Source organism: Nycticebus coucang, chromosome 1 (assembly GCF_027406575.1).
Source record: "Nycticebus coucang isolate mNycCou1 chromosome 1, mNycCou1.pri, whole genome shotgun sequence".
Lineage (NCBI taxonomy): Eukaryota > Metazoa > Chordata > Mammalia > Primates > Lorisidae > Nycticebus > Nycticebus coucang.
This window is the reverse complement of record NC_069780.1, coordinates 153,430,310-153,502,398: the sequence shown is the minus strand read 5'-3', so window position 1 is coordinate 153,502,398 and position 72,089 is coordinate 153,430,310. Positions and strand designations below refer to the sequence as shown.

General features: G+C 41.7%; 1 protein-coding gene and 1 non-coding gene across 2 annotated transcripts; one reads left to right on the top strand and one right to left on the bottom strand.

Moving 5' to 3' along the window:
- Nucleotides 1-40,985: 40,985 nt before the first annotated feature.
- On the bottom strand, nt 40,986-41,204 carry LOC128591798 (small nucleolar RNA U3). Its single transcript, XR_008381662.1, has one exon. It is a non-coding gene; the product is annotated as a small nucleolar RNA U3 (small nucleolar RNA).
- Nucleotides 41,205-65,934: 24,730 nt separating this feature from the next.
- HSPB3 (heat shock protein family B (small) member 3) lies at nt 65,935-66,687 on the top strand. Its single transcript, XM_053590625.1, has one exon. It carries the CDS (start codon nt 66,102-66,104, stop codon nt 66,555-66,557), a length of 456 nt encoding a protein of 151 aa, XP_053446600.1. The 5' UTR covers nt 65,935-66,101; the 3' UTR covers nt 66,558-66,687.
- Nucleotides 66,688-72,089: the final 5,402 nt, after the last annotated feature.

The following is a 72,089-nucleotide window of genomic DNA, read 5'->3' as shown; positions in this document are numbered from 1 at the left end:
GGGGGTGCCCGGTTGGGTGGTTCCCTTGAGGTCAGCAGCTCTTTGCTAATCTGATCAGACACAGTACCCCACCTCCGCCAAGTAGAGAGGAAAGATAAAAATGCTATAAATCAAACCAAAACAAGCAAACAGAAAACTTTACGGGGATAAAATTGGGTGAAAAACCAAATGATAGCGGTAGAAACACTAGCAAAAATGAAGTTCTAGTTATTAAAAAAGGCAGCAATGGGAAATTATAATTAAACTAGAAAAATTGAGAAAGAAAAAGGGATCTGTATGGAAAAGATTGAAATTAAAAAACAAAAGAACATCAACAATGTCAAAATAAACAAAAAAAAAAAAACAGACAAAAAGAAAAAAATACACAACCAAAAACAAAGCAGTTTGTATATGTTATTGAATATTGTCTGGGCAACACGTCGTCTTCTGGGGTATGAGATGTTAGTCACAGTTCTGATACGACTGGAGGCTGCTGATTTCTCAAACCCCAGGAGGTAGACACCCTAAATCTCTCTTCAGCCCACTTAAAAGGCACTTTGAACTTGTAAACTTGCTGAGCAGAAGCTTTCCCAGCTTTCTCGCTGGAATCACTGCTGAAGTGGCTATCCACTTACCCAGTGTGCCAAGACCGGTCTCACTCTGCCCCTGAGGGTTAGGGCTGCAAGGCGGCTCAGACCCCACCCTTAGGCTACTTGGTTGCTGGGTTACCAGCTCCCACCCGTTTCTAGCTCTGCGACCCTGAGGGCGGAGCTTGCCGGGGCAGATCACTGACAATGGTTCCGTGTGACCCACCGCCAAACACTATTAGCTCTGTCTGGCTCAGTGGCTCAGACTGGGGCCCTAGACAACGGTCAAAGTTCTCCGCACTCCTGCTCAGGCCCTCCCCAAGGCAGTTCAACTCAGTGCCAAGTCCAAGGACACCAAAACAGTTCACAGGTAAGGCCTTTCTGGTTTGCAGTCTCGCCTCTACTGAATTTACAGTTGTGGGCGGGTTTAGACGGATTGAACACACGTGACCACTTGCCGGTTTTCCACTGTTTTAGTCCTCCTCTTGGGGTCCAGAAGTCTCTCGCTGACTCACTGTATCCTCAAAGGAGTGATGATAGGCAGATCCCACCAGCTAGAGATGCCTGGAGTCCTATCTCCCCAGACTCATGGTGCCCAGATGCAAGGAAGCTGTTACTCGGCCGCCATCTTGCTCCGCCTCCCCCTGAGAACCTCATAAAGGTTTATTTATTTATTTTTATTTTTTTGAGACACAGTCTTACTGTGTTACCCTGGGTAGAGTGCCATGGCATATAGCTCACAGCAACCACAAGCTCTTGGGCTCAAGCAATCCTCTTGCCTTCTGGGCCTGGGTACAGTGGCTCACACCTATAATCCTAGCACTCTGTGAGGCTGAGGCAGGAGGATTGCTTGAGTTCAGGAGTCCAAGACCAGCACAAGAGCCAGAGCCCATCTCTATTAAAAACAGAAAAATTAGCTGGGTGTTGTGGCAGGAGCTAGTCCCAGCTGCTCAGGGGGCTGAGACAGGAGGATTGCTTGAACTCAGGGCTCTGAGGGTTCAAGAGCGAGGTAGACCCCATGGACTCTGTCTCAAAAAAAAGAAAAAAAAATAGACACTGAGGCTACTGGCTACCATGAGTAGGGTAAGTTAAGAATACAATTAAAAGTCACTTAACCTCTCTAAGTCTCATTTTCTTAGTGTGCTAAAGGTGTGAATTGGGTCAATGGTTCTCTCAACTTTGGCTGTACAATGTTTTCACTTAAGGAGTGTTAAAGAATACTGATAGTTGGTATTCCTTCCCATTATTGTTTAGTTGGTCTGAGTGTGCAGTCTAGGCATGGAGATTTTTAAAACCACCCAGGTAATTCCAAAGCATAGGCAAGCCTGGATGCAGTGTCTTATCCCAGCACTTTGGGAAACCAAGACAGGAAGATAATTTAAGGCCAGGAGTTTTAGATAAGCCTGGGCAACATAGAATGACTCCATCTCTACAAAAAACATTTTAAAAATATTAGCTGGAGGGCTTAGTGGCACACTTGTAGTCCTAGCTACCCATGGCTGAACTAGAAGGATCACTTGAGCCTGGGAGTTGGAGGCTGCAGTGAGCTGTGATAACACCATGCCAGTGTGGGCGATAGAGCAAGACCCTGTCTCAAAAAATAAATTAACAAAGTATAGTCAGGGTCAGAAGCCACCACTGAACTAAATCTTCTTAAAATCCTCCTCTAGTTCTGGATTTAGCAGCAAATTATAACTTTGGAATTTTATAATAAAAATCAGACACTTGTTACTTAAGCTTTTTGAAATAGAAAACTACATATGAGTATTGGCTTTTCGCAAAGGCTGTCTGTCCAAAAATGTATCTGAAACGTAATTATTTGAAAAGGCAAAGCCAGGTTCCTGCATTATACTCCTCTTTGGAGGTTTTCCTGGTTGTTTCAGACCATGGGTTTAAGCTGTAGACCAAAAAGGCTATGTGTATGTTCTTGTTTTGGGATCTCACTGCAGCCTGTGTCAAGGTTTGGCCACCTGCCCATAAGCCTGCATGGGGTGACCTCACTGAGTAATCCAAGCTACAAGTTTATGGAGATCTCAGTGGGAGGTCTTTGGGCAAATCATGTGGAGCATCAACTGCTGAGTTTGTCTCTTCCCTGGGATTAGAAAAATAAAGTTTTTGGCTAAGTCATTCTTCTTCAAAGCTACTATTGAAATAGCTCCAAGAAGCCTTCGGATTTTAAGCCTCCTAGGAATTTTAAGGCCTCAAACAAACATACATTTCTTATGCCTAATAAATTTCTCAAATAGTGAGTGAAACAGGTACAACTATTCAGATTTTTTAAAAAACTATTTGGTTTTAAAAGTTAGTATGGGGCGGCGCCTGTGGCTCAGTCCGTAAGGCGCCGGCCCCATATACCGAGGGTGGTGGGTTCAAACCCGGCCTCGGCCAAACTGCAACCAAAAAATAGCCGGGCGTTGTGGCAGGCGCCTGTAGTCCCAGCTACTTGGGAGGCTGAGGCAAGAGAATCGCTTAAGCCCAGGAGTTGGAGGTTGCTGTGAGCTGTGTGAGGCCATGGCACTCTACCGAGGGCCATAAAGTGAGACTCTGTCTCTTAAAAAAAAAAAAAAAAAGTTAGTATGACCCAAAACAGGGTTTTATTTTGTGAACCTTGACTAATTGATATAATATTTCTATGAGAGAACAAAAGACTACATATAGTGAAAATGTTGGAGATCCACAAAAAGATGTTGTGGGGATCACTTTACCAGATTATTTTATTTATCATCACTTTAAAATGTGAGAACAAAAAACAAATAAAGTAAAATAAAATAAAACATGAGACCAGACAATGAACCAATACAACAGAACAAAATCTGGAAACATACTCTCTATGTCTTTATGTATTTGGCATGAGAAATGAGGTATTACAAATCACTGGGAGAAAACACTACTGGGTAAATCTCACTGGGAAAATGCTTATCTCTACATAAAAAATAAAATTAGATCCCTACCTCACACCAATACACACATCAATTCCAGGAAGATTAAGGAATGTGAAAATGTGAAAATGAAGATCTTAGGCAACTTGTAGGATATAAATTATCGTTCAATCTTAGGCCATAGAGATAAGAAAAAAATACTAGTGGAAAGTACTGAAATTTAATAGCAAATTGATAACAGAATAAAAGAAAAGAATGTAATTTGCTTACCCAAAATTTAAAACTTCTGTACATTAAGATAGCAAAAACAAAAGTGTTCCCATTTGCAAGATGCTAATACATGACTTGTATGACTAAGCACTGACAAGCTGCTGTGTGGTCCATGCAAGAGAAACAATGAGGGCAGGCGTGGTGACTCACTCCTGTAGTACCAGGTACTTGGAAGCTTCAAGGTGGACGATCACCTGGAGTCTAGGAGTTCCAGGCTGCAGTGAGTGAGACCTTGTCTCTGAAGAAATAAAAAGTTTAAAAACAGCAACAGTAAATAAGCTTTGAGAGTGCAGTGAGAGAAACAAGTAATCCAGCAATTACCCTTGTTGTATCTCTTCTGAGAGTACACTGGATGCTATGGAAGCTACATGAAGGACTCCTAACCCACACTTGGAGGATCAAGGAGGTTCTTGAGACCTAAAGCATGAGTAGGAGTGTGTCCCATGAATAGACTGGCAGTGGTATCATCCTAGCTTGCTGCAACCTCAGACTCCTGGGCTCAAGTGATCCTCCTGCCTCAGCCTCCTGAGTAGCTGGTGCTATAGCTCTATGTTACCATACCTAGCTAATTTTTCTTTTTTTTTTTTTTTTTTGTAAAGTCAGGGTCTCACTCTTGCTCAGGCTTGTCTCAAACTCCTGACCTCAAGTGAAACTCCCAACTTGATTTCCTAAAGTGCTAGGAATTCAGACATAAGATACTGGAAACATCCAGCCTGAATTTTCTTTCCTAACAAAGAAGCTTTGTTTCCAAATGATTTGTTAATCTCTGTCATCTCATACAGGACATTAAAAAATGCCCAAGACGTTTTCTATCTTATCAAGAAGTAAATACAATGAACATAAGAAAACAAGTCAGCTCCTGATTTATTTGGGTCCCCAAAGCCCTTGGTTTGGACAAATAACCTTTCACCTGTCTATTCACACAAGAAATTTAAATTTGAAGTTATATAGGAAATTACACTCACCAAAGTTATGATAAGTGATACAAAAATTATAGGATCTCTTTGTAAAGGAGTTAAATCATGGTTGCTTGTTTCATCAGTATTTCAAGAAATAAGTGGTGGTATTTTTAATTTAGTAAATATTTTTGTTCAATGACTCTCTTTGACATTCATTGAACATCTGCTATCTGCCATGTGATAATGAGAGCTAAGCTAATGCCTCAGGGTCTTGAAAGAAGTTGGTAATTTTAAAAAATAGTGTTATCCATGAGGAGCAAGACCCATTATATCACAGAGGCCTTATTGTACACATTAGAAGGCCCTTACACACACTAAGCCTTACTGCCATTGGCTTCTTTTTTCTTCTCCCCACCTTACTTCTTTTATGGCAAATACCCCCCAAGTTGGGATTTCCCTTCAGTGGCCATCCTCCAAGATGGTACCCTCCGCCATCAGAACACCTCGCTCTAGACCCGTACATCTCAAATCTTTATCCAATCCAACACTCTTTCTGCAGTAGGTACTACACTATTTCTGTAGTAGGTACTTTGCTATATACCTGCGACTATCCTAAAATTAAATACGGTAGACCCTCTATAAGTTGACGCCCAAAGGGCTGTAACAAACTGATCAACATATGGAGATAGTCGACATGAGGAACTTTTCACTAAGTACACGTGGTACATGTCCATTTGTGAAAATTAGGTCAACTTAAGTAGGTGGTCTACTATGGAGGTTCTTTTTAGTTTTTATTACTTTCTTTGTATCTGTCCCTTATATTTTCATTGTTTATTATATTAATTGTTTTGAAATTGTGTGTAGGGAGATTTTTTGAAATAAATTTCAGTATATGCAGCAGAATACAACTCTGCTAGATAAAGACACAATGAATTTGTCTGTCAGGCACTTGAATATTTTTGTAGACTCACCTTGAAGGCTATAGCTACATATGCAGACTAACAGTTGTGTGTTTTTCTCAAGTCATGATGAGCTTGGTAAAGTTCAAACAAACCAAAGCACAAGTCTTGGTGCCTGTAGCTCAGTGGCTAGAGCGCCAGCCACATACACTGGAGCTGGAGGGTTCAAATCCAGCCAGAGCCTGCCAAACAACAATGACAACTACAACCAAAAAATAGCTGGGCATAGCCAGGTGTTGTGGCAGACGCCTGTAGTCCCAGCTACTTGGGAGGCTGAGACAAGAGTATCACTTAAGCCCAAGAGTTTGAGGTTGCTGTGAGCTGCAATACCATAGCACTCTACACAGAGCAACAGCTTGAGTCTCTATCTCAAAAAACAAACAAACAAAAACAAACAAAAAAATGCACGAGAGTCCCTCAATTTCTGTGGCCCTTGTGCTCCTGGAAATTTCAGTGATTCTTTTTTTTTTTTTTTTTGTAGAGGCAGAGTCTCACTGTACCACCCTCGGGTAGAGTGCCGTGGCCTCACACGGCTCACAGCAACCTCTAACTCTTGGGCTTATGCGGTTCTCTTGCCTCAGCCTCCCGAGCAGCTGGGACTACAGGAACCCGCCACAACGCCCGGCTATTTTTTTGTTGTTGTTGTTGCAGTTTGGCCGGGGCTGGGTTTGAACCCGCCACCCTTGGCATATGGGGCCGGCACCCTACTCGCTGAGCCACAGGCGCCGCCCAATTTCAGTGATTCTTAAAGCTACACACAAATCAATTCTTCCCTCCCTCCCTTCCTTTTTTTCCTCACTTTCTTTTAATGTAAAAGAAAACCTAAGTCCTTTGCCTAGATAATTATAAACAGGTATTCCAGCAATGTACGTGTTCTCGGAATATAATGTTCCTGCAGGGTTATTCTCTGCTGTGTGGGACAAGCCTTCTCATTGCAGGCTGACTGGCTTTCCATTCCTTGGGCCACAATCAAATATTTCCTACAATTTCCAAAATGCCTTCCAGAAGACAGTGAAAACCTTCCTTCCCATACTCCTTGAGAACAATTATTTTAGAACCTGGATTTTATTCTCCCCTTTCTCCCCTTGCAGCTAGCAGCTCAAATAGAATACATCTGAAACTAGCTTAGCACAAGTGTCTTTGACAACTTTGATCTCTTTCTTTTAAGCATACTTTACCTCCTGTTAGAATAAACGCCTAATCTAAGGGAAAATATTATGAAGTTCTAAAATTTAGCAGCAATTTTGACAACAAGAGTTTTTCCAGAAGAACCCTGCAAGTTGCTTCTTCCCATTTGGTTTCCTTACAGAGCTTGACATCCAAGGGCCAGAAGGTGATATTTTGCACCTTTAAACCAAGAATAATAACGAGGGCCTGGCCATCTGCACAGCAGCAGGAATTCCAGGAAGTTACTGATGTGGAGGAAGGTGACAGAAGCCTTAAGCTAAGGCATCCCAGGCTAGCTCCAAGAAAGCCAAACTGGAAACTGTACTTAAATATATGCTCACTCAGGGTCCCAGCGGGAAATAGCACACTCGGGTTAGGATGATTTAAGGAGGTTTTAATAAGGAGATGGTTTACAAAGATGTGGGTAGGGAGGGAGACCACAGGGATAGTGTAGGGCTCTGAGGGCGGTTAGTGCCCCTGGGCCCGGAGCGACAGGCGGGGAGAAGTTCCTGACACGTGCAGGGAAAAGATCATTCTAAGTAGCTGCCTCTAGAGGACCGTGTATTTTAGGGAAGAATGCAGTCAGCCCAGGTGACCGAGCTAGGGGAGATCTCTTTTCTGCCTTTGCTGAATACTGGGGAGAAGGAAGCCAGTGGGAATCCAGATGGCAAAGAGACCTTTTGTGTAGTTCTCCAACCTTCTCACTACCACCTGGGCAGTGAGAAGGGTGGGAAGGTGGAGAGTGGACCCAGAGGGAAATCAGCTGGATGTCTGTTGTGCTGAACACTTTCCGACTTCCTTAATGGGACTTTAGAATGTTAGCATGTTGTAATTCAGAAATCTTCATCTTTCTCTTTAAAGAGAAACATATTTTCCTACTTCTAACATGCTGGACGTAAGATCAAGATAAATATGTTATTTATTTATATTGTACACTTAATTTTGACAAATGAAAATTGTGCTTGAGAACACAGGTCAAGAATATGAGAAGTGGGTGGCTGGGCAAGGTGGCTCACACTTGTAAATCCCAGCTCACACTTGTAAAACTCAGGGGGCCCAAGGTGGGAGAATGACTCAAGCTCAGGAGTTCGAGAACAGCTTGAGCAAAGTGAGACCCTGTCTTCTAGTAAAAATAGAAAGCTTAGCCTGGCCATGTGGTGGGTGCCTCGGGAGACAGAGTCTGGAGGATTGCTGGAACTCAGTAGTGTAATGTTGCTGTGAGCTAGGCTCACACCATGGCACTCTAGCCTAGGCAAGAGAGTGAGACTCTATCTCAAAAAAAAAAAAGAATAAAAAGAAAAGAAAAGAAAAATTATACCTTGGGCCAGGTGTAAGGACTCACACCTGTAATCCAAGGGAATGGATAAGCCAAGGTGAGAAGACTGCTTGAGCCCAGGAGTTTAAGGCTGCAGTGAGCTATAATTGTGCCATGGCACTCTAGCCTGAGCAACAAAGCAAGACCCACATCTCAAAAGAAAAGAAATTACACCTGAGAATCCTCATGTGTATCTGGAATGATTTTTTTTTTTTTTTTAACAGAGTCATACTCTGTCACCCTGGGTTGAGTGCCTTGGCACTATAGCTCACAGCAACCTCAGTCTCTTGGGCTCAAGTTATCCTTTTGCCTCAGCCTCCCAAGTAGCTGGTAATACAGGCACCGTCATAACACCCAGCTATTTTTTTTTAGAGATGGGGTCTCACTCTTGCTCAGGCTAGTCTTGAACTGCTCAACTCAAGCAATCCACTCACCTTTGCCTCCCAGAATGCTAGGATTAGAGGTGTGAGCCACCTCACCCGGCATGGACCTGTTTTAAATAATAGGATTCTGACCCTGGACTTTGAGCTGATATTATTTTTTATTTATTTTTTTTTTGGCCGGGGCTGGGTTTGAACCCGCCACCTCTGGCATATGGGACTGGCGCACTACTCCTTGAGCCACAGGCGCCGTCCTGAGTTGATATTATAATGGGATGAGAATTTTAGAAGTGTTGGGATGAAGTGAATGTGTTGCATATATGGGTGTTTTATATAAGGGAGGGACTTGATTGACTGGGGCCAAGAGGGCAAACTTTGGTAGCCAGGCCCCAAGATGATTTTCCCCTGGAATTCACACCCTTGAATAGTCCCTTCCTACACTGTACCAGAATTCATGTGTGTGACAAACAGAATGTGGCAGAAGTGATGGTATGTCACTTCCAAGGTTAGGTTATAAAAGACATGCAGCTTCCATCCCTCATCGCTCCTTCAAAGGAAAACCAACTGCCTTGTACTGAGAGTCTCATGTGATGAGGAACTGTAAGTCCTGTCAACAACCACAAGAATAAGCTGGGAAGCAGATTCTCCAGCTTCAGTCAAGCCTCAGAAGACTTCAGCCCGTTCATGAGTCAGAACCATCCAACTGAGCCACTCCTAGGTTCCTGACCCAAGAGACTGTGTGAGATAATATGTTTTAAGCTCTTAAATTTGAGGGACTATTTTTTATGGAGCCATACATAATTACTACACACCTCCAATGCATTCAGGCATTCATCATATCTGTACCACCAAACTCACACCATGAGTTCTCATAAAAGATCAATTTTGAAGCTTGCTTGGATAAATAATTGATGTCTAAGTTTTCAGAATATGTCCTTCATGCATAAAGGAGCAAAGGTTCTTTCCTTCAGTTGAATCCTTTTGACAGAAGTGAAAACTTAAGTCTGGCAGTATTCCTAATATATATTGTTCACACTTTTCCTTTATTTTAGACAATTCTAAATAGACAAAGTCAATTTGAAAATTTTCTTGGATTTTATTTAGAAACCACTCCAGTTAAGCTTTTCGTAAAACTTTTAAATTGGGCTGGCTTTAACTTCAGAAATATGAATGTTCTTGGAAGTCATCCCAATCCCTAAGCAATAATCTTTTACTCAATCCTTTTGATGTTTTTGAAAGAAGAGCCTAGTAAGTTGGTGGTAGTTCTTCTAAGGTTTTGTTTTTGGGAAGGTATCTTTAAAACACTCAGATAGCTCTAGACATTCAGGGTAGAAAGTATCACTTACAACTTCTATTTGTCTATTTCATCTATTTTTCTAAGCTGTTGTGGAATGATGACATTCTTTTTTGTCCTTACTCTTGTCAAGAATAATGGTGAAAACCAATGCATTTTTAAATGATCCAGCTCTAGTATCTCCTACATTTTCCTTCCACAAAGCCCCTAACACAGTCGTCATCATCATTCATCTTCTCCATCTCATAGCTACCTTTCACCACAAGATATTTCACATATTTTTTTTACCTAGAACTAATTTGTCCAATCAACTGGATATGTTTTTATCCCCACCCCCACCTTTTTAAAAAAATAAGCTGTCCTATGTTTTCAGAGGTTTCCTTTCTAGAACATGTAAGAGCTTGTTCTCAGACTACTTGTGAGCAAGATGCCCTCTCTGAGGATACAAGTTTGGAAACACTTTGTTAGAGGTGCCTGGAGGTCTGCCACTCTGTTGGTGTTTCCCACGGGGATGTGACAGAGACTGGGAGGAAAGCTCTGTGTCGGCAATAGTCACTTCTATAGGAACAACACAAGTGGCACTGAATGTCACTTCATTTTTTAACATTAAATGTCTAGATGAAATGGATGCCTTGGAGTGAGGAAGTTTTATTAAAACTGAAGTAACCTTAAAGATCTCTTAATTGATCAAAAACTTTTCACCCAAGCTGGGTGTGGTGGCTCAGGCCTGTAATCCTAACCACTTTGGGAGGCTGAGGCAGGTGGATCCCTTGAGCTCAGGAGTTTAAGACCAGCCTGAGCAAGAGCAAGACCCTCATCTCTGCTAAAAATAGAAAAACTATCTGGGGGTTGTGTGGGGCACCTGTAGTCCCAGCTATGTGGGAGGCTGAGACAAGAAGATTGCTTGAGCCCAGGAATTTGAGGTTTTAGTGAGCTATGAAGCCGCAACATTCTATTGAGAGTAACTGAGTGAGACTCTGTCTAAAAACCCCCCAAAACAAAAAACACTTTTCACCCTCATAACTCATGCATTTTCTTTCTTTCTTTCTTTTTCTTTAGAGACAGAGTCTCACTTTGTCGCCCTTGGTAGAGTGCCATGACATCACAGCTCATAGCAACCTCCAACTCCTGGACTTAGGTGATTCTCTTGCCTCAGCCTCCCAAGGTATAATTTTTCTTTTCTTTTTGGTTTTTCTTTTTTTTTTGAGATGTAGTTTCACTCTGTTGCCTAGGCTAGAGTGCCATGGTGTGAGCCTAGCTCACAGCAACATTACACTACTGAGTTCAAGCAATCCTCCTGCCTCAGCCTCCCGAGACATCCATCACACAGCCAGGCTAAGTTTTCTATTTTTTTTTTGAGACAGAGCCTCAAGCTGTCACCCTGGGTAGAGTGTCGTGGCATCACAGCTCACAGTAACCTCCAACTCCTGGACTTAGGCGATTCTCTTGCCTCAGCCTTCCAAAGTAGCTGGGACTACAGGCATCTGCCACAACACCTGGCCATTTTTTGTTGCAGTTTGGCCGGGGTCAGATTTGAACCCACCACCCTCAGTATATGGGGCCGGTGCCCGACCCACTGAGCCACAGGTGCTGCCCAATTCAAGCATTTTCATAGGAAACAAAAGCCCCTCAGGGCTAAACTTCTGTAACAAAACTATGAATCCTTTCAGGATATAATCCTGCAAGTCTTTCCTATGCACTTTTAGATACATTTTTAAAATCAAGAAGTACATGACAGTAACATTGGCATATGACACCCAAGTCGTGAATTAGCTTTTTGCTGTTTCTTCCCACTTGAGCCTCATTCTCACCTTTATTTTCTTTCTCCTGCTTTCTTCACCCACTTCTCTCTTTCTCCCCTTCTTCTTCCTGAATCCCACCTTTACCGTGAAAAGGCCCCTCGGTGGGATCTGGTACTGATGCGGTCTGGGAGATGCCCTGGTCAGGAGAGGCTGAGCTGGCAGGTGCCTGCGGCAGTAGCTGGCTGGTCAGCTCCCAGCCAACCAAGGAAGAAAGGTAGGTTGTGAATCTGAGCCTTCTCACCAGGGAAGCCCCAGGACCTGGTTCCCAGCAGTTTTCCCTTGAACCTAAGAGAGCCCTGAGGAGCAGAGGTCCACAGTTCTACTTTAAGCTCAGTGCTGTGATTTTAAGGTTCCTCAAGTCTGCCTCCATGTGTATGGGTCGCATAAGGACTAAAGGGCTCTAAAAATTTCTGACAAGGGTCCTTTCGTATCTGTCATTACTGGCAGAAGAATTTGCTGTGGGTGGGATCCTCTGTGGGGTTCCTTTTGACCAAGCTTTTGCAGACAGAGTGGTGAGCAGGGCACCAGGTGATGGGACTGAATGTGAGGCCCTGGCCCCTGAAATAGGAGGCCCTTCGAGGAGCTGAGCCAGGCTCCCGTTTATCACAAACTGGCAATGGGATGCCAAAAAAACTGCTGGGGAGCAGGGAAGGGGCCCGGGGCTGCTTCTCCAAATACTGGTGTTAACCCCATTCCCGTCCCAAGGAGCAGGAACTTAATAGTTTCCTGAACTTAGCTCAGTTTGTCTGAATCAGGCTGATATTTCAGGGTGTGGCTCCACGTGGGGTTTAACTTACAGACTAGAGGAGGAACAAGGAAGACTGGTTGTGCTTGTGTGGTATGGCAGAGCAACAGGAGAAAGAGCAGGGTCAGTCACTGAATGTTCGTGTCCAAATACCTGCAGACTGGACGGCCCAGTTACTTTTGACCTGCTGCGCTCAGCAGAAGAGGTAGACAACCAACACTTGTCCCTGGATAATAACCGCTACTATTTTTCCAGTTCCCCCAACATGCTAGATGACAGGCATTTTACACACACAATCTCAGCAATCCTGGAGCTAGGTGGTGTTCCCATTTGTCAGATTTTTAAAATCCAGACAGTCCAGAGAAGTTTTGTGTTTCAACAGCAGTTTCTAGTAAGTGGTCAAAATTTTAACTTCTTATACAGTTATTTTTGCTATGACATCATATGTATTTCTTCAAAAAAAAAAAAAACCTTCCAGTTGGCAATGTTAAAATAAACTTAAAATAATAGGGCTTATGGGAAAAATGGACTATTTTTACTCCCCACACAATTACTGTGTCGTGATCTTACCAAACAAAATGAACAGTGATTTAAAAGACTCTCATCTATGGGCGGCACCTGTGGCTCAGTCCGTAAGGCGCCGGCCCCATATACTGAGGGTGGCGGGTTCAAACCCGGCCCTGGCCAAACCGCAACCAAAAAATAGCTGGGCGTTGTGGCAGGCGCCTGTAGTCCCAGCTACTCGGGAGGCTGAGGCAAGAGAATCGCTTAAGCCCAGGAGTTGGAGGTTGCTGTGAGCTGTGTGAGGCCACGGCACTCTACCAAGGGCCATAAAGTGAGACTCTGTCTCTACAAAAAAAAAAAAAAAAAAAAGAATCTCATCTATTAATAATACTCAGCCCATGGTAAAATGTTGTGATAGTCTTAAATGTTTTTCACAACTGATTTGTTCAAATTAGGATCTAAATAAGGCCTCCAAATTGCATTGGGTTGTTATATCTGCCATGTCTTTTATTCTAGACTGTTCTGACCCTTTCTTTTTTTTTTTTATTAGAGACAAAGTCTCACTTTGTCACTCTCGGTAGAGTATGACCGGCGTTTTACATATACAATCTCAGCAATCCTTGTGGTATCACAGCTCACAGCAACCTCTAGCTCTTCGGCTTAGGCTATTCTCTTGCCTCAGCCTCCTGAGTAGCTGGGACTACAGGCACCTGTAATAACACCTGGCTATTGTTTTGTTGCAGTTTGGCAGGGGCCAGGTTTGAACCCACCACCCTCGGCTTATGGGGCCGGTGCCCTACTCATTAAGCCACAGGCACAGCCCTGTTCTGACTCTTTCTAAAAAATTTCAATTCATTGGTTGGAGAAATCAGTCCCTTTTTTTGTGTGTGTGTGTGTGTATGTGCGTGTGTGTGTTTTTTTTGGCTGGGGCTGGTTTTGAACCCGCCACCTCCAACATATGGGACCTGCGCCCTACTCCTTGAGCCACAGGCGCCACCCAAAATCAGTCCTTTATACCACAGTGTACTGCACATTCTGAATTTGGCCAGGTGCTTCCTCACGGTGGTGTTTGAGTAATTTCTCTGTTCCTCATATTTCCCACAAACTGGTTGCTAGAGCTCAAAGCTTGATTTAGGCTTAGGTTCAATTTTATGGATAAGAATACTTCGTAGTGAGCACTATCATTGGCTATGGCATCGTATGTTGAAGTAAAACGTCAAGACCTCTCTAATTTTAGTGATGCTAATTAGGAAGTGGCACCTGGATCCCTTCCTTATACATTTGTCAACTATTGATCATCCTAGATTCGTTATCTCATTGAGATTGAAAACTGGTGATTTTCTGTCATTCTTTCTGCATTTGTTAGCTAGGATTCTGTGAAGAACTTCACCTCATTGAATTTTTGAAAACACTAAAACAGCATGTTTAGGAAAGGTAAGATCTTGATTTTTGTTTTTTTTCTTTTCTTTTTTTTTTTTTACAGTTTTTTGGCCAGGGCTGGGTTTGAACCCACCACCTCTGGTATATGGGGGGCTGGCGCCCTGCTCCTTTGAGCCACAGGCACCACCCATGGTTTTTTTTCTTAATTTTTTTTTTTTTTTTGGTGATTTTTGATACAGGTATACAATGTGAATTAATAAAATCAGGGTAATTGGGATATCCATCGCCTCAAGTACACGTCATTTCTTTGTGTTAGGAACATTCTAATTCTACTTTTTTAGTTATTTTTATTTATTTATTTATTTTTTTAGAGACAGAGTTTCATTTTATTGCCCTCAGTAGAGTGCTGTGATGTCACAGCTCACAGCAACCTCCAACTCCTGGGCTTAGGCAATTCTCTTGCCTCAGCCTCCCAAGTAGCTGGGACTACAGGCACCTACCACAATGCTCACCTATTTTTTGTTGCAGTTTGGCCGGGGCCGGGTTTGAACCCGCCACCCTCGGTATATGGAGCCAGCGCCCTACTCACTGAGCCACAGGCGCCGCCCAACATAAAACTTTTAAACTACAATTTCCTCAACAGAAAATTTTCTATGGCAAATCTAAAACTTTGTATTCTTGACTTCATTTTCATTTGGAAAAAAAATTTTTTTTTCTGCTTCTTTAATAACAAGAGAAAATATTTTTCTGCTTCATGATACCGTGATTATTCTTAGGAATGTAGCTCTTCAGCTTAGCCAAATCAGTAGGGAACTGGTAGCAAACAGTAGGAAACTGTCCCAGGTATTACAAAATGTCCGGCTATGACTTTTGGATTCAAAAGTTATGCTTTGAAATTTATTCTTGTCTTTGAATGTTAACAAATTTAGAAAAGTAAACATTTGTTCATTTTTTAGCTGGAATCTTAATATATTTTCCATTTTGTAGATTATTTTAGCTTTATGGATATTAACTATTTTGTTTCTCTCTTTGGTTCAGAAATCTGTTCATTTTATTTGTGGCAACCATCTGCAATTCTTTAACTTATGAAAAGAGATCCAACTTCAACTTTATTAGGAATCAAATGATATGCAAATTAAAGCAAGAGCAATTTTATTACATACAACAAATTAACAAAAACTTTAAAAATGTATTCCATTCCAGAGAATTTAAATTCTCACTTTTTTACACCTGTCCTGCTATCATATTTTTGAGTTTGGGTTTTTTTTTTTGATTTAGTGTCTCCTGTCTTCTTTCCTCAAGTGCAGTAGCAGCACCTTCCCTGCCAAACTCTTTATTCTGACTGCCAGGGTTGGGTAGACACAAAGATGCTCTGCATAGAATTCAGGAATCCCTATTGTTCTTTTTTTTCTGCAAAGGGCCGTGTGGCAACTATTTTAACCTGTGAAGCCTAAGCAAAAAATTGAGATGTTATATAGGTACTTGTAAAACCATTAAAAATGTAAAAACTGGCCAGGTAAGGTGGCTCACATCTGTAATCCTACCACTCTGGGAGGCCAAGGAGCTCAAGATTGCTTGAGCTAAGGAGTTCAAGACCAGCCTGAGCAAGAGTGAGAGACTCTGTCTCTAAAAATAGCCAGGAGTTGTGGTGGGTGCCTATAGCCCCAGCTACTTGTGAAGCCGAGGCAAGTGGATCACTTGAGCCCAAGAGTTTGAGGTTGCTGTGAGCTGTGACACCATGGCACTCTACCTAGGATGACAAAATGAGACTCTGTCTCAAAAAAATTAAAAAAAAAAAATAAAAAAAGTAAAAACTATTTTTAGCTTGAAGAACTATACCAAAACAGGTGGTGGGCCAGACTTGGCCCATGGGCCATACTTGGCCAATCCCTGGCTTAAATTCTGCTTCAAGAAAGGATTCACTGCCTATCTGTAGAGAGTCTTAATAATGGTCCACCTCAACCTTGAAGTTATATTATTCTTGGGGTAGCCCCATTCAATGATTGAGCAAAGCCTAGTCTCCCAATGATAGACAGCAAGGAAAAGAGAGCAGAGCCCTATAGCTTCAGGGAACTGAATTCTGCCAACAACTAGAATGAACCAGAATGTGGATTCTTCCTGGAGACTCTAAATACAAGCTCATGGCTCCCGTAGCACAGTGGTTGTGATGTTGGTCACATACACAGAGGCTGGCTGGTTCAAGCCCGACCCAGGTCAGCTAAACAACAATGACAATTGCAACAACAACAAAAAAAATAGCTGGACGTTGTGGCGGGCCTATAGTCCCAGCTGCCTGGGAGGCTGAAGCAAGAGAATTGCTGGAGCCCAGAGGTTGCTGTGAGCTGTGACGCCACGGCCCTCTACCGAGGGCAACATAGTGAGACTCTGTCTCAACAAAAAACAAACAAATAAATAAATAAAAATAAAATAAATAAATAAATATGAGCCCAGCTGGAACCTTGACTTGGCTTTTGAGAGAGCAGCCAGCCAGCTGAACCAACCCAGATTTCTTAACTATAAAACAATGAGATAACACATGGGAGTTACTTTAAGCTATTAAGTTTGTGGTAATTTGATATTAGTAATAGAAAAAGAATACATTGGGACCTGTAGTTTGCAAGGATAGTCATTGTAATCCGGAGCAGACAGGGGAGAAACAAAGAACAGATCTGAGAGCAAATAAACCAGACAGACTTTATTACAACTTATTTTTGTACATCTTTAGTCTAGACGCTTTTAGCATATATGAATCATTCTATGTTGTCTCAGTGACTATAAAGATTTCATCAGCTATTCAGGGAGGTTTTATTTGGGATGATCACTAGGATGTTAGGAATTTCAGCTAATTATTGTTAGTCTTATTGGAGAAGGGCTTTGTGCATCAACGAATGGCCACACAGCCTTTTCTTTCTCATTGGTTCTCTCCCTCTGCTTAGGTGTTTGCTATTAAGAAGAGCTACTAAGAGGGAGGGGCTGCAGAGAAAAGCCAGGGCCATACAGCTGAGGCTGGGAACTCTGACTTGCCATGTGCGTTCCTGACAGGAAGCATAGTGTACAATGGCTGCTGCCTGTAGCAAGTACCCGGGACTGCGTCTAGGGGCCGACTGAGATGTCGGAAAGGGCACAGAAGGATAGCAAATGGCCATTCCCCACATAATGGCTTATAAAAATCCAAACAGTATCCAGACATCTCACCCCTTAGCTCTTAAAAATCCATTATTTCTTCCAGACAGTAGCACTTCAGAGAGCAAAATGGCTTATTTCGTTATATATTTTAAGAAAGCGAGGTAACAATAGAGCTAAGCTTCAAGGAGCTCCTGATTAAAATTTGTGAAACTAATAGCTTACAGAAAAAAAGAGATGATAGCCCTTTTGAATGCACTTTGAGAGTTCCTATGAGATATGCAATCTAATTGTGGTGTAATTACCAGCGACTGATGATGGTTTTTGTTCCTGCAGTTTTGTGCTACCAGAGGCCTGTATCTATTAGTGCTAGAATTGTATAGATAACTAATTCAAGCTTAATTGTACAGAACTCTGAGATCTCATTAATGAAACCCCCTATAGATGGTCTGTATTAGTAATAACAACGCATCGATTACCTAATTTCAGAGTAAGGAATTAAAAGGGGAAAATTAGGGTTTATTATGCTTTTATTGTAGTCCCTGTAGTAAGGGAAAAAATAGCTCCTATTATTAAACTAAAGCTGTTATATAGAGAAGAATTCTATATTATAAATGTAGAAGTAATGATTGAAATTAGAAAATAATAAGTTTGCAAGACATAGTGAAATCATCCATGCAGGCCACTGTTAGCTGAACAGTTGACAGAGAACCAGACATTCACATTGTACCAAAGTATCATCCCCACAGATTACTTGTTAATAGCAAATAAGGGTGAAATAGTACCTTTTACAAATGGAGAAATAAGGCTATTATCGCTTGGTAATTAAACTTACTATTTGATTGCACTACTATTCATGATGCTACATGACTCTTGATATATATAAAGCATGAGATGATGCTTTACAAATTATATGGCATTACCTGCATGCTGGTCAAAATGTTTGAAATGGAAACTATATCAAAGGACTTGATTACATTCAAATTAAAGGAAATACAAGCAGAAAAGAACAAACTAAGTGACACTTGGACACATTCAGAATATGGACTTCCGTAAGACAACTGTCATGGTCTCAGAGAAAAATCAGTGACAAGATAAAAAAGAGGAGTAGCTAGATTAAGAGACTAAAAAGGCAAAAACAAATTCAACGTGGGATCCTTGATTGGATTTTATTTATTTATTTATTATTTTATTTATTTTTTTGAGACAGTTTTACTATGTCACCCTTGGTAGAGTGCCATGGAGTCACAGCCCACAGCAACCTCAAACTGTTAGACTTAAGCGATTCTCTTGTCTCAGCCTCCCAAGTAGCTGGGATTACAGGTGCCTGCCACAATGCCCGGCTATTTTCTGTTGCAGTTGTCATTGTTTAGCTGGCCCGGGCAGGGTTCAAACCCTCCAGCCCTGGTGTATGTGGCTGGCACCGTAACCACTGTGTGACGGGCGCCGAACCTGGTTTTTATTTTTTTTAAAAAAGCGTTAAAAACACCTGGGGTTAATGGTGAATTTTGCATCTAGATTATTCAAACACCAGGCAGGATTCTCAACAGGAAAAAAATGGCAAGCTCAAAGGAACTTAATCATGGATCATTCTCAATGAGGAGACTATTGAGAGGTGTGGGGAAGGCTAACAGAACCAACAGGGGATAATGAGGCACCCAGGTCTCAGCAGGGAAGCTATCACCAACCCCTCGACCTGAAGGAACAACCATGAGGGCAGTTATGAGAGACTCATCTCAGCTAGAGCTACTGAATGGGGTGCTGCCTAACAGCCAATACCGGACCAGTAACCTGAGAGTAAGGGAAAGTAGCCTTGCCTCTCTCTGTCCTCTGATTCCTCACCGTTGCTCCCCACTGGCCTCTGATACCATGTGGGTATCTCCTGTTTGCTGACCCCAACTGGGCACCTATCTAGCTGTGGCAATTGGTAGAAGTCAGCTTCTCAGCACTCAAAATTGGACAGAGAAAAGTGAATAATGAACCCAGAAGTGAGAAGCAGAGAGAGAATAAAGCACAAGTGGATGTTAGAGTAGATTAGATAATTGTTATTGATGGTTAAGTGCGATAATGGCTTTGCAATTATATCAAAAAATATCCTTAGTGTTTTTAATGCACACTGAAGTATTAAGAAATTAAATGTCATAATTTCTCATTCATTTTGAAATGATTCAACAAAACAGATACATAGAATAGATATGCAAAGCTTGTGTGATTTTCTATTTATTGCTACCAGCTTGGAGCATCCAAGCTCCAAATGTGTCATGCCCGAAGAAAGAGTCTTTGCCCCCTGACCTGGCACATGATAGATGACAAAAAATAAATTCTGACTTACACACTTCTTTTTCAGGGATAATCAGATTTCCTAACTGCCCTGTTCATATGTCTATTACAAAGAAATGTATCACACTGTTAGACTTTTTCAGAACTAGAAAAATCATCAGAATTAAAGAGGGAGATTAATGATAAAGAGGTCAATAGTTCAAGGAGACTGAGTAATCTTCATTGTACATGTGTCTAAAAACAGAGTATCAAAATAAGTGAGGCAAAAACTGATAAAGTTGCAAGGAGAAATAGAAATATGATTAAATCTAGTATTCTAGTTGGAGACTTCAGCTCCTCTGAACAGAAATTGACAGATCCAGAAAGCAGGAAATGACATACTTGAACTCAATAGCACAGTCAACTGGATATAATTGACATTTGTAGACTATTTCATCTAACAACAGTAGAATGCAGATTTCTCTCAAGCTCATAAGGAATATTCACTATGGTAGAACACATTCTGGGCCATAAAACACATATACACCTTAAGAAATATAAAAGAATAGGAATTATATAATATCTTCCATTGAACCACATTGGAGTTAAACTAGAATTGGTAACAGATGGATAGCTAGAAAATCTGAAAATATTATATTTAGGGATTAAATAACACACTTCTAAATAACACATTGACCAAAAAAGAAATCTCCAGAGGAGTTTACAAATATTTTGAACTATATAAAAATGAAAATACAGGCCAATCACAGTGGCTCACACCTATAATTCTAGCACTTTGGGAGGCTGAGGCAGGTGGATAGCTTGAGCTCATGAGTTCGAGACCAGCCTGAGCAAAAGTGAGACCCTGTCTCTCCTAAAATTAGAAAAAAACTGAGGCTAGAGAATCACTTGAGCCCAAGAGTTGGAGGTTGCTGTGAGCTATGATGCCACAGCACTTTACCCAGGGTGACAACTTGAGACTCTGTCTCAAAAAAAAAAATGAAAATATGACTTATGAAAATTTGTGTAATGTAGCAAAAGCAGTGTTTAGAAAAAAAAATCTGTAGTAGTAAATGCATAAACTAGAAAAAAGATCTGCAATCAATCTTAACTTCTACTTTTTTTTTTTTTTTGAGACAGAATTTCACTCTGTCACCCTGGGTAGTGTGGTGTGGCATGGTCATAGCTCACAGCAACCTCAAACCCTTGGGCTCAAGAGATCTCTTGCCTCAGCTGCCTGAGTAGCTGGGACTATAGGCATGTGCTACAATACCTAGCTAGTTTTTTCTATTTTTAGTAGAGACATGATCTCGCTCTTGCTTAAGCTGGTCTCCAACTCCTGAGCTCAAGCAATCCACCTGCTTCAGCCTCCCAAGATTACAGGCATGAGCCATGGCACTCAGCTAAACTTCTACCTCAGAAAACTAGATCAAATAAGCAGGAAAAAAAAAAAAAGAAATTGAAGCAGAAATCAATGAAGTGGAAAGTAGGAAATCAATAGTGAAAAATGAACAAAATCAAAAGCTAATCTTTAAGAAGATTAATAAAATTTATAACCCATAAGCTAGGCTAAGAAAAAAGAGAGAAGACAGAAATCACAATTGTCCCTAAAAATCTTTGGAGGATTGGCTCTTGCACCCCGTGGATATCAAAATTCAGAGATGCTCAAGTCTCTTACATAAAATATTGCTGTACTTGTGTGTAACCTATGCACATCTCACATATACTTTTATCATCTAGATTATTTATACTCACCTTACAACGTAAATGCTATGAAAGTAATACCATAGTTTTTTTATGTGTATTATTATTATTTATTTACTGTTGTATTTTTAATTTTTATTATAGCTTCTTCCCTCAATATTTTTGTCCACCATTGGTTGAATCCATAGATTGGGAAGTTGCAGATATGGAAGAGGAGATATCACTACAGATCTCATGGATACTGAAGGGATAATAAAGGAATATATATTTTGTCTCTTCTACATGCTGTGAATTCTTTGATAGTGATGAGTTTGTCTTATTCAGTCTTTAACAGCTACCATGTACATTATAATGTCTCACAAAATATGTTATGATTTAATGTTATTACTCACTAAAGAAATACCTGTAGCTCAGTGAGTAGGGTGCTGGCCACATACACTGAGACTGGGAGGTTCAAACCCAGCCCAGACCTGAAGTCCTAGCTACTTGGGAGGCTGAAGCAAGAGAATCGCTTGAGCCCAAGAGTTTGAGATTGCTGTGAGCAGTAATGAGACTGTCTCCAAAAAAAAAAAAAAAAAAATAGATTGGCTCAGTGCCTGTAGCTCAGCAGCCAGGGCGTCAGCCACGTACAGCTGGTCTGATGGGTTAGAACCCGGCCCAAGCCTGCCAAATAACAATGACAACTACAACAAAAAAATAGGCAGGCATTGTGGTGGGCACCTGTAGTCTCAGCTATTTGGGAGGCTGAGACAAGAGAATTGCTTAAGCCCAAGACTTTGAGGTTGCTGTGAGCTGTGATGCCATAGCACTCTACCAAGGGTGACATAGTGAGACTCTGTCTTAAAAAAAAGAAAGAAAGAAAAGAAAAAGAAAGGCTCTAAGAGGTGAAAAGATGAAAAAGCTGGAAAGAGTAACAACAGTATTTACATGTAGAAGTGGAGCCTGGTTGAAGGGTCAAAGGTGACCATCGGAAAGGAGATGGAAGGTTAAGCATAGGACTTTAGAGGGAGAGAGAATGAAGGATAAGGACTAATTAAATGGCTGACCCACAGTGAAGTTCAGTCTAGGTTTAATACGAGGTCCTAGGGTTGGATAAGATAAATGGCAGTAGCAGGGCCTTGGTAAGGTCTCCAGGAGGTCTGGATTGTCTATAGGTAAAGACCAGCCAGCTAATGGTTAGTCATCCAGACAAGCTGGCAGAAGAGAAATTCAGAGAATGGGGACAGGCCTCAGGGGCCAGGAATCAAAACAAGCAGATAGAAGAGGTAGAGTATAGAATCAAGACACTGAGAGGGGCAACATCATATTCAATTCTGCATAGGCATGTTTGAGAGGACGCCAACTATAAATTGATGTAGATAAACAATTCTGGAAATTCTAGTTAGTGATTCACTCTGAACTCATGTAGCATGGTATTGCTTGAAAGGCATTTGTGTTATTAAATGTACACTTAATAAAGAATAAGGCTAAGTGAGCACTTGTGTGCCAGCTATTCCTTTATGGACTATATGTAAACAATTTAAACTCATACCAACCCCATGAGGATAGGTATTATTATTATCCCTATGTTACAGATGAGGAAAGTGTTAATTGGTCTAAGAATGATCCCCTACAGGCTGGCATTCCAGAAAAAGAGCTGACTTACCTGCATAGTTTATTATGGAAACCTACCAGAACAAGTTGCCTTAAATCCTTGGCCATAGCCCAAAGTGAGGCTTATCTGTATGGCTTACCAGTAAGTGGCTGAACTGGAATTCAATCCCAGGCAGTCTGAGTCTTTTTCTTGCTAAGGAGGGGCTGGAGATTCCTCAGGCATAAAGATTGAGGTGATTCCCAAGGCCCTGCTACTGCCATTTATCTTATCCACTGGTGTGTACACCAGTTCCCTGATTGCACAAATAGAATAGTTGGTGCTAATCTCAAATACCAATGATGAGCTAGAAGGACAGAGCTAAAAGCAAAATCCTATCCCATTATGTTACTGTTGTATTCCAGGTTCTGATCACACCAAGGAAGCGTCAGGGCTTCCCTAACCATGTAGTGTAAAAACCACACAACCCAAGGATGGGGAATCTGCTCTCCTGAATTCTGAATCCAGGTCCACCAGATTGCTGGGTGCTGTCTTAGACTGAATAAATGGAGATCACATCTACAATAGTAAATATCTCCTTTATTCATGGAAATACATTCCAGGATCCTCAGATGATGCCTGAAACTGTGGATAGTACTGAACACTATATATTGAACCTCTGTAAGGTGACCATCCAAGGGACTGTAACCAACTGGTCAACATATGGAGGTGTCAACAGAAGGAACTAGGCCCATTGTACTTATACATACATCTACTCTGCTTTCTTGTATAGCTTTTATAAAAGAATATCATATAAAATCAAAACAGTAAAATCACACATATATAGAATATCATATAAAATCAAAACAGTAAAATACACACATTTACTATTTCCTCATGGTTTAAGCATTCTTCCTGAAAAAAGAGTCAATCTTTATCTATTTCTTATTCTTACAATAAACAAACATGGAGAAAGCACTCTTAATGCTGGCTACACCATTCGGCATATCTGGGCATTTTTCCACAGGAAATGACTTTAATTGCATTATCAGTTGCCTGACATCCTCCTCTTTTGGAGCCTCTGCAATTTCTGTGCCATCTTTACTTGTTTCTTCCACTTCATCAGCTGCTTCATGTAGTTTTACACTGGTCTGTACTTCTAGGAATATCACTTGGAAAATTGCTTCTGAGTCAGGTTCATCATTATCCACTGCAACAAAACCTTTAAAATCTACTCCTTCAAACTCTTCTATGGGAGATAAGACTATTTAATGGTGCCAAAACATTGTGCTCTTGGGCTGTGACAAATCCAACTTTCTTGAAACACTTGCATATCATTTCTGGCTGCACTTTATTCTAAGCAGATCAGATCCAGAGGACAGCATCCATCCAGAGTGTTAACTGTTGTAGCAGATAAAGTTGCTTCCACAGGCAGACTATAGTTTTGTGTTTTAGTAATGACCCCCTGTAGAAGCTAGGCTTGGTAGTGCATTTTAAATGTTTTGATGATGGCTTGGTCAAGAGATTGGATTTTTGAGGTCATGTTTAGAGGCAGAAATTTCACTGTCACTTTTGTAAAATGATTCACTTGTGGGTGGCCAGGACAGTTGTCTACTGTCAGTAGAATAGTAGGATTTTTCTTCTTCATTTCTCCATTGATATCCCTCACCCTTTCTTCAAATAGGGGAGCATTCATCCATGCATATTTGTTTTATCTCCAAGTGACAGGGAGATCTTCGGGCTTCAGGTTCTTGAATGTGCATAGCTTTGCCAATTTACCAATGACCAAGGGCTTTAGTTTCTCTCTAGTTAAGCTAGCACAAAGCAGAACTTTGATGAACTCTTCCACAACTTCATTGGATTCACCACACAAGACTTCCTGGGATATCTTATGTTGCAGCCTTCCTTTCCTTCCTTTCTCCTTCCTTCCTTCCCACCATGTTGCCCTCGGTAGAGTACCGTGGCGTCACAGCTCACAGCAACCTCCAACTTTTGGGCATAAGTGATTCTCTTGCCTCAGCCTCCCAAATAGCTGGGACTATAGGCGCCTGCCACAATGCCTGGCTATTTTTTTTTGTTACAGTTCATTAGCTGGTCCAGGCCAGGTTCGAACCTGCCACCCTCAGTGTATGTGGCTGGTGCCGTAATACTGTGCTACGGACACCGAGCCAGTTGAAATTTCTTTAGCCAATTACTTGATGCTTAGAAATTTGCCACTCTGGATTACTTTATAATTTTTTAGTAACTTCTTGGATCAACAGCTTGGAGATTTGGGTGTTAACTGCCTCATTTATTTGAACAAACTTAATGTGGCTTCACTGACTTCATTGAGGGAGGTTTCCCCCCTTTTCCTTTGTAGGTCTCCACTTTCCTTAGCATATTTCTCCAAGTACTTGTGTTTACATTTCTGAATGTTGTTAATTGTGGTCTTGCTAACACCAAAATGTCCCCCCATCTTTCTTTGGCTGCTGCTTTCCAGAAAATGTAGAATGTCAACCTTTTCCTTCTATATCAACTCTTTGAGTTCTTTCCTTTGGGCCATGATGTCTTGATTAACTGTAAAAGTTTTCAGTTATGGTAGGATGTATCTATAATTCAGGCCAGTTCTTCATATGACAAAAATCTTCTCAACATGATAAATAATAGGACATTAGGCCTCTTTCAAACATGGTAATAATAAAACATGAGAAAAGAACTTTTACTAATGAAAAAAATAATACAACTAAGGGGCAAAGCCCACATCTTCTACCCTTTAGTGTAGAACAGACTCAACTGGTCACATTATGGAAGGTAAATTAATATTATGTATAACAGTCCAAGTGGTTAAGATATGACTTACAGAGGTGGTCAATATATAGAAGTTAGTCTTCCTTTGAGTACATGTGATACACATCCAGTCTATGAAAATTAGGTCAACTTAAGGAGGTGGTCAACTATGAAAGTTCTACTGTATACTATGGTTTTTTCTTTATGAATATACTTTTGATAAAGTTTGATTTATAAATTAGGCAGAATAAGAGATTAATAGCAATACCTAATAATAAAATAGAATAATTATAACAATATCCTGTAACAAAAGTTATCTGAATTTGGTCTCTCCCAAAATATTTTATTATATATAATGTTCTATTTTGCAGCAGCAGATAACTGAAACCCAGGAGAGCAAACTCAAGAGTGACATTGTAGGGGGTGAGCAGCTATATTTGTTTTCTTATCTCCTTTAGTGTTTCAGAGTGAATGTTGCTCCAGGAGGTTGGCCATTTGCACTTATTTACACAACAAACTAAGGTACCAAGAAGGACTTGCCAAGGTCACAAAGCTACACCTTTGTGCATGATTTCTAGTGGGTATGTAGGCTTTTGTGTCCTATGTCTCTGCATTTCCCCATGATTTGTAGCACAGAGACTTGTCTTTTACATGCATGTATTTATGGTCTCAATGAATATATGAATGACTACAACAGTGTGTAAAATTATAAGGGGCATAGCCCTGATTTAAATGGAAAGCTTTGACTAAAAAGTCCAACATGCTTTGTATTAAATTGCTAACGTGGTCTTGAAGTTGAACTTGAATTAATAAATACTTACTGCATCTTTCAGTTAAAGGAAAGAGCCGATAAAAAGCCAACCCTGTTATCCAATCAAGAGGGAATGATCCTTTAAGTAATACAGAGCTTAAGAGAATATATGATCTATGTTAAATTTTATCATAGACTTTTAAAATCTTAAGAGATGAGAAAAGAGATAAAGGGGGATCTAGGGTAATTGGCATAAGACTGTCTCACAAATTTGTCCGTAGTGGATTTAAGAGGAAATATAGGATTTGGATACAGAAAATAAAGGACTGCCTACAGCTATTATAAAAAGCACAGAGGAAAAAAAAATCACAGAAGGTACTGTGGACCAATGAGGAAGGATCATGACCTAGATTAGGTGATTTATGTTGGAAATAGTAAGAGAAGTTAGAAGAAATATGATGGGACGGGCGGTGCCCGTAGCTTGCTCAGTGGGTAGGGCGCCGGCCACATACAACAAGGCTGGCAGGTTCAAACCCAGTCCAGGCCAGCTAAAACAACAATGACAACTGCAACAACAACAACAAAAAAAAAAACAGCTGGGTGTTGTGGCGGGAGCCTGTAATCCCAGCTATTTGGGAGGCTGAGGCAAGAGAATGGCTTAAGCCCAAGAGTTTGAGGTTGCTGTGAGCTGTGATGTCACAGTGCTCTACCAAGGGAGACATAGTGAAACTTGATCTCAAAAAAAAAAGAAAGAAAGAAATATGATGGGACATATATGGTTCCAAACACTTATGCTAGAAAGTAGCATAATGTTCACAGGTGGTAGAGAGACATAATGAAAAAATCCTGTACTTTGCAAAAATTAATCTGACAACATTGTTCAGATAGATTGGAGGGAAGACCAATGAGAAGGTTATTTGTAGGACTTCTAGCAACATAATGAACAGAGCTGATGTTCCTCCCACTGCCAACACTCAAATATACGGGAAAATACTGATGTGTGATGGGAAGTAATGGTAATAAAAAAAACAAAAATGGGGAGGCACCTGTGGCTAGGGCACCAGCCCCGTTTACTGAGGATGGCGGGTTCAAACCCGGCCCCGGCCAAACTGCAACAAAAAAATAGCTGGGCGTTGTGGTGGGCACCTGTAGTCCTAGCTACTTGGGAGGCTGAGGCAAGAGAATCGCCTAAGCCCAAGAGCTGGAGGTTGCTGCGAGCTGTGACGCCACGGCACTCTACCCGAGGGCAACAAAGTGAGACTCTATCTCTACAAAAATAAAATGAAATAAATACATAAAAAAAGAACAAAAATGCCAGATGACATGAAGAAGGGAAGTAAAGAAGATCGTATTTAAGATTCTGAGGTCCTTACAAGTAACGTGTTTACTGGCTTGAAAACATGTACTAAAGAATAGGAAGAAAACATAATTGTCAAATCAGTCGCAGGAAAAAAAAGAAAAGAATTCCAATGGAAGGAAAGAATAGTGTCCCATGGAACATAACAGTAGAATATAATATCAATGGTGCCTCCTTATATGTAATATAAGCATTAAATAGAAGGTGGAAGTCAATTTCAGAATAGGGATTTAATCTGAAATTGTTAAAGACAGAGGGAGGGAAGTAAATAGAATTGGGAGAAAGTTTAAAAGGCTTCAACTATCTGTAAAGTTATTTCTTAAAAGTACAGTCATGTGCCCCATATTTTGGTCAATGGACTGCATATGACACTGATCCCATAAGATTATAATGCCATATTTTTAATGTACCTTTTCTATGTTCAGATCCACAAATACTTATCACTGTGTTATAATTGCCCACAGTATTCAGTACAGTCACATGCTAATACAGCCTAGGAGCAACAGGCTGTTCTATAGAGCCTAGGTGTGTGCAATAGGCTATCCCATCTAGGTTTGTTTGTGTATGTACACTGATGTTTGCAAAAGGACAAAATCACCTAACAATGCTTTCTCAGAACGTATTTCTGTCACTAAGCAGCACAAAATTGTATCTGAAGTGAATACCTACATTTTCTTATTAAACCTCAGGATGAGTACATAGATGTACATTATTCTCTAATTTTTTATTTTATAGTATATTGCAGCAAAATATTTGGAAAGCTATTAAAATAAATAGTTTAATGTTGTACGAGAGGTTGCAACATATGCTTCCATCCCCGGAAGAAATCCCGTAAATAATATCCATGAAACTGGTGTGCCAGCTAGATATAAGGGTATAAATTCATCAACTCTCAAAGGTAACTACCTTCTTTTGTTACCAGTTGTTCAATAGGACGAACGCAAGTCAAGCTCTGTCCGGGAAAACGCAAGGTCCTTGCCGTTTGTCCCGTAATCTGTTTGTAGTGCCCTCTAGTGGCACCTCAGCAGAGCTTTAATGCAGACGCTCCCTTATTTAGGTGCTGAAGGCTTTGCATAAATTTTTCAACGTATTAAGAAGACACACATTGGATTTTTGTTTTTATGACCAAGCTATGCAATTAATTCCTCACACTTGATCTTAGCCAAAGGCCAAGAAGTGATTAAATCTTGACTTTTAAACTGTATTACTTTATACTTTATTAAGTATAGGGAAAGGATCATACTTTTCTTTTTATGTAGGTTATATCTTAAATTTTGCATAGGTAAAATGTTACCAACAGAATGCTTTAGAAATTTTGTACTTCATGGAAAGTCCTTGGAGATTTGTCAATGCCAGAATATGTTTGAATCTCAGGGAAAACACTGAAATAATGTGAAATAGTTCTGGTGAAGTTTCCTATATTTATCAGAGTTGTAGTGGTTCTGTGTCTAATGACGTAAGTCAACATTATAGGATTATCAGTCACCGTTTTATTTCGTATAGAAAACCTGCCACAACTTTACTTCTTTAATTTGAAACTATCATCTTCTTAGCCAGTAGTTTTTTGTTTGTTTGTTTGTTTTGTGGTTTTTGGCCGGGGCTGGGTTTGAACCTGCTACCTCCGGCATATGGGGCTGGCGCCCTACTCCTCTGAGCCACAGGTGCCGCCCTGGCCAGTCAGTAGTTTTTAAATTGAGAAGGTATATTAGACTTGCAGTGAAGCCTTGCTAATACATAGATGTTTAGAACTCACTCCAGACTTGCAAAATCTCTTGATTTTTTTTAATATACTGTTGATATAGTCTCAGATACACTTGGCATATTCTTGGTATATTGTGAACATAATGCCTCAAGATTCTTATATGTAAAAATTATGTTCATCCATTTTTTAAACAAATACTGACTTGAAAAGTCGGCTAATCATTGTTCTATAAACATTCTGTTTAAAAGTTTTTTGGAATGGCTTCATTATCATTATCTTGCATGCCACAGAAACAGTGAACTTTCCTTGTTAGTTGCATTATTCTTATTATGAATGCTCACCGTCCTTCCCCATTGAAAATAATCAGTAATGAGTTTGTCAAAGCTGTTTTAAGTCTTTATCATCTACAAATATGCTTTCCTCTCATGCTTTCCAAAGACCCTACAATCAGCTATAGGCCAGAGTTTGTGTCTTCAAATAATAATTAGCTCAGGACCTCATGAACGAGAACTATAGCAAACACTTTAAACTATTGACACTTCCAGGAATAGACTTTTCCTATAGGCCTCTCTTGGCATCACTTAGACAATTTTTAGTCTGTCCCTAAAGACTTTGTTAGGATTTTCAGAACTCTTTTTTTTTTTTTTTTTTTTTTATTGTTGGGGATTCATTGAGGGTACAATAAGCCAGGTTACACTGATTGCAATTGTAAGGTAAAGTCCCTCTTGCAATCATGTCTTGCCCTCATAAAGTGTGACACACACCAAGGCGATTTTCAGAACTCTTTATTGAAGAAACAGAAGGCTTCATAAAACTGCTAACCCAAGATATCACAGAACAAGAATTAATTATGTGAGGCTGAATGAATGAAGGGAAGGGAGATGGTAACTATGTGCTTTGAATATTCATGTTATTTTAATGCTGTATTTTCTGGATATATAAGAAATGCCTTCTTAATCTATCTGTAAACCCATAAAAAATTAAGATGACTTTGCTTTTGTAAACTAAAATATGTACGTGTGAGTAGATATATTTTTGAGAGGGTCTTGCCCTGTCACTTAGGCTGTAGTGCAGTGGTACTATCATTATAGCTCTTTGCAGACTCATACTCCTGGACTTACACAATTGTCTTGCCATAGCTTCCGGACTACAGGAGACTGTATGTGCATGCCACCATGCCTGGATAGTTTTTTAATTTTTGTAGAGATGGGGTCTCACTATGTTGCCCATCCTAGTCTCAAGTGATACTCCCACCTTAGTCTCCCAAAGTGCTAGGATTATAGGCATGAGCCACTGTGCTCAACTGTTCTTTTTTCTTTAAAAAAAAATTTTTTTTATCCTCGATAAACCAAACAAGAGTGTCCACTGGGAGAAAGATTCCCTATTCAATAAATGGGGCTGGGAGAATTGGATATTCACATGTAAAAGACTGAAACTGGACCGTAACTTTCTCCACTCACAAAAATTGATTCAAGATGGATAAAGGACTTAAATTTAAGGCATGAAACAATAAAAATCCTCAAAGAAAGAATAGGAAAAACACTGGAAGATATCAGCCTGGGAAAAGACTTTATGAGGAAGACTGCCTTGGGAATAGCCACAACAGCAATAATAAACTAATGGGATTTAATTAAACTGAAAAGCTTCTATACAGCCAAGGAGGCAACACCAAAACAAATAGACAACCTACCCAATGGGAAAGGATATTTGCATATTTTGAATCAGACAAATGCTTAATAACCAGGATCTATACAGAATTTCAATTAATCCACAAGAAAAAAACCAACAATCCCATACATCGACGGGGAAGAGAGATGAATAGAATCTTCTCTAAAGATGACAGATGAATGGCTAGCAAACATATGAAAAAATGCTCATCATCCCTAATTATTAGAGAAATTCAAATTAAAACCACCCTGAGATATCATCTAATCCCAGCAAGAATGGCCCATATCACAAAATCTCAAAATTACAGATGCTGGTGCAGATGTGGAGAGAAAGGAACACTTTAACACTGCTAGTGGGACTGCAAACTAATACAATCTTTTTGGAAGGACGTATGGAGAAATCTCAAAGAACTCAACCTAGACCTCTTGTTTGATCCCGCAATCCCATTAGTGGGCATCTAACCAGAAGGAAAAAAAAACTTTTATTATAAAGACACTTGTACTAGGCTGTTTATCGCAGCCCAATTTACAATTGCCAAAATGTGGAAACAACCTAAATGTCCTTCAACACAGGAATGGATCGGTAAGCTGTGGTATATGTATACCATGGAGTATTATTCAGCCATAAAAAAATGGAGATTTTGCAGCATTTGTACTAACGTGGATGGAGGTGGAACACATTATCCTTAGTGAAGCATGACAGGAATGGAGAAGTATGAATCCTATGTATTCAATTTTGATATGAAGACAATTAATGACAATTAATGACGTGGTGGGGCATGGTGGAAGGGGAGACCAGACAGAGAAGGAGGGAAGGGGTGAGGGAAAGGAAAAGAAGAAAAAGAAAAGAAAATAGTGACTAATTTTCACATAAATTGAATTTAATTTTGACCAAAGTATGTTACTTAAACATTAATTTTTAATTCAACTTGTTAATATGTTGTTTAGGATATTGCATCCTCATTTATAAGTGACATATGTTTGTAATTTCCCCTTTATAATAATATATTTTCTCCAATTTTAATATCATGTGTACCCAGATCAAGTAGAATGATTTTGAAGCATTTCTTCTTTTTCTATTGTCTGTAAGATTTGGCATGATCTGTTTTTCGAAATTATCTTTTACTTTTATTTATAAATATTAGTTGTCTATTTTTTGATGTTTAAAAAAAAAAATAATAAGTCAATTGATGATTCCATACTGAATCTCAGAGTCAAAGCATTCTATAATAGATATCCTCTTATTTGACAATGTGAATGTTACTTTCTTTGCGTTATTATTATTATTATTATTGCTTAATATATATATATATTTTTTTGTAGAGACAGAGTCTCACTTTATGGCCCTTGGTAGAGTGCCATGGCATCACATAGCTCACAGCAACCTCCAGCTCCTAGGCCTAAGCGATTCTCCTGCCTCAGCCTCCCGAGCAGCTGGGACTACAGGCGCCCGCCACAGCACCGGGCTATTTTTTTGTTGCAGTTTGGCCGGGGCTGGGTTTGAACCCGCCACCCTGGGCATATGGGGCCGGCGCCCTACTCACAGAGCCACAGGTGCCGCCCTATTGCTTAATATTTTGATGCAGCAATTGATTCCTTTTCTGAATATATTTATGTTGGTTAGTTCTTTATGAGGTTTTTGTTTCTAGTCTTTATCTTAAACATTGTTATTGCTATTAAATTTTAAGCCTTTTTAATTTTGTGAAGGCCAAAAAATGGAAACCTAACCCATGTATATGTAAAAAAAAAAAAGTTTTAATTTAAAAAATTTGTTTTTAGGCTCACGCCTGTAATCCTAACACTCTGGGAGGCTGAAGTAGGTGGATTGCTTGAGATCAGGAGTTCGAGACCAGCCTGACCAAGAGTGAGACCCCGTCTCTACTAAAAATAGAAAAACTAGCCAGGCATTGTGGCAGACTCCTGTAGTCCCAGCTACTTGGGAGGCTGAGGCAAGAGGATCACTTGAGCCCGAGAGTTTGAGGTTGCTGTGAGCTAGGCTGATGCCATGGCACTCTACCCAGGGTGACAGAGTAGGACTCTGTCTCAAAAAATATAAATATATATTTATTTTATATTTATTATATATATATATATTTTTTAAGATGCTGTTAAGTAGAAGGGGTGGGGGGAGCAAAACCGTTTATATTTATGGTTAAGGAACATCAGAATTCAATCACATTGGCTTGGCTATATTAACCTTCTAAGCTACACATGGATGAGGCTTGTGGATTCTCATTGGAAGGGTGAGCCCAGATATTGCTGTTGACTCAGTACCACCTAAACAAGAAAGGGGTGAGGGGTAGCTTTTGAAGGGGAATAGAGGTGCGATCACCAAATAAGGGAAGTCAATGCTAACAGATAAAACAGCAAGTGCCCAGTTCACTCTTTTTTTTTGTAGAGACAGAGTTTCACTTTATTGCCCTCGGTAGAGTGCCGTGGCATCACACAGCTCACAGCAACCTCCAACTCCTGGGCTTAGGCGATTCTCCTGCCTCAGCCTCCCAAGTAGCTGGGACTACAGGCGCCCGCTATAACGCCCGGCTATTTTTTTGTTGCAGTTTGGCCGGGGCCGGGTTTGAACCCGCCACCCTCGGCATATGTGGCCGGCGCCCTGCTCACCCAGCCACAGGCGCCGCCCGCCCAGTTCGCTCTTACTTCCCTTTCATTGTAGGACAAGACTGCAAAATTCTGAAGCATCATCTTCAATGTTTGCCTTAAATCTATAAAAGTTTGAGTATCACTTAATAAGCTCAAAGCAATCTTAACATCTGAGGTTCCACAAAGCCATTTCAACTTCTTTTTCCTATTTATATGAAAGACGGCAAACTAATTTGATTTTTAAACGATGTATTTTTCTCCTACTGACCCCCTTGGCTAGGAGGCTAAGCCTTAGGATAGCAAATTATAAGTAAAGGCTTTTAAAAGTCCACCTGAGATTCCTTATGGTAACTTCCAGAAAAGTAAACTTAAGATGACCCATATCATAAATTAATATTCTTGTTGTTTCTACATAAATAACCAGACAAATCCCCATGGTTTTCTAACTAGATACCATCTATATTTGCTGGGTGTTAATAATCTGATGAGGATTTATGGCCAAAAATCCTATTAATATGGTCTCTATTTCTTTTTTAATTAATGATTTACTAGGCTTGGCATCTGTGGCTCAAGTGGCTAAGGCGCCAGCCACATACACCTGAGCTGGCAGGTTTGAATACAGCCCGGGCCACCAAACAACAATGATGGCTGCAATCAAAAAAATAAAAATAAAAATAAAGGATTTACTGTGCAATTTCTTGGTTCATCATTTAATATGAATGAGATGAAAGAAGAATATAATCTTTAAATTTCCACCAATTCACTGCTCCCTTTAGGCAGAGGGAGTGAATCCCCTGGCAGAAGGGAGTAAGAAAGTTGTTAAGGGGATGGAGTCTAGGAGGTTAAAGAATGAAAGTGAGGGCAGCGCCTGTGGCTCAGTGAGTAGGGCGCTGGCCCCATATACCAAGGATGGTGGGTTCAAACGGGCCCCAGCCAAACTGCAACAACAAAAAAATAGCTGGGTGTTGTGGTGGTGCCTGTAGTCCCAGCTACTCGGGAGGCTGAGGCAAGAGGATCACCTAAGCCCAAGAGCTGGAGGTTGCTGTGAGCTGTGTGACGCCATAGCACTCTACCGAGGGTGACAAAATGAGACTCTGTTTCAAAAAAAAAAAAAAAAAAAAAGAACTAAAGTGAGAGGTTTCTGGATTTCAGAAACAGGATATAAAACATTCAATAGCAGGTCACCCCTTTTTTCTCTTCTGCCACAAATGGAAGAGGTATTTCCAATTTTGCACTTAATTCTGAGAAAACAATATTGTTGTCCTGAAAAAGGTATTTACTCCTAATAATAAGGATTGGAGGTAAATTACATTTCCATTTATACAAAGTATCTATGATTCATTTTCTATTTATGTATACATACACACACACACATATATATGGGTTTATAATCTCCACAGAAGCACTCAGCTCATCATCTGCAGAATTTCCAATGTTCTGAAGTGACAGCAACAGAATGTCTTTAAAAGAAAAATCAGCCCAATATACAGAAGAGCCTAATATACCCCCCTTTATCCCAATGCCATTGGAAACAACTTCTTTAAGTCTTTGGAAGGAAAACAAAAATGAAAATGACTTTGTTTCCTGAATACCTAGAAGCAGGAGACATCAGCAGGACGGGCAATGGGTAACATCGGGGGAACTCTGTACCACCATCCTGTATTCGCAAGGTTACTCTGGGAGAGCCCAAGAGGCATTGAGTTTGCTCAAAATTCAAGTTGCATTTGGGTCGGTCAGGGGCTTAGTCAGGGCCAATAATCCAGTGAGGTAGGGAGCAAGCTCCACAGCATAGGGAAGAGGCTTGAATACAAGAGGCTGGGATGTTCGAGCTACAATCAGAAAACATGTCCTCAGCAACTTTACTAAATGAAAGTCAGAAAATGTTTTTCTCTCTTGACTTCAATTCTTTGCTGCTTTTAATAGTCTCCAAATATAGATAAGAGACGCAAAAGAAATCAGCTTCCAGCCAGCTGAATAAATGGTCTCCTAGTGATTAACTTCCCTCTAAGCCTTAAGTTAAAAGCTGTGGGCATCATATGTAAATGTGAATATCCTCTGTTGAACTGGCTCATTTGTGTGGGCTTGGGCAGCTTTACTGGGCAACCTGGGGTCTTTCTTCCTGAGCTCCAAGCTTTAGGCAGTTGCTTTAATTATGGTGATTAGTTATAGAAAGTGGTTATTAACCAACTTGTTCTATTTTACTACCACTTTACTTAAAAGCAATTAAGTTTAAGAGGGGAGAAATAAAAGCCATACTTCTCGTTTAGAGAGTATATGAAACAAAGCTTCACCTTTCTTCCTAAGCAGAGAATTGTTCCCATTAACAGAAAGAAGTGAAGTTTCTATCCATAAAAAACTTCGTACTACTTATTACTAACACTTACTTTGTTGGGCTGGATGGCATTTTTTCTTTTAGTGTTGTAAGAAATGTCACCAGTTTCCCCAACAGTGTCCTACAGTTAATGGGTTAAATAGTCAGCAGGTTGGTCACTGCTGATTCCTCAGAGACTCTAATATGCTCACGTACACGGTCTGACTTCCATGACAGGGAATGTAAGAACCCCAAGGAAAAATAAATTCAGGACATGGCCAGTTTATCTTGTAGAAGGCTGGTGCACTAGAATGTAATTTCAAAAGTGCCGAATACGATATACATGGAGAAACACCACTAGATCCCCTCCTTTTTTACTTAATTTTTATTAAATCATAACTGTATACATATATGGGGTACAAGGAAGGACTTGCTGTCCACCTGTGGGGAATGTGATAGTAGATAGTTCCAACTTCAGGATGTGAAAGAAAATGAGAGCCATTTTCAAAACATTTTATCACATTAAGTGTTGAGGACCCACTCACTTTTCATTCTATGCTACTGACATAGTCATGAAAAAAAAAAACAAACAAGTAATCCATTTGATCAATTATTTGGACTATAAATGAAACAAAAAGAGGGAGAAAATGACTTAACAGGATAGGGGTTGAAACATTATACAAAGGAAATAAAGGAAATGTATTCCATAGCTGAGACAACTTACCACAAGCAGGTTAAAGACAGAACGAAAGAAGGAAAATCAAAACATGCAGATTTTCCTGTTAAGCAAATAAGGAAGGGATAGAGAGATGTGGGGTCAGGCCATCTCCTGGGGACCTACAAGGTCACAGAGTCAAGGGGCCCAAGAGCGTGGTTAGAAGGGGAAGGGTAGGGAAGTTCATGGGTGTTTAATGCAAACATTGCCAATGAAGCCCATTTAAAACATCTATAATACCAGTGTTCCCATTCTCTGATGTAGAAGGAACAGATACTAAATAGCCATTGGTCTTTTAATGATATGAGGGGTGCTAAAGAGACATAACATGGATTGTTGATTTTATTCTATAAATACCTTTAATCATATTATCTCCTATTATAGTTTATGCTTATTGCATTTTTACTATGTGTCTAGCAGTGTACATGGGTTAACTCACTTAATCAAGTCTTCAAGGGGCTTGATTTCAGAGATTTTCCTTTATTGTCTAGATTTTTCCCTAGAAAATTTGTTATCTCTAGCCTAGAAAGAAAGACAAGTGATGATATTAAAGTCAAGTCCCCAAACATATAGACTGGAAAATAGAGAATCTGAGACCCTGGTAGAACTTGCCATCATTATTAGAATGAAGGACTGATACAGCTACCTTCCTTTAGGCTGGAAGAGTCCAGCCTTGCCTCCAGTAGTGACTGCTGTTCTCTTGTTTCTGTACTCTTTAACTTCACAACTTTTTTTTTTTTTTTTGAGACATAGTCTCACTTTGTTACCCCAGGTAGAGTGCCATGGCGTTGCAACTCATAGCAACCTCAGACTCTTGGGCTTAAGCGATTCTCTTGCCTCAGCCTCCCAAGTAGATGGGACTACAGGTGCCCACTACAATGCCCGGCTATTTTTAGAGACAGGGTCTCACTCTTGCTCAAGCTGGTCTCATACTCGTCAGCTCAGGCAATCCACCCACCTCAGCCTCTCCAGTGCTGAGATTACAGGCATGAGCCACTGCCGGGCTCAAATTTATATTTTTGTTCTTTTTCTTTTTTGGTTAACAGTGTTAGCTGAAATTGTTCTTCTTTTCTATACTGTAAGATGATTATCTCAATTAGCGTTAATGATCTCCTTCCCCACGTCCCTTCCTCTACCTGTCTTGGGGGAATTTTCTTGGTGTTTTTCCATCCCTTTCAGACTTCATGGTGTGGATGATGGGTGGGTTGCAGTTGCATATTGGAGCCATCTGTCGTACAATTAGCATGATGGTTTTATGGCCCTAACTCCTCTCTGCTTTTAAAAAGTAATTAATTATAGTCTATAATTATAATCTACGGATTATAGATTATTTATCTTTGAGACAAAAGAATAAAAAGCCTAAATTAACTGAAAGGAAAAAAAGCAAGCCATGGAACTTATGGATGGAAAGAGTAGTCAGTGGCTCTGCACCCAGAGCCCAGTGGTTAGGGAGCTGGCCACGTTACACCAAGGCTGACGGGTTCGAACTCAGCCTGGGCCTGCTAAACAATGATGACAACTGCAACAACAAAAAAATAGCCAGGCATCGTGGTGGGCGCCTGTAGTCCCAGCTACTTGGGAGGCTGAGGCAAGAAAATCGCTAAAGCCCAAGAGTTAGAGGTTGCTGTGAGCTGTGACGCTACGGCACTCTACTGGGGGTGACAAAGTGAAACTCTGTCATAAAAACCAACAGACAAAAAAAGAGCAGTCAGATCTCTCTGCCTTTCTCTCTATAGATTGGTTTTCTCTTCTCTCCCATTCCCATACATGGCTAAGTATGGTCACTGAGTTAGCTGGGTCTGCTGTGAAGCAGATACTGAGATGAAGTTAGGAGCACAAGAGGTTGTTGAGATGTAATGCCTGAGAAAGAGAAAAGAAAGAGGATGCTTGATAGGAAGGGGAAGGCCACCCAGCACAGTATGAGTAGACACCTGCTAAAGGAAAGTGGGAGGAAGCATTAGGCAAGGAAGGCCCCAGACCACGAAGCAGACATGACAAAATTTAGGCCAACCAACCGGGGAAGTCCAGAGGAAAGATCACCTGTAAGAGAAGGAGACACAAGGCTCCAGTACTTCTGTGGTGCTTAGTTGTTAGCTGGAGATTGCCTGGAACAACTGTGGCTTTAGCTCAACAGTTGAGGCAGACACTGAAGTACTAACAGATGGAGGCGGTCAGCCCCACTCTCCCACTGCACTCTTTTTTTTTTTTTTTTTTTGAGATAGACCCTTAAGCTGTCCCTCTGGGTAGAGTGCTGTAGCATGACAGCTCACAGCAACCCCCAATTCCCAGGCTTAAGCAATTCTCTTGCCACAGCTTCCTAAGTAGCTAGGACTACAGGCACCCGCCACAACGCCTGGCTATTTTTTGGTTGTAGTTGTCATTGCTGTTTGGCAGGCCCAGGCTGGATTCAAACCCGCCAACTCTGGTGTATGTGGCTGGTGCTTTAGCCGCTTGAGCTACAGGCGTCAAGCCAGTGCACTCCTTTTTGAAGGGAAAACTGAGCAGCAGTGCCTCTTCTTGGCTGCCACAACCACCAAGAACACAGAAGGCCCCGTGTTGTGAGCATCTACGTAGAGTTTACCTCTGTAGAGTCTGTGTGTATCTGTCCTCCAAGTTACCAAGGCAAGCGGGTTCACACTTTACAAACGTACACCTCGGGCCACTGGTGGGGTTAAGAAGATGAAGGGATGGATGTTAGCTCCAAAAGATAACTATCCTTATAACATTGGATAAAATTTAACGATTAAATAGAACAAATGTTCACTATTTTATCCCCTCTAGTACCTAAAGACATGATGAAGCATATTTAAAAACAAAAACAAAAACTATTTTTCCTCTTTGATAACCTCCTTAGCAGAAGGCATACTTTGAAAGTATTATTTTGAGATAATCATCTTATGCGAGGACTTTGTTAAATTCCTTCCATCATAAAGTCTCTTCTTCTGCTCCCAGCCCATGTCCACTCCTTAGAATTTCTCTGTGATTCTTCTTACCCTTTCTATTCTTCTCCATTCTACTCAGACTTAACATCATTCGTTGTGTAAGGGACGAGGAGGGCAATGTGAATATCAATGGAAGTGTGCAAAGGGATCAAGTGGGTTGGTGGTTTTGGCATTAGCTAATTATGCTTCCTCCTTTGGAGTCAGGGAACTAAAAGCATTTTAGGACCCTCTAAAGTATTGAGGCTGGGTGCATTGGCTCACACTTGTAGTAATAGCACTCTGGGAGGCCCAGGCCGGTGGATTGCCTAAGCTCACAGGTTCAAGACCAGGCTGAGCAAGAGTGAGACTCTGTCTTAAAAAAAAAAAAAAAAAATAGGTGGGCATTGTGGGGGATGCTTGTACTTGGGAGCTTGAGGCTAGAGAATTGCTTGAGCCCAGCAGTTTGAGGTTGCTGTGAGCTATGATGCCACAACACTCTACCTAGAGGGACAAAGTGAGATTCTCAAGAAAAAAAAAAAGTGCAGAATTTAGTAAGAACTGTTAGGCTTTCTAACCAGTTAGGCTTTATGAAATGGCACATTGTCTGTGTAACAAACTCTACACAACTGAACGGTTCCCACAGTATCCAGGAGTCAGAAACCAGGGCCCAGGGTCCAGGTCCAGGAACTCACAGTTCTCCTTCAGCTTGCCTGTTGGCAGACCTCAGTTCCTAGAGGTTGTAGGACTGAGGCCTCAGCTCCTAGGGAGGCTCCTCTCCACAGGCAGTTCAGTCCTGGCTGTTTGCTCTCTTCCTTGAGTGGGTCAAAACACATCTCTGTTTCTTTTAAGGTTTTTTTACCTGATTAAAGCAGGCTTACCTGGGATAATCTTCCTTTTTAACCCCAAATCAACTGTTCTGGGGCCTTAAATACAAGTCTACCACCTCTTTTGTCACGTAATATTTTAGGTTTATACTGGGGCAACAATTTAGGTTACAAATTGTGGTAGTTCATTTACCCACCACAAATGAACTCAGTTCAAGTACTGGAAAACTGAAAAAACAACAACAAAAAAAAACAGCCCCCCACCACCAAACCCCCCCTTTTCTTGTATTTCATCTCTTTTTCTTTGACAACCTGCTCCCCTTGACTTCAAACCACCCCCACCCAGGATGAGGTGTCCAACCTCAGTCCTGCTGGTAGCTTCTGGAAACAATTCTAACGGCTCCAAGGCTCACTGTAACACTAGGTTCACATAGAGGAGTAACGCATGCCTCCCCCACTCCCAATTCCTCAAAAACAACTAAAGAACCAATAAATTTCCTAAAACTAAAAAAGTTAAGAACTCATTTCAGCCCAACAATTTAAGAACAAGGACAAAAACCACTCAGACAGCATTTTCTCCCTCTTTCTTCTCTGGGAAGAGAAGAAGAACGATCATCAACAGCAAGTGGCACTTACAGCAACTGCAACACCAAATGCCAACTTCACGCTCAGAAGAAAACGCTACACCTCCTCCTCGTGGTTTTCGGTGTGCTACACATTCAGAGAGACTTCTCTAGTAATAAACTATAGAAATGATCCCTGAAAGTATAGTTCTAAAAAACTAACTCCCGCCTCCACAGGGTCTAGCCCGGCAAAACTCTTTTAAGTGATGGTGAAATAATTTTGTTTTGGCCAAGTCATTTCCTTTTTCGAATAAATTTTATATTTAATAACAATTTGGTCAAATAACTAAGTTCAAAACACTGTTTTTACTTGTAAACTTCCAGAAACTCTTTAGGGCAGCAAGAGGAACTATGATCCTCATTAACATATTACCTCCTCTCAGCCAATCACACGCTGCCCAGATCTCACGACCACGCCCCATTAAAAAGATCTTGTAGCTGGGTTTGGTGACTCTCATCTGTAACCTTAGCACTCTGGGAGGGGAGGCAGGGGTCTCTTGAGCACAAGATTTAGAGACCAGTCTGAGCAAGAGCCAGAGGTTGTCTCTACAAAAAATAGAAAATAGTGGGGTGGCAGACTCCTGTACTCCTAGCTCCTGGGGAGGCTGAGGCAGGAGGATCACTTGAGCCCCTGAGTTTGCAGTGAGCTAGGCTGAGGCCAGGGCACTGTAGCCTGGGAAACAGTGAGACCCTATCTCAAAAGGGGGGAAAGGAAGAGAAAGTACCCAATGTACTCAGCCCTACTATGAGACTAATTTAGGGTTTTCACATGAAAGCTATAACCCAGTTACAACCTAAGAATAGGGGGAAGGGGGAAAGGGAGGGGAGGGAGGGGGGGAGGTGGGTAGAGGGAATTGGTGGGATTACACCAGCGGTGCATCTTATAAGGGTATATGTGAAACTTGGTAAACGGTCTGTGAAGCTAGTGAATGATGCCCCATGATCATATCAATGTACACAGCTATGATTTAATAAAAAAAAAAAAGAAAAAAAAAGGGGGGGAACTGTAAAATTTGGATTCAGTCAAAAGGCTGCCCTTTTTTTTTTTTTTGAGAGATAGAGTCTCACTTTGTCACCCTTGCTAGAGTGCTGTGACATCACAGCTGACAGCAACCTCCAGCTCTTAGGCTTAGGTGATTCTCTTGCCTTGGCCTCCCCAGTAGCTGGGACCATAGGCACCCACCACAACGCCCGGATATTTTGTTATTATTGTTGTTGCAGTTTTAGCTGGGGCCATGTTCGAACTGGCCACCTTTGGTATAAGGGGCCAGCGCCCTACTCACTGAGCCACAGGCACAGCCTGGCACTTAAGTACCTTAAGGCCACAGATTCCCTAGCCTTGCTCTAGTTTGTTTGTACTAGAAACTGTGAAGGATGTGGACATTCCTCAATTTACTAGACATGGGAGCCCAAGTGACTGTTGTTCTTGTACCAAAAAAGGGCCATGGGAAATATATTTCATTATTGGGGTCAAAGCTGGGGTCTTCTCTGGTTAAGACCGTTGGGGCATTTAGACAAAGGAACAAGACTTCATTCCCTTCTCTCCCACAGGAGTGACCCCAAATACTACCTGTACCTCCTGTGGTTTGCTTCCTGGGGACCATTTAGCTAAATATCCCTAACGTGTGGTTGTCTTATTACCGCTGGGTCTAAAAACTACTGGTTGAATAACTATGGTAAATGCTCAAACACTTGTCACCATGCACAGGGTGCTAGATTTCTCTCATGGACCCTCCTGAGCATTCTCCCCCTGCTCTGTGATCCAGGAGACTGGCCACGTGGATTGCATCCAAGGGCCCTGCCCTGGCTTCCTGATAGTGTCACCAATGGAAGGGAATAGGCTGTGCGTTTACTCTGGTCAGGTCGGAGTGTTTCCTCTCAGCACCTTCCCTGTGGGGGCACAGAGGGTTGTCTAGGGCTCTCCACAGAGCGCCAGTGCCCCTGTCATGTGGACCTCTCTCAATGGCTCTTAGTCTGGGTTCTAATACCCATCTCCTCTCTTCGGCTCCCGCAGGTCTAAAGGCTATGACAACTCCTGCCCTTTCCAGCTCTCAGGTATTGCATTGTCCCTGTGCTTCTTCTGGATTCTGCCCACTTTAGTAAATAGTCTCATTTTTTGAAACCTCCTTAAGTTTTTCACATTACAGATGCCACATTCCCTACTGGGAAGCTGACTGACACACACTGAAGTCTCCTCAAAGGCAGTTAAAGTCAAAAGTGTGCTACATCCTGTCTCTGCTTCAGAGATCCAGAGCAGTGACCTGGAACCGAATAGCTTTTTGGCTAACCTGAAAGTATTTTGTGAGTGTAGGAGCCGGACTGAATAGCTCTATGTGATTGGCTGGGGAAGTGCTCTCAGAAGAGGAGGCAGGAGTGTCGTCTGACAGGAGTTTTCCACACAGAAAAAGGAACTGCATTTCCAAAAAGGGTGTTTTGGAAATCTGGCAGGAAGTTTCAGCAGGTAAAGGTCAAGTGGGGGCTTGAGTGTTTGCAGGAAGGAGGAGAGGCGGGCAGTGAAGTTACAGGGATAGGTTTGTGGTGTGGGGTGAAGTCCTGAAGGCAGTAGAGTCTAAAAGTCTATACTTCAGGTGGGAGCCGTGGCTCACACCTGTAATCCCAGGACTCTGGGGGGCCGAGGCAGGTGGAGTGCTTGCGCTCATGAGTTCAAGACCAGCCTGAGCAAAAGAGAGAAACTAAAACTAGAAAAACTGACACAAGAGGATTGCTTCAGCCCGAATTGGAGGTTGCTTTGAGCTATGACACCACGGCCCTCTACCTAGGGCAACAGCTTGACACACTGTCTAAAAACAAACAAACAAAAAAAGTTAGCTGGGTGCTGTGCTGGGCACCTGCAGTCCCAGCTACTTTGGAGACTGAGGCAAGAGAAGTGCTTGAGCCCAAGAGTTTGAGGTTGCTGTGAGCTGTGATGTCACAGTACTCTACCGGGGGCAAGAAGGTGAGACTGTTTCAAAAAAAGAAAAAAAAAAGAACAGAAAAGAAAAAGAAAGAAAAAGTCTATACTTTTCCAGAAGTTGGTAGAAATTCTCTAAAGTATTGTTGAGAAATGAATGTAATACATTTCATAAAAGCACATGCTGTAATTACCAAGATGTTATCACAAGGAGGTGCTTAAGAGATGGCTAGATTCTTTCAACCCCACATGGTGGTGTAGTTAATGTTTTGTAGAAAGAAAGGCAAGAAAGGAATGTTTGTGTATTTACTCTGGGCTAGTGTTCTGAATTAATTTCACTTAAAGAGACAAAACTGTTGACTCTGCATTCTTCAATCTATGAAGCCCATGTGTTTGCCACTGAACAGCACATTTTGCTTTGAGGTGTAGAAAAAGACAGTATCAGAATAGTCCACTGTGACAACTCCTGTCTGACAAACATACAGATAGTCCCCAGCTTATGATGGTTTAATTTTAAAGTTTGATCTTTTCCCAGATATATCATATGTGCGATATGATACACTGACATAAGATATTTTAGCAGTTTATTATAACATAGGCTTTGTCTTCAAAGGATTTGAATGGAAGTGTTTTGAACATGTTTCAGGTAGGCCAGGCCAAGTTTCGACATTCAGTAAGTTAGATGTATTAAATGCATTTTTGAGTTATGATATCTCTAATTTAACTGTGGATTTATTGGAACATTATTCTGTCATAAGTTGAGGAGCATCTGTAGTGGTAAATAAATCACTGCATTTTGTTCTGCCCTTTGACCATTACTAAGAAATTGATGTTGGTGGTGAGTTTCTAAAACAAATTTTACTTATTTCCCACTGGGTATCACAGTCATAAGACTAAGCATGGGTTCCACATAGCACACATCACATACCTCCAGTTCCTAGTGGTCATTCTAGGCCCTCTTGTGACAGATAAGCTAAGGCAGGTCACACACATACACACCAGTTTTTATTTGTATGTAAAAGTGCATACAACAGTGTCTGAACCTCCCAGATGCTCTGCTCCACACAGCTTTAAACATCTTCTGATGTTTAAAGAACTCAGTGTGGTGGGTATTACATGACTTGTCCAAGTTATGGCTTTTCTTTTTCTTTGTTTTGAGATAGAGTCTCACTATATCACCCATGGTAGAGTGCCGTGGCGTCGCAGCTCATAGCAACTGAGCTCAAACTCTTGGGCTTAAGTGATTCTCTTGCCTCAGCCTCCCAAACAGCTGGGACTACAGGTGCCCACCACAATGCCTGGCTGTTTTTTGGTTGCAGCCGTCATTATTGTTTGGTGGGCCCGAGCTGGATTCGAACCCCCTAGCTCAGGTGTATGTGCCTGGCGCCTTAGCCGCTTGAGCCACAGGCGCCAAGCTGCCTGGCTATTTTTTTGTTGTTGTAGTTGTAGTTGTCATTGTTGTTTAGCTGGCCTGGGCTGGATTCAAACCCTCCAGCCTTGGTGTATGTGGTCACTGCTGTAACCACTGAGCTACGGGAGCCAAGTCCAAGTTAGGACTTTTCAACTGAATAATGACAAGGTTTGTAAACTGGGGAGGACAGTTTTATTTCTCATGAAAGGTTGCAGCCTGCTGGCTGGCCATCTTGCAGGCTGGGAAGTGTAGCCATGGGCAGAAAACCAAGAGCAGGCAGTTCAGGCGCAGGGTAAAGGGTACAGAAATATACAGATTTAGTGGTCACGAATCTTTATGAAAGCAGAAACATGTCCATGCACAAGTGAGCTTCATGCCTCTCTATGGGTCACATGTTCAAAAACCATGGGTTAGCATGATCTAAGAGTGGAGTTTGGGGCCCTCTGGCATCCAAAGGTGAAGCATAGACTCTGTAGACTGGTCTGGAACCTTGCCATGGTCCTCTTACGGGGGGAGGAATGCTGGCCCACTGTTGTGTCAGAGCACAAAAAGGAAGGACAGTGAGAAGGTTGGTTGAAATCAGTGGTGGAGCAAGTCTTTCCAAAGGGCTGGCTTCCGTTTAACTCTAAGGGAAGAAAGCCCATTAGTGGTTAGTAAGAGAGGGGATATAACAAGGCATTTCTGTGGGTTGGGCACGGTGGCTCACGCCTAGAATCCTAGCACTCTGGGAGGCCAAGGTTGGTGGATTGCTTGAGCGCATGTGTTTGAGACCAGCCTGAGCAAAAAGTGAGACCCGGTGTCTACTAAAAATAGAAAAACTGGCTCGGCGCCTACAGCACAGTAGTTACAGCGCCAGCCACGTGCACAGAGGCTGGGGGGTTGGAACTTGGCCTGAGCCAGCTAAACGACAATGACAACTGCAACAACAACAATAAAATAGCCGGATGTTGTGGCGGACACCTATAGTCCCAGCTACTTGGGAGGCTGAAGGAAGAGAATCACTTAACCCCAAGGGTTGGAGGTTGCCGTGAGCTGTGACGCATTGGTACTCCATCGAGGGTGACATAGTGAGACTCTGTCTCAAAAAAATAAAAATAAAATAAAATAAATACAAAAACTGAGGTAAGAAGATTACTTGAGCCCAAGAGTGGGAGGTTGCTGTGAGCTATGATGCCATGATGACAGCCTGAGACTCTGTCTAAAAAAAAAAAAAAAAGACCCCAAGAAAATCCTTCTGTCTCAAAAGATAACATGTCTATGGTGTTTGGTCCTTGTTTGAGAGTTACTCCCACAAGTCATAAACTCATTAGGGTATTCAGCCTCAGAATAAATTCTTCCATGTTCTTCTGTCAGTAGGTATTGGCTTTTTAAAGGCTAACAGAAACCTACTCAGCCTAGCTTTAGAAATAAAGAGAATGAATGCGTCCAAATGATACAAGTGTTATTTTCCAGAGCGCAAAGGCAGATGATGGCTTAAAAATAGGTTATTGGCCAGTTTTTGTTTTTGTTTTTTTTCCACTGGACATACCACCAATGAATTTGGCCAGGTTTTGGTTTCTGAAGAAATCCTAGTTCCAAGGCCTCTCTTCTCCATGAGGCTGTGTGATCCCTTGTTTCTGCTTCTCCCTACACAGAAAGAAAAGTGAGGCAGACATGAAGACAGATCTGTCCTGCCTTGGCCCTCTCCTGGCAGGAAAGGGCCACCTGGACTCCACACACCTCAACTGAAGGGCCCAGTGCACTCCTAACGCCTACCTCAACAAAGGTCTAATGCTCCAGAATTCAGTTCCCAATCCCCTAGACCAGTGTTTTTCAAGCATTTTTATCTCACAGCACACTTGAACCTATAGTTAAACTTCCATGACACACATAAATTATGTTGATAAAAAAAAGTATAAAAGGCTGGGCACTGACTTGGCGCCTGTCTGTAGTACAGTGGTTACGGCACCAGCCATGTACACTGAGGGTGGCTGGTTCGAATTTGCCCCAGGCCAGCTAAACAACAATGACAACAACAACAACAACAACAACAACAACAACAAAAATAGCTGGGTGTTGTGGTGGGCACCTATAGTCCTAGCTACTGGGAGGCTGAGGCCAGAGAATTGCTTACACCAAAGAGTTTGAGATTGCTGTGAGTTGTGATGCCATGGCACTCTACCAAGGGCAACATAGTGAGACTCTGTCTCAAAAAAATAAATAATAAAAAAAGGCTGGGCACAATTGCTCACACCTATAATCTCAGCACTTAGGATGCCAAGCCAGGTAGATTGACTGAGCTCACGAGTTCAAGACCAGCCTGAGCCAGAGCAAGACCCCATTACTAAAAAATAGCTGGGCGTTGTGGCAGGCGCCTGTAGTCCCAGCTACTTGGGAGGCTGAGGCAAGAGGATCGAGCGATCCTCTTGCCCCAAGAGTTTGAGGTTGCTGTGAGCTAAGATGCTACAGCACTCTACTGAAGGTGACAAAGTGAGACTGTGTCTCTAAAAAAAAAAAAAGAAAGGATAAAAAAGAGGAATCTATTTACTGTGCTTTGAACTTCTTTTGAAAATAATTTAATTAATTATCTTTAACATTTTTTGCTGTACACCTAAGATCCTCTCACAGCACGCCATGGCACACTGGTTGAAAATCACTCTTCTAGAGCATCTGATTGGCTCAGCTCTGGCCATGAGTTTACCCTGGGTCCACTCACTATGGCGTGCATGCCAGGCCACAGTGCCCCATTTGATCAGGCTTTCCGAGAAGAGGGTGTGCAAGGCAGTTCTTCCAAGAGTGTGAGGAAACAGTAGAAATAAGAGTCCCATGAATTAGATCTTTGTGTCTGACATGCTGGTGGGGCACCTGCCACTCTGCCAACATTTAGCGCTGGAACAAAGGCCACCCTGGATGGTGTTATGATATGGATAAAAAGGGAATTTGCAGGGACTGGGGAGTGAATGTACAAAAAAAAGATAAAGTTTTAGAGAACACTTTGCCAGGCTGTATGTATCAACATAATACCCAAGTGGGTTTTAAAATTTTCTTCTTTTTCTTCATCTTTTTAAAAACTTGGATGGGACCTTATAAATTCAGTTCAGGACAAATAAATACCACATGTTCTCACTTATAAGTGGGAGCTAAGTAAGAGATATATGTGATCATAAAGTGGTGTAATGGACTGACAAAGGAGGGAGAATTGGAAGGGGATATGAGATAAACATCTACCTATAGGGTACAATGTACACTATTCTGGTGAGGGTACACTGAAAACTCTGACTTCAACATGATACAATTCATCCATATTAAAAAAAAAAAAACACTTGTACCCCATACGATGTTTTTTGTTTTGTTTTTGAGACAGAGTTTCACTATGTCTCAGTTTCAGAGTTTCTGCCCTGGGTAGAATGTGCTGGCATCATCATAGCTCACAGCAACCTCAAACCCTTGGGTTTTGGTGAACCTCTGCCTCAGCATCTTGAGAAGCTGGACTACACCTACCTACCACAATACCTGGCTAGTTTTTTCCTATTTTTAGTAGAGATGGGGCCTTGCTGTCGCTTAGGCTGGTCTTGAACTCTTGAGCTCAGGTGATCCACTCTCTTTGACTTCCCAGAGTGCTAGAATTACAGACGCAAGCCACCTATACATTTTTTGAAATAAAAATAAATAAAAATAAATAAATTTAGTTCAGTCCCTTGTCCAATTTTCTAGCTGAGAACTGAGGTTTGTGTAGTTTATGATAATGTACTGGGGTTATGAAACTGACCAGGTCTCCTGGCTTCTATTTCTGCCCTTAATCTCTCCCTGACTCTTCAAGTCTACATTTTCTTTACCCTGACACCCTTATCTGACCTCTCCATTAAACTATGTTTTGGAAGAAATAACTCATAAACCTCCAAGAACCAACTGTGAAAAAGCCATAAGAAGTATTTCTTTAAAATTTCCCTCAGGTTAAAAAAGCAAACTTGACTTTCTCAAGTTCAGCAACTAAAAAGTAATGTTAATACCACCAAAGGGCTTAAAAGTAAATTGTGGAAAAAGAATAAAGTATCATTTGATCATCCCTGATAAGTACAGCTCTACTGTGATAGGGAAGCTTTAGCACATTCCTCCCCAGGATCTGGCTCAGTCTGAACCTTCTCTGTATAGAACTTGTGGCTTATATAGTTATCCAGTAACATCTAATATTTGCCATGGCTTTGATTAATGTTTAAAGAAACATGAGCAATGTTGCATGCTATTCCTTTAAAAATAGCCATGAGTGAGTTGAAAATGGGTCTTTTTCTCCAAAGAGCTTTAATCCTCCTTATATTTCATATATTTAATCCTTGTGGTGTAATGTTAAAGATAATATCTAACATTTACTGAACACTGAGTTATGTGCTGAGTTCTATTAGTAAGTGTCTTCCATCTCTTTTCTAATCCTCAAAGCAACCAAAGAGATAAACATTCTCTCTGTTTTACTGTTGAAGAAGAAATTAGGCCTCAAAAGCTGGACTAGGACGTGATGCTACATGCCAGGCCCCCATTCGATCAGGCTTTCAGAGAAGGGGCTGTACAAGGTAGATCTTCCAAAAGTATGAAGAAACAGTAGAAATGATAAGCGTCTCCCTTACAGTGTCCCAGGGACAAACACCTTCTCTCCCATGAATTAGCTCCTCATGTCTGACCTGCTGGTGGAGAGATTACTGTGACTTGCCCTAGATCCAGCAGATAATAAAAGGCAGAGCAAAGATTTGAATTTAGGTCTTTTATGTCCCTTAAAACAGTTTATTTAGTAACACTACTAGGACACTTCTTGAGGTATATTTATGTAGAAACAGCATAAGAAAGCAAGGGTGGTGCCAGTAGCTCAGAGGGTAGGGAGCCAGCCACATACACCAAGGGTGGTGGGTTCAAACGCAGCCCAAGCCAGACAAACAACAATGACAACTGCAACAAAAAAATAGCTGGGCACTGTGGCGGACACCTGTATTACCAGCTACATGGGAGGCTGAGGCAAGATAATTGCTTGAGCCCAAGAGTTTGAGGTTGCTGTGAGCTGTGATGCCACAGTCTCTACCAACGGTGACATAGTGAGATTCTGTCGAAAGAAAGAAAGAAAGGAAGGAAGGAAGGAAGGAAGGAAGGAAGGAAGGAAGAAAGGAAGGAAGGAAGGAAGGAAAGAAAGAAAGAGTGGCTGGGCGCAGTAGCTCATGCCTATATTTGGGAGGCTGAGGTGTGTGAATTGCTTGAGCTCAGGAGGTGGAGACCAGCTGGAGCAAGAGCGAGACCCTGCTTTACTAAGAACAGAAAAAAAGTTAGCCAGGCATGGTGGTGCATGCCTGTAGTTGCAGCTACTCCAGAAGGAAGGCTGAGGCAGGAAGATCACTTGAGTCCAGGAGTTGGAGGCTGCAGTGAGCTACAATAATACCACTGCACTTTAGCTCAGGTGACAGAGGGAGGCTCTGTCTCAAAAAAAAAAACAAAAAAAAAAAAAAAGAAGAAGAAGAGGAAGAGGAGGAGGAGGAAACAACAAAGAGTTCAAAATTTACTTTTTTTTCTTTTAAGACAGACTCCCACTTTGTCACCCTTGGTAGAGTGTTGTGACATCATAGCTCACGGCAACCTCAAACTCTTGGGCTCAAGTGATCCTCTTGCCTCAGCCTCCTGAGTAGCTGGGACTATAGGCTCCTGCCAAAACACTGACCTATTTTTAGAGATGGGGTCTCTCTGTAGCTCAGGCTGGTCTCGAACTCATGAGCTCAGACTATCTGAGCTTGCCTCCCAGAGTGCTGGGATTACAGGCATGAGCCAGGCAGCCTGGCCTTCAGAATTTATCTGTCTTTCAAAAATTTCCTAAGTCTTCGCCTTCCCCTCCTTCCCTCCTTCCCTCTCACTCGCCCCCCCAACAATTCAGGGAATCTAAAAGCTTCAAAGGTAAGACAAAATAGTGAAATGGGCTCAGTGTATGCAGATCCTTATTTGGAAAAAGAAGGCAAAAGGAGTAAGAAGAATTGCTTGTTTAGAATTTGTTATTAAAGGATCAGCTTCCATCAGTGAAATTCCAGTCTCTCCCACCAGAGGGCAGTTATCACATTAAAAAATAAAATCCCTCCTGGCTTGGCTTTCGGACACCACATCACACCACATCCGGAATTAGTTTTACAGCTCAGTACAGATCCTGGGAAGAGCCTCACACAGCTCACAGCAACCTCCAAGTCCTGGGCTTGAGCTATTCTCTTGCCTCAGCCTCCCGAGTAGCTGGGACTGCAGGTGCCTGCCACAACGCCTGGCTATTTTTTGGTTGCAGTTTGGCCGGGGCCGGATTTGAACCCGCCACCCTCGGTATATGGGGCTGGCGCCCTACCGACTGAGCCACAGGCACCGCCCGCATCAGGTTTTTTTCATAAGGACTAAACAGAAGCCAATCTTGTGATCCAGACCAGCATTCTGATAAAGACCACCAGCCATGGAGTGTTTTTAACCAGTCTACAGATCATGCACAGATACGGTTTTCTTGTCCTTTACTTCACCTTTTGACAGAGAGCAGCTGTTTCTAAACATGGACCCATAAGAAAGCATAAAGCATGATTGCACATATGCATCTTTCTCCTTTCATAAATATTTATGACTCTTCCTATACCTTGTTAAATATGTATGTTTGTTCATGCTGCTCAGTATAAATTCCCGTTCCCATTGACCCTGTCTTAAGAAATGTAGTCCTGGGGGCGGCGCCTGTGGCTCAGTCGGTAGGGCGCCGGCCCCATATACTGAGGGTGACGGGTTCAAACCCGGCCCCGGCCAAACTGCAACCAAAAAATGGCTGGGCGTTGTGGTGGGCACCTGTAGTCCCAGCTACTTGGGAGGCTGAGGCAAGAGAATCGCTTAAGCCCTGGAGTTAGAGGTTGCTGTGAGCTGTGTGAGGCCACGGCACTCTACCGAGGGCCATAAAGTGAAACTCTGTCTCTACAAAAAAAAAAAAAAAGAAAGAAATGTAGTCCTGGCTTCTAGCCAGGGCTCTGCTTTCCAGATCCTGGGAAGACCTCTGCTTCTTTCTTTTATTTATTTATTTAATTTTTATTTTATTTTATTTTTATTGTTAAATCATAGCTGTGTACATTACCTCTGCTTCTTTCAAGTCTGAAATTGACATGTCATGCCTTACCTTTTTGCCTAGCAACTTAAAGGAGCTTGTATCTTAGAAACAATCTCTTCACATGGGGATATTAAAATGGGCCAGAGGCAGTTGCTTGTAGTGGTATTAGTCATATTTTGGAGATAGAAAAAAAAAAACCAAAAAACCATTCAGGGACAGAATCGAAAGCAGTATTCCATGTCTAATATTTTATATTCTATTCCATTTACGTATGTAGTACTATCTGGGTTTCAGAAACCTGTATTTCCTCAGGAAAGTAATTTGATATACCTTTTCACGAGATTTCTAAAGATTAGAAGAGGAAAAAGATTAAAGTTTTCTTTTCTTTTCTTTCTTTCTTTTTGAGACAGAGTCTCACTGTGTCGCCCTGGGTATAGTGTCGTGGCATCACAATTCACAGCAACCTCCAACTCCTGGGCTTAGGCAATTCTTTTGCCTCAGCCTCCTGAGTAGCTGGGACTATAGGCGCCCACCATAACGCCCGGCTATTTTTTGTTGCAGTTTGGCTGGGGTCAGCTTTGAACTCCCCACCCTCAGTATATGGGGCCGGCACTCTCCACTGAGCCACAGGTGCCACCCAAGATTAAAGTTTGCAATAGACAACAGCAACTTTTTTTTTTTAACAAACAACTTTTCAAATTTCCAGGCTGTTTATGATTTGGAGAGATCATTAGAAGCATGTTTATTTATTTCCCTACAAGACACAGTGCCTTATAGGGGAGATGCTTTATGGCCAGAACCAAAATCAGTCTTCCCAACATTTTTGTGTCACATGGAGAAAGGCCTGAAAAAAATGTAAAAATGTTTTCTGTCTCTTTAAACCCTCCTCACCCTTTTTGAGAACTGAAACCTAAATCCCTATAGGAGGCCACTAACCAGAGGAGCAGCGGACTGTCCTTTGTTCTCTGAACCACAGGGGAAAGGGATTGTCTTGAGATTGTCTTCTCCAGAGATGGGATGGATCAAAGCCATCAATTTTAGTTTAACAGCAATAGCCTAAAGCTGAAACCCTCTCCTTTATAAGCTTGTGCGGCTGCTTATGGGGAGGGCAAAAGTGCTTTAAGATGTGAGTCTGCCTTTTCTTCATTTGCTGGCAAATTAATAAACCTCCCTTTTCTTCTTCTCACACCACTTGTCCTTGTTCTTCTGATGAAAGCGTGGGGTCAAGTGCCCAGCTTTCAAAATGACACTGGAAGGTACGTTGTGTTGTGAAGAAGCTCAGGAAATTTCACTCCAATTTTCACACCTGGACTCCTTGGTATTTTAAATTAAGTCCCTTAGAGATAAATAGTCATTAAAGGGGGCTTTCCCTCTAGATCTGCATAAACCAGATTGATTCATTAAAAAGAACAACTGACTTCCCTCTCCCTCCCTATTATTATATTGCAGGAAAGAAAATCAAGACTGCAACTAGACCTGGCTCAAATCATTTAAAACATAATAGCTGTCTCTCAGGTTAATTTACAAGTCACTCTGTTTCTCATTGTTCATTTATTCTTTCAAGTATCTATTCATCTCCCTAGCAACCATTTATTGTCCCTAAATAGAAATATCTGTACTCCTGGCTTCGTTCTCTCCGCTCTTCTGTAGCACAGTGGTTATGGAGCCAGCTGGCAGGTTTGAGCCCGGCCCGGGCCTGCTAAACAACAATGACAACTGCAACGAAAAAATAGCTGGGTGTTGTGGTGGGAGCCTGTAGTCCCAGCTACTCGGGAGGCTGATGTAAGAGAATTGCTTAAGTCCAAGAGTTTGAGGTTGCTGTGAGCTGTGATGCCATAGCACTCTACCAAGGGAGACACAGTGAGTCTCTGTCTCAAAAAAATCTCTACACTCCTCATCTCCTCTTCCCCTCTAAAAGGCATGTATTAAAATATCTGTATTGTACTGGGATATTGTATAATTACTCTGTGATTGTCCCCATGTACATGGAAAATAAACTTTCCCCTCTCTTATTAGTTTGCCTGAATTGTGAGTTGATCTTTCAGCAAGTTTCCCCTCCCCACTACAGTTGTTACACCTATTTACAGAAGAAGAAATTGAAACATACTCACACCAAAGATACATGCTTAGTCCATGTTCTTAACCATGGACTAAAAGTAGTAAGTAGATCTATCAGAGATGAGATGGGCCTAAGCATAGAGACTTGGCAGGTTTAGAAGGGAAGCACACTGGTGCTCGGAAAATCTATGTCAGGAAAAGGAGGATGAGGCAGAGTAGTTAATTTTGGGAGCTACCTAGCTGCTCTCCCTGGCCATCCCACAATCTCCACCACTCAGTCAAAGGGCCCAGTTCTGTGAGCCATGAGGCAGGTGACATGGCCAGCATGGATCCAGGTGCCATTTCAACCCAAAAGACAAGACAGCCTGGTGTGGGAGTTAATTTTATGTGTCAGCTTACCTGTCTGATAGATGCAAAATAGCTAGTGAAACATGATTCCTGGGTGTGTCTGTGAGGGTATTTTCAGAAAAGATTAGCATTTGAATCAGTCCAAGAAAAGAAGATCCATCCTCACCCATGTGGATAGGAAGCATCTCACCTGTTGAGGGCCTGAAAAGATAGAAAGGGTAAACAAAAAGGTAGAGGAAGGATGAATTTGCTCTCTCTCTGCTTGAGCCATGATATCCATCTCCTGCCTTCAGACACTGAAATTCCTGGTTCTCTGGCCCTTGGGCTTGAACTGAATTATACCACGGGCTGTCCTGGTTCTCCAGGTCCATGGCAGATATGGGACTTCTCAGTCTCCATAATCACCTGAGCCACTTCCTGTAAAAAACTTCTTCTTCTTCTCTCTCTCTCTCTCTCTCTCATTGATTCTGTTTCTCTGGAGCACTCTGACTAATACACCTGACTAACAGTTCGAAGAGATAAAACTGGGATCTATTTCTGTGGGAAAAAACAGGCAGTCTCTAGAGGGGTTACAACTGTCCAGCCACCAATGAAAATTCAGGGCAGGATCCAGCCTTTAGAGGAACCATGGAATTTGGCAGGGAGGAAAGCAAAGAGAGAAAAACTTGGGCCATGTTCAGCTTTACATATTGTGCCAAGTCCCAGAGTGGGATGACCTCTGACTGGAATTTGTTGGAGACTTGAGAAGGCGGCCCAGCTGTTATGGCTGTGCCACGGGGTCTAGGAAATTTAGCTTCATTTCTAGTGCCTGGAATATTGAGCTGAAGCTACCAATGAATTATTGTTACTGTAAGTTCAGCCCTTGTCCCTGAGGCTACATCGGCAGAATGAGGACAAGTGGTTTGAGGAGAAGGAAAGGGAGGTTTATTAATTTGCCAACAAATGAGGAAGAGACAGACTTGTGTCTTAAAGTACCATTTCCCTCCCTATAAGCAGAAATACAAAGATTTTAAATTTTTTTTTTTTTTTTTTTGACACAGGGTCTTGCTCTTTTGCCCAGACTAGAGTACCATGATGTTAGCCTCACTCACAGCAACCTCAAACTTTTGGGTTCAAGTGATTCTCCTGCCTTGGCCTCCTGAGTAGCTGAGGCTACTGGCACTGGCACAATTCTCAGCTGATTTTTCTATTTTTAGTAGAGACAGGGTCTTGCTCTTACTCTTGCTAAGGCTGGTCTCCAACTCCTGAGCTCAAGGGATCCTCCTGCCTTGGCTTCCCAGAGTGCTGTAGAGTGCTAGGATTATAGGCAGGAGCCACCAGGCCTGGCCCAAAATACAAAGCTTTTATTGCTGTTTAACTATAGTTTTTGGTTCTGATCTGTCCCATCCTGGGAAAGACAATATCACGAGCTTCCCACAACAATTCCTTTAAGCCATCTTCCATGGTACAAAGAACAAAGGACACACCCCTGCCTCTCCAATTATTTAGGGATGCAGGTTTTAATTCCTTAAATGTGTGGGTGATATTTTAAAGAGACAGCTTATAAAACATTCTTTACCCTTTGTCGGGCTGTTCCCTCTGTTACATTATTTGCTTTGCTTATAATTGATTCAGCAGCAGAAGCAGGGCTGAGCCTGAATATGGGTACATTGGTGAACCAGAAGTCAAGACTCAGAGAAGTCAGAGAAACAAGGTGGGGCTCACTTCAGCTATTCACTCCTGGCTGCTGACAAGCTGGTCTCTGAGCAGTGCCGGATAAACCTGACTTTAACAGGATGACAATTCCAGTAGGAAATATCTTGTAAATGGTCCCTTCAGAGTTTGTGGCCCTGAAGTTTCAGGAGCACATTAAAGATTAATTCACTTGGTAGAGTCTTTCAAAGCTTTTCTCTAGATTAGCACCTTGTTTAACAATTCATAAAATGAGGTGCAGGAGTTTGTAACTGAGGTGCCAGGTGAACCTCATACCTATCATGTACAGGAAATCTGCTCTCAGCTGGAGTAATATGGGAACTCTAACAGGAGTGTTTGAGTCAAACAGTAAAAGACTAGATTTTCATGTTACCACAAAGACATTTGCACTAGAATGTTTATTGTGGCTCAGTTCATAATTGCCAAGTCGTGGAAGCACCTAAATGCCCATCCACCCATGAATGGATCAACAAACTTTAGTATATGTATACCATGAAATATTACTCAGCCGTTAAAAAAGATGGAGATGTTTACATCTTTTACATTTACCTGGATGGAGTTGAAATACAATCTTAGTAAAGTATTCCAAGAATTAAAAAATAAATATCCAATGCATTCCATACTAATATGAAATCAATATATAAACAATTACATGTTCCTAAAAACAACAAAACTCTAATATAGTCCAGTTAGGGGGTAGAGGGAAGCAGGAGAGGGGAGGACCTATGGCAGAGGGAGGGAGGGCATGAGGCGGGATCTCACCTAATGTGAGGGTGTATAACATGCCCCCTGGGTGAGGGGCTCTTCTACAAATGGAACTTTACCCTAGAAGTGAGAACAATGTAACCTAAATACTGTACCCTCATATTAATTTAAATTAAAAAAATTTAAAAAAAGAAAATTAAATCGATATAAGCATATTGTGACATAAAAATATCAAATATAATCCAGGCATTTTTGAACTTTCATTTTAATGAAGAAACAAAAATATTTCATATTCAAAATCTTCCTTTAAAAAGAAAAAAAACAGAATAAATAGAAATGTAGAGACATTTATCTCACATACATAGCTTCAAAAGTAGCAATTTGGAGCTTTTTCAATCACATTTATATATCTTTTGATTGTTTTCTCACAGTGGAGTTAGAGAGCTTTCAAATAACAATCCCCTGGGCAGAGTAATTTTGCATGTGAAGTTATATCTTGTAAAATGGAGAAAACAGAACTAAAGGATGATGTTCCTATCATTCAAAGCCATTTTATTTCACCTGAATAAAAAGAAATAAGAAAAGAAATCTACTCTGTGGGGCAAAAGAAAGAAAGAAAGAAAATGTGTGGCGCCTGTGGCTCAAGGAGTAGGGCACAGGCCCCATATACCAGAGGTGGAGGGTTTAAACCCCACCCCACCCAAAAATTGCAAAAAATAAAAATAAAAAAAGAAAAACAGAAAATGAAAGGTTTTGAGCAACTGTGATTGTGGCATATCGAGTACTGTATTTTCTATATTTACAAACAAATGTAAAATAAATGAAATTCCAGGCCAAAAAATAAAACAAAAACAAAGGCTAGATTTTGACTATCAGTGGATAGGAATATCTGTATTCACGTCCTGTGTCTACTGTAACAAATTACCAAAAACTAGTGGCTTAAACCAACAGAAATCCTTTCTATCACAGTCCTGGAGGCCAGAAGTCCAAAACTGAGGAGTCAGCAGGGCTGCACTCCTTCCAGAGGCTCTACGGAAGAATCTGTTTCTTGCCTCTTCCAGCGTCTAATTGTTGCTGGAATTCTTTGGCTTGTGGCTGCCTCACTTCAGTCCCCAAGGCACACATCTTCAAGTCCTTTTGGTCTATTTTCACACCCTTCTCCCTCCATGTGCCTGACTCCACTTCTGTCTGTATCATATAAGGACAATTGCAATGCCATTTGGAGCCCACCAAAATCATCCAGGATAATCTCCACATCTCAAGGTCTTTAACTTAATCACATCCATAAAGTCCTTGCTATATAAGGTAACAGATTTGAAGGATTTACAGATTTGATTAATATGCAGCTGTCTTTTGGGAAGAGGGCATTATTCAGGCTATCACAGCATCCCATTTGAAAGAAATAGCTTTAGGACAGTAAAACACAAAGAGAGGAGGCCAGATGTGGTGGCTCACGCCTGAAATCCTAGCAGTCTGGGAGGCCAAGATGGGTGGATTGCTGGAGCTCACGGGTTCGAGACCAGCCTAAGCAAGAGCAAGACCCCATCTCTAAAAATAGCCAGGTGTTGTGGCAGGCTATAGTCCCAGCTACTTGGGAAGCTGAGATAAGAGAATCACTTGAGCCCAAGAGTTTGAGGTTGCTGTGAGCTGTGATGCCATAGCGCTCTACTGGGATAGGGGGTGGGGAAACAAAGTGTGACTCTGTCTCAAAAAAAAAAAAAAGACAGAGAGAAGCAGAAGGGCATGCTAAAGACAGCAGCAGCTGGGTGATTTAGAGGGCTGGGATCACAGAGAGCAATTCTAGAAGCTGTGACTTCTTCCACTTATCTTTTTGGTCATATTTATGGGGTCCTTGAATTCCAGACCAAATTACCATGGGGACATCCTAATAATGTAGGTTTGGAATGAATGGTCAAGATCATATTGCACAACCAGAAGCTTTTATGTGAGAAAGCCAAGAACCATTGCAGGCATTTGTGCTTCTCCAGAGAGGCAAACTCCTTAACAGATGAAAGGCGAACATTCCAGAGCCAACTCCAGCCTACCAGACTGCAGCAGGGTCCAACCAAGTCTCCTTTCATGTGTTTTTGGGACACCCTTAGGCATGTGTAGGCGTCTAGTTGGGTTGTCATTTTTTGTTGTTGTTGTTGAGACAGGGTCCCACCCTATGCCCCTGAGCAGAGTGCAGTGGGCGTGGTAGCTCACCACAACCTCAGACTCGGACTGCGGGCACCCCGCTGCCTCAGCCTCCGGAAGCCGCTGGGATTACAGGCGCTTGCCGCGGCACCCGGCTGGGTTTTTCCATTTTTTTCACGAGTCAGGGTCTCACTGTCGCTCAGGCGAGTCGCGAACTCCTGAGCTCAAGCGATTCTCCCTCCTCAGCCTCCCACAGTGCTGGGATTACAGGCGTGAGCCACCGCGCCCGGCTGGGTTGTCATTTTTTATCTTTCCAGATGGCTTCTTTCCTCTCTTGCTATTTTATTACTGGTTCTCTGGGCTGCTGAGGGCCTTTGCTCTGATGTATATATTACAGTACAGCTCCTTCCTAAGGCCCCCAAAGCCTACTTGACATTAGGCTGTAGTGTTGAATAAAACCTTACCAATGACTGGAGATGACATAAAGAAATTACTTTGTTTCAAAGAAATATTTAGGCTGGGTGCCATGGCTCATGCCTGTAATTCTAACCCTCAGGGATACAGAGGTGGGAGGATCACTTGAGGTCAGGAGTTCAGGACCAGTGTGAGCCAGAGTGAGACCCTGTTTGTACAAAAAAATAGAAAAGTTATCCAGACATTATTGTGGACACCTGTAGTCCTAGCTACTCAGGTGGCTGAGGCAGGAGGATTGCTTACGCCCAGTAGTTGGATATTGCAGTGAGCTATGTATGGCAACACTGCACTCTGTCTTGGTCAACAGGGGAGACCCTGTCTAAATAAATAAATAAATAAATATAAATACTTTTTTTTTTTTTTTTTACAATAGGGATATTTAAAATGGTATACAGGGCGGTGCCTGTGGCTCAGCGGGTAGGGCGCCGGTCCCATATGCCGGAGGTGGCAGGTTCAAACCCGGCCCCGGCCAAATTAAAAAATAAATAAATAAATAAATAAAATGGTATACAGCCATGGCTTGTCAGCCTCTTGCGACCGGTTTGCTCCTTTTCATTACACTAATGGTCAGTTGTTTTTTTTTTGAGACACAGCCTCAAGCTGTTGCCCTGGGTAGAGTGCTGTGGCATCACAGCTCACAGCAACCACCAACTCCTAGGCTCAAGCGATTCTCTTGCCTGTGCCTCCCAAGTAGCTGGGACTATAGGCAACCACCACAAGCCCCAGCTAGTTTTTGGTTACCACCGTCACTGTTGTTTGGCGGGCCCAGGCTGGATTGGCACCCGCCAGCTCAGGTGTATGTGGTTGGCGCCTTAGCTGCTTGAGCCACAGGGACCAAGCCAATGGTCAGTTTTCTTAAAAACATCTTATTAGACAAAACAAACCTGGAACTTATGCCAGCCTCTGATTAACTTTTTCTATTCCTCACATCCCAGTTTCTTGAAATTGTAGTCTGAATGCAGTATTTATTCCTGACCAACTGCAGTTTAGCTTGTGCGTCTGACTTGCCACGGACTCTCCTCTTAGTTCAGTCAAAGTCACGGGATGCTGAACCTACATTGCTGTTGTTATCTTCCTTAACCTCTTCTGCTTTTGACATGAGCCATGGGGGTCTTGATGGACAACTGATGAAGCAGACTGCTCAATTTCTCACCTTTTTTATTATTGAATCATTCCTCCCTCCCATAAATCTTTTTAGACATTTTTTGCCTAATTTCTCCTCCACTTCCTCATGAAATTATAAAAACATAAACACATTAAGTGTCTATTTAGGTATTACGGCTCTTTGAAAGCCCATAAATCACTATATAAGATCTAAGATTTTATGTAATCTTAGATTATATATATTTTTCTCCATAAAAAATGATTTTGGCTTCCTTAAGGCAATGTTACCCCCATTGAGAATGCATACAATAAAATGCAATATAAAATTCTGTTTGCTCGCTTGAGAAGGCTAGGAAAAATATATTTCTCATTCTTTTTTGCTGAGAGAGTTATGCTGAAAGCTAAAGAGGTTTAGGAAGATAAGGATGTCACTATAGATCTATCAACAGGGCTTCTTTGACCTGACCATGAACAGAGTTGTCCCTAGAGCAGAAGTTAAATTGCAACTAGGGCTGCAAATTCCAGAAGTTGGGCAGTCGGGGATTGGGGGGGGGAGATAATTAGCCAGAAGTTGATATAAGGCCTAGGAGGTTTGGTGTTATTTTAAAAAGATGAGAGACACTTGGCCATGGATAAAGAGTGGAGAACATCAAGGAAAAGAATAAGTGGGAGGACAAGAGAGGGGACAGAAAGAATTGCGTATCTGGGAGAGAGGGGAGAGGGAAGTTGGGAATCTCCACTTTGGAGAAGCTGACCAAAGCACACAGGATGGCCTCATGACATCACAGGCCAGCTGAAATAAAAATCACAAAACTTGTCACACTTTGATAGTTTCTCCTTCAATAAATATTCTGAACACTTAACCATTTTTCAGGCTATATCAGGTGCTGGAGATACCGCTGTTGAATATACAGTTTCTGACCTCAAGGTGCTATTGTCTGTCTTCCCCAACTGGACTATAAATCCGTAAGTAAGATAATTTTGCATGCTGATAATGGCAACGATTGTACTATATAAATGTATTATTTACATTATGTATATATTACTATAAGGGTGGAAAGCCCCGTAGGTGCTCTGTGTGGGACAAGAAAAGAATTTCTTACAGCAAGATTAGGATATAAAAGTGTAAGTTCATTTTATCTTTACAAGAGAGAGAGAGGAAAAAGAATGGGGAAAGAGAGAGAAAAGAGAGTAGGGAAATGACCTGGACTCCCAAAGAAAGAAAAAAAGAATGTCCCTAGTTGAGGTGAAGGGGCTAACTGAATTTAAGGGGGGGGCACCAAAAAAAAAAAAAAAGGCAATTGCAGCCAAATTCTCAAGATATTGTCATTGTGAATGCTATATCCATTTTTCTTCTGACCAGGTTGAAGACAGACTTTTTTATAGGTTTCCAATCCTGAGGCCTGATGTTCATACCCCCCTTGTTTGAGGCTAAAGGAACAAATTCTAAAAGACAAAAAAGAGGCTGGGTGCATGTAGCTCAATGGTTAGGGTGCCAGCCACATGCTCTGGGGCTGGTGGGCTCGAACCCAGCCCAGGCCTGCTAAATAAGAAAAATAGCTGGGCATTGTGGTGGATGCCTGTAGTCCAGCTAAGAGGGAGGCTAAGGCAAGAGAATAGCTTGAGCCCAAGAGTTTGAGGTTGCTATGAGCTATGATGCCACAACACTCTACTGAGGTGACAAAGTGAAACTCTGTCTCAACAAAAAAAATTAAAAATAAAAAACAAAAAGAGCTAGCGAATTCAAAGAGAAGAATTTACATTTCCTTTTGGTCTGCTCAACAGAAGTTTGTGAAAAAGGAGATTATAGATGAATACAGCCTTGAACTCCTGGGCTCATGTGATTCACAATGGTCCCAGCAACTTGGGAGGCTAAGGCAGGAAGATGGCGCAAGGCTAGGAGTTCAAGGCTGCAGTGGGCTACATAGGGCCACTAAACTCCAGCCTGCACAATAAAGCAAGACCAGACCCTGTCTCTAAGAAAAAAAGAAAGAGTGAACCCTAGTGTAAACTATGGGCTTTGGGTGATAATGTGTGTCATCAATTGTAACAAATGTACCACTTTTAGGGGAGTGGTGATGCTAATCGGAGAGGCTGTGCATTATGTGGGGGAAAGGCATATGTGGGAAATGTCTGTGCCTTTCTGTCAATTTTGCTGTGTATCTTTCTAGCATTTTAAAGCCAAATTATTATTTTACTATCAATTTCTTACCACCAGCAGTGATTTCTGTTCCCAAATTATTACTCAGAGCAGCATTGATGAAAATACCTTATTAATATTTGAACATCCAGGATACATGAACAAAGTTGAAGAAGCCAAGTATTAACAGCATTATGAGGGCATATTTCTAAGTATATGCTAAAGGAGGGTTTTCTTTTTCCTTCTGTTTTCTGATTTTTTAATTTTTAATAGACTTTTTTTTTTTTTTAATTCTAAGACAACGCAAGTTTTTAAAGGAAAGGTATTCCTAGGTCTACCTACCCATTCTAGAAAATACTAATCTCCACAGAAAGGAAGTTTTTCACATTTTAACACAGATTGGGTATAGCATGTGTACTCCATATACACTCTGCAAATAAAAAGCACAGAAGTGTTTAGAGTGAAAAGTAGGTCTCCCTCTGTTTCCCTCACAGGAGGCAACCATTGCCCCCAGCTACATGTCACTCAGAGAGAGTCTATTTATATAAGTAAATATCTACTTTTAAAAAAATGTATAAGTAGGTTAGGTGCAGTTGCCCATGTCTGTAATCCCAGGGATTTGGGAGGCTAAGGAGGCTAAGACCCATTGAGGCCAAGAGTTGGAGAATAGTCTGGACAACATGCCAAGACGCTGTCTCTACAAAACATTTAAAAATTAGGCAGCTGTGCAGGAAGCATCATGGTGGTTTTGGCTATTTGCTCAGTTCCCTGCCAGCTTCCTCTCTGCCTCAGAAGGGAATGTGGGGGCCCACTTCTTTTTGTACATGTACCACCTCCCCTTTCTCTTGTACATAAACCCAGACCTTCCCTCTCTCAACAAAGGCTTAAAGCCCCCCCCCCACACACACACACAAAAAAAATTAGGCAGATGTGGTGGCACATGCCTGTGGTCCCAGCTACTCAGGAGGCTGAGGTAGAAGGCTCTCTTGAGCCCAGAAATTCAAGGCTGCATTAAGCTATGATCATTCCACTGCACTCCAGCCTGGGTGAGAGTGAGATCCCATATCTAAAAATAATAAAACAATAACAACAAAAAAGTAGCATATTATATCATATTATATGCTGTTCTGGACTTTACTTTTTTTTTTTTTATTTAACGTATCTTGGGAAACCTTCCATAACTGTGGATAAAGAGCTGCCTCACTCTTTTTCATTTATTTATTTATTTATTTTATTTTATTTTATTCTTTCTTTTTTTTCCTTTTTTTTTGAGACAGCGCCTCAAGCTATCACCATGGGTAGAGTGCTGTGGCATCACAGCTCACAGCAACCTCCAACTCCTGGGCTCAAGAGATTCTCTTGCCTCCACCTCCCAAGTAGCTGGGACTATAGGCACCTGCCACAATGTCCAGCTGTTTTTTGGTTGCAGCTGTCATTGTTGTGTGGCAGCCTGGGCTGGATTCGAACCTGACAGCTCAAGTGTATGTGGTTGGCACCTTAGCTGCTTGAGCCACAGGCTCTGAGCCAATTTATTTATTTATTTTTTTAGACAGAGTTCCACTATGTTGCCTTCGGTAGAATGCTATGACGTCACAGCTCACAGAAACCTCCAGCACTTGGGCTCAAGTGATTCTTTTGCCTCAGCCTCCCAAGTAACTGGGACTATAGGCAGCTGCCACCGCACCTGGCTATTATTTTTGTTTGCTTGTTTTAACAGGCCCAGGTCAGTTGGAACCCACCAGTCCCAGTGCATGTGGCTGGTGCCCTAATCACTGAGTATGGGTGCTGAGCCTTTTTCTTTCTTGTAAATTATAAAACTTTATTTTTTTCTTTTGAGACAGAGTCTCACTCTGTTGCCAGGCTAGAATGTTGTGGCATCAGCATTATTTCACAGGAACCTGAAAACCTAGGTTCAAGCGATCCTTCTGCCTCAGTCTCCCGAGTAGCTGAGACTACAGGCACCTACCACATCACCCTGCTGATTTTTCTATTTTTAGTAGAGACTGTGTCTGGCTCTTGCTCAGGCTGGCTGTAAATTCTTGAGCTCAAGGGATCTTCCCGTCTCAGCCTCGCAGTGTTAGGATTATAGGCGTAAGCCACCACACCATTCTTTTTCAAAGAAAGTTTAATATAAAGGTTGTTATAGTTGAGAATTATGTAGTATATGATTTATTTTTGCCAATTCAAAAACTAGATTGATCTTTAGTATTCTGGACTTTAATATCGAATAGTTCAAAGCTTTGACATTTTTCTCTCCCTGTGGCTCTATTTTCATCACTAAGATTCCCCACTTTATGCCCCTCTGATGTTTGACACTTCTCTAGCTTGGTCATTTGATGTCATTTTTGATGAGTCAAATCTGAAGAAACACAGATGATGTGGCTGAGATGTCCCGTAAGTCCAAAAGACTAAAAAATAAAATAAAAACAAATGGGTAGGACTGAGGGCTGAGAGTTTGCTGCACGTTTGAGATTTGAATATATACATGTGCCCGAGTCTTACTTTCTCATCAACTACAGCTACATTCTTGTCTCCCTAAGTCTGCATCTGGAGAGTATTAGCTGGTAACACAAGTGAGTGCACATCTCTGCATGTTCTAAGAAGTCTTGTTTCCTTAGATCATTGTAGTTCACCAGGAGAAAGCACTCAGATATGCTTCAATGCTGTTTCTGATCCCCACTCGCTTTTTCTCTTGAGGTAAGCAAGGCACAACGCAGTTGCCAAGGATAACTGAGAATGTGAGAGCAGTCCTTGACGGGCAGCTTTTGCTTGCTGCGTGCTAAATGTGATTCCGAAACATGCCCTATAAATAGCCCTTTATTGTCAGCGCGTGAGAAAAGACAAGAGAGTGTGCTGCGTTATGATTCAGGCCTAATTAAGTGGCTGTGTCTGGGGAGGGCTGCAAACCGCCAGCTGCTCCGACTGCAAATCCGGGCTGCCGCACCTGCTTAAGGCGCCCACTGACTGCGGTGGACGAGGCGAGGCCTTTGGTTGATGGTTTTGCCTTCAGTATGGCAAAGATCATTTTGAGGCACCTGATAGAGACTCCAGTGCGCTACCAGGAGGAGTTTGAAGCTCGAGGTTTGGAAGACTGCAGACTGGATCATGCTTTATATGCACTGCCCGGGCCAACCATCACTGACCTGAATAAGCCCAGGGCCGAGGCGCAGCCTCCTGCAGAGGACTCGGCCGCAGAGTCGCTGCCCGGAGAAGGCAAAGCCCGCTTTCAGATCCTGCTGGACGTGGTCCAGTTCCTCCCCGAGGACATCATCATTCAGACTTTCGAAGGCTGGCTGCTGATCAAGGCGCAGCACGGAACCAGAATGGACGAGCACGGGTTTGTCTCAAGAAGCTTCACCCGACAGTACAGACTGCCAGATGGCGTGGACACCAAAGACTTGTCTGCGATCCTCTGTCACGATGGGATTTTGGTGGTAGAAGTGAAGGATCCAGTTGAGACTCAGTGAAACCTTATCGGTTCCTGTTCACAGGACACCAGTATTATAGTTCAGTTAATGATCTCACGGGAATGATTGTATCACTGACGTTTGAAAGGATTTACCATGATTTTTATGAAGATTAAAAATATGTATACAGCACCTGGTATGTTGAGGTTGTCTTTATTATTTCTTACTCAGAAAGGAGACCTGTTAAATATGTCTGTGCAGCTCACACTGATGCTGCTCTTAACAACTGAAGCACTGAAAATTTAGGAGACTGTAGTGTGCTAGGAAAGAGGAGTGGGGCTTGTTTCTTCTTTACTCTGACATCAGGGAGGCTGCATTTGTGATAACTGATGACAAAAGAGCCACACACACTCAAAGAATTCTTAGTCATTTTACGAACATTTGTATATTGCTAAAAACAGTTGTGGGATTCCTTTCACCTGATAAGCTTTTTTTTCTTAGTGTATTTTAATTAAAGTGGTACTTTGTAAAGGTGGAGTCAGGAAATTAAAATAAAGTTGTTGGAAATTGGATCTGAAATCCATTTATGCTTCATGATGATAACCTGCCTTGAACTGCAGTTGGAATTTTCAGATACAAATCTTATTTTTTAAAAAGTTCAAATATGTACCTCATTCATCTTTTTAAATCTAAACTGAATCTTATCTGAAGCATTTATTTTAAAAAATAGTATAAATTCTATGGACACTTATGAAATGTTAATAAGATACGCATTACCATATCCGCTTATAAATTAACATTAAGTTTAGAAAACGACTTTAGAAAGTTTGATTATTGAAGTCAGCAAATTTTAATCTGTGCTATTTAGATGTTCCTTAAAATTTTAGATTTCTGAAGATGGAAGATGCATCTGCTGTCTCTGCATAATCCTTGGCTTTAAATAGCTGCACAGCCAGTGGAGGTTAGGACACCTGAGCCCACACTGAGTGTGGGAGTTTATGAAGACGTCTGATGACTGGTGGGTGTGATAGGCTCCCAAACCGCTGCTTGGCTCAAGAGCAAGATGTTGGTAGAGGTTAAGAATTTGTTTTAGGAGTATTGCCTCCAACAGCTGGTCCGTGACATTCCAAAGATTTGCTAACTCATTCTGAACACATGGAATATTTCTTCAGATGAAATAGCTGCCTTCTTTTGGCCCCTGCACTGAATGTGAGCTGACAATGAGCCTGAGGACAGTGCTAAGAATAGAAAAGGCAGGCAGGGTGTGGAAAACACCAGGGTAAATACAGACTGCTGACAATATCACTGTGACCTCCCTGCCACCTTATTTGTAGTTTAAGTAAAAATGTAAATGTCATAAAATGATAGAAGAAGAAATGATGCAGTTCTAAAAGCAATTTTGAAAACAGATATAATCTCAGAGGGATATTTGTTTACAATGAAATTGAAAGGATTTTGAAGTGATATCTGCCTGGACGACGGTAACACCTACACACAGGTTTGTGCATTCAACTCTGGGATGTGAAATTTTGTTTGACAAACTGAATGGCACAACTCAGCTTGGCTGAATAACAAAGTTAATACTAATCAATGGGATTCCAGATCTAATAAAATTAGAACTGGGATAGCATCTTGGTTTATTATTCTTTCTTATTGGTTTCACATTGGTTTATTATTCTTTCTTATTGGTTGACAGAATAGTGTGAAAACTAGTGCTGTGAAAAACACACAAGAACCTCTTCCTTTGGCCTTCATCTTAACTCTAGATGAGATCTTGCTTCTGGGAAAAATTCAGGAGGTGAAATTTCCTATTACAAGGAGTCACTGATAGTAAATACTTCCTTTAAAAATGAAAATTAAGGCTGGGGTGGTGGCTCAAGCCTATAATCCCAGCACTCTGGGAGGCTGAGGCGGGTGGATTGCCTGAGCCCATGGGTTCAAAACCAGCCTGAGCCAGAGCAAGACCTCGTCTCTAAAAATAGCTGGGCATTGTGGTGAATGCCTGTAGTCCCAGCTACTCAGGAGGCTGAGACAAGAGGATGGCTTGAGCCCAGGAGTTTGAGGTTGCTGTGAGCTATGATGCTAGGGGATTCAACCCCAGGGCCACTGAGTGAGACACTGTCTCAAAAAAAGAAGAAAGAAAATAAAAATAGACATATTTCCAATCAGCACTTACTTTTTCTAAAATAAATTTAAAAGTCATATACAGAAATATCCTTGATTTGGAAAGCATACCAAATACTACAAAAATAAAAACCGTTTATTATTATTCTGCCACTTGCAGTAACTGTCCAGTTCAGTCGTCTCATACATAGTACATTTATTTTTTTTTTTTTATTGTTGGGGATTCATTGAGGGTACAATAAGCCAGTTACACTGATTGCAATCATAGTACATTTATTACTTTTCACAAAATTAGGATTATATTTGAATAGACTTTGATATTCTGACCATACTGGTTATTGTCTGTTACCCTCCCCACTCCCACCAACACAAGCCCATTCTTTGTCCTTCTGAGCCCCATTCTGAGCCCAAATGGGCTGACTCCAAGGGCCACATCCTTCTGGTTTCCAGCTGGGTTCAGCCAGTAAGAGGAACAATGGGAGACAAGAGATTACAGAGAGATTAGTGGGCAGGAGGGGTAGGAGGGGACAAAGGTCAGGGCATTTCTTCTTCATTCCCAACCTGCTGCAAACTGAGCCTCTGTCAGGACCTGTGTCCTTCCACGATGGGACTCTTCCAGGGCTCCCAGTTTGAATGGACTGAAATGAACAGCTGTGCGACACTGATCATTCCTTTTGTTCATTCAGTGGGAGGGGTAGCTTTCTGCTCTTTCTTAGACCTGCTGCATCATTGTCCCTTCTTGATTCCCTTTACTTTGCTGCTCTCTCCTAAATAGTCCCTACATTAAAGTCCCTTCAGGCAGTGGAATTCTGTTTTCTGCCAGAACTCTGATTGTTTGACCTTAAGTGTTTTTAAAAAATTAATGCATCACTTTCTTTTGCTACTAGACATGAACTGATTTGTAACGGCTACTCACTATTCCAAAATAGATAAATCATATTATCATTTAGCTGCTCCTTTTCACTCTTGGCCCCAACAGGAAGCAGATGGCAGTCTCAAATTAGAATAATCTGAGAAGGTTATTTATAAAGAGACTAATTACAAAGGAGTGGGGGGCGGGGTATAGAGGCGCTGCAAAGGGAAGTACAGTGATCTGCAGGTGGCAGTGTGGAGTTATGTGCTCTAGGTCCGAAGGGATGTGAAGAGGAAGCAGTTCTCGGAAATCAAAAAAGAAAGTGGGGCAGAGGAGACCATCAGCTGCAACTACAACCAGTCCAGGGTGACCTCTCACAGGGCACTTTCTCCCTCCAATTGCCTACCAGGGTCTTCCACTGGCTGGATTTGGCTTGTGGTCACAGGGTGCTGGGAACCCTGCTGATATAGCTCAGTACCCAGGGCAGTTGGCAGGGTGAAGAAAAGTGGGAGTTGGCCCCAGAGGGGCAACGGGAAGATATCCAGCATGACAATCATATGAGACCTGTTATCAGAATTCTCCATCCCCAAACCTTTCTGCGAAGTACAGCCTGAGACAAGGATTGAAAAGCTGACACTTGATTTGGGAAGTGCGAGCCCAGGATAGTAAAAGGGGAAGAAATAGGGGGAAAGAGGCAAGAAAAAATGGGAGGCTGCATGGTGGGATGCTGAGACAAGTTACCATGTGAGCTACCATGGCACCATGGGCTATGAAGAGGCTCACTGGGGTCTCAGCAGGGATGTTAGCACATGGAACCACTCCATGGAGAAGTTTTTTTTTTTTTTGGAGATGGAGTCTCACCATGTCACCCTTGGTAGAGTGCTGTAGCGTCACAGCTCACAGCAACCTCTAACTCTTGGGCTTAAGCAATTCTTTTGCCTCAGCCTCCCAAGTAGCCAGGACTACAGGCGCCAGCCACAACACCTGGCCATTCTTTGGCTGCAGTTCTCATTGTTGTTTGGCAGGCCTGGACTGGGTTCGAACCCACCAGCTCAAGTATGTGGCTGGTGCCCTAGCTACTGAGCTACAGGTGCCAAACCTGGAGAAATTCTGTTTAGGGAGAAAACAAAGCTTCAAGCAGTTCCCAGGAGAATGAAGGAGCTGGTATTGGCTCTGTTTCCTTCTATATCCCATTTCTCATTAGTCAAGTTTGGCTCAGAGAATAGACTATCCTGCACTTGTGGGGTGTACCATCCAATCACTTGTTGGCTGTTAGGAAAACAGACCTTCATGGTGTGACATTTCATCCAAGCTGGGAGCAGAATGTTGACTCAGCACGGTTAGGGCTCAGGGTGGGGAGTACAGATCAGGGCTTCTACCTGAAATCCTGCCTCCTTGGGAAGCTTGGTAAAGAATCTGGCAAAGGTGGAAGCAGCATGGTCTGGAAGGCAGGTGATGCCTTCAGGAACAAGGTGGCCAGCAAGAAGGTACACGGGGATTGTATTCAACGTAACCTCAGTTTAGAAGTGCAGGAAAGGAATATTGGGCAAATCAGATAGTCATAGCATCTGCTGTCTCTGCACTCCACACAGCCTTCAATTCCTACGGGCCTTAATGGCACCTTAGAATTTGATCTAATTTTAAATCTGCTTAGGGCCAAATTTAGTCCTCTTAAACTTCTCCAGGATTTTTCTTTTCCTGTGCATTGTGGACTAAAGTTGCTTGTTTATTATTTAAAGCTATCTTCCTCAAAGTCCAGAAGTCAAGGAAGATTTTGAAGACCTTGGCTCCCGTTGACCTTCCCAAGTCCAAACTATACTGAGGTCTGCAACCTGTCCTTAACCTATTTCTCACCTGCTTGCCCTCTAAGGTAGAGGCAAAGCACTGGAAATCTTATTTAGAAATGAAAACAAATTAAAACAAAACAACAACAAAAAAGGAAGTAACAGGCTTCCCAGCTAGCTCTCCTGCTCACTCTTTCGACCATTACAGCAGAGTGCGAAATAGCATAGTGACTGTCTTATTCCTACAGAAGTTATTACTAATCCCTGAAAATTGTCCAGTTAGGCCAAAGTCACTGTTAGCCATCAGTTCACTGACTGAACTTGGCAATTATACGTGCTTACCAGGCACACAGGCCCTTCTCAAAGAGCTGCCTTGAGGTTTTTTCTGCCTTGGCGTCTCCCATTTGCTCACTATATGTAATCGTATCTGGACTATGTTTTTCAGCATTTTCTGTCACTGGGAAGACAGTATAGTGTTGTGAAAGAGTCAGAATGTTAACTGGAGTTCCACAGATATCAGAAACATTGCTTTAACACAATTCAATTCAAATTTACTTATCATACTGTGAGGTTTAGAGACAGAGTCCAAAAGAAGGAGAGGAGGTCAGTTCGGGGTTGGGGGGAGATAGGCTTCATTTTAAAGGAGCAGAAAGGAGTCTGACCAGAAGTCAGCTCAGCTCACAGTTTCCAGGGACTTTTATTAATGTAGTTGGGATGTGGGAGGGGGTCATGAGAGGTGAGAGACATCATCTTTCCTATAGAGTGAGAGATGCTGTGTCTGAGACTGATTTTAGACTCACTGCCTTCCACAGAAGGTGTTAATCTTGCACA

Bases quoted from the DNA above. Each gene is read 5' to 3' on its own strand.
- HSPB3 (XM_053590625.1), top strand. From the start codon at position 66,102: ATGGCAAAGATCATTTTGAGGCACCTGATAGAGACTCCAGTGCGCTAC.